The 70241-nt window shown below is 45.1% G+C and overlaps 6 protein-coding genes across 7 annotated transcripts in view; 3 read left to right on the forward strand and 3 right to left on the reverse strand.

Annotated features, from left to right (window-relative positions):
• Nucleotides 1–13281, forward strand: part of LOC106574678 (actin-related protein 2/3 complex subunit 2-B) — a 16371-nt gene extending 3090 nt beyond the window's left edge. Inside the window, exons 4-10 of the mRNA XM_014150678.2 lie at nt 332–377; nt 1381–1567; nt 3316–3409; nt 5138–5264; nt 5617–5717; nt 6163–6263; nt 12888–13281. Of these exons, the coding sequence (XP_014006153.1) occupies nt 332–377; nt 1381–1567; nt 3316–3409; nt 5138–5264; nt 5617–5717; nt 6163–6263; nt 12888–12909 (678 nt within the window). The 3' untranslated portion in view covers nt 12910–13281. The remainder of the gene's footprint in view (nt 1–331; nt 378–1380; nt 1568–3315; nt 3410–5137; nt 5265–5616; nt 5718–6162; nt 6264–12887) is intronic.
• A 12076-nt stretch (nt 13282–25357) lies between these two features.
• LOC106575639 (keratin, type I cytoskeletal 18) lies at nt 25358–31786 on the reverse strand. Of its 2 annotated transcripts, XM_014152250.2 has the most exons (8): nt 31142–31786; nt 30855–30937; nt 30417–30573; nt 30096–30257; nt 27900–28025; nt 26850–27076; nt 26513–26547; nt 25358–25862 (listed from the first exon to the last, which is right to left on the reverse strand). In XM_014152250.2, the coding sequence occupies exons 1-8, from the start codon at nt 31475–31477 to the stop codon at nt 25633–25635; spliced, it is 1356 nt and encodes a 451-aa protein (XP_014007725.1). In that variant the 5' UTR covers nt 31478–31786; the 3' UTR covers nt 25358–25632. The 2 variants fall into 2 exon arrangements, with proteins under 2 accessions (XP_014007725.1, XP_014007726.1); XM_014152251.2 differs by lacking the exon at nt 26513–26547 and having other exon boundaries at nt 25563–25862.
• Nucleotides 31768–40154, forward strand: LOC106575637 (intermediate filament protein ON3). The gene is made up of 8 exons (XM_045697922.1): nt 31768–32095; nt 33345–33553; nt 35127–35283; nt 36007–36171; nt 37267–37392; nt 37833–38053; nt 38273–38298; nt 39108–40154. The coding sequence occupies exons 1-8, from the start codon at nt 31895–31897 to the stop codon at nt 39113–39115; spliced, it is 1113 nt and encodes a 370-aa protein (XP_045553878.1). The 5' UTR covers nt 31768–31894; the 3' UTR covers nt 39116–40154.
• Nucleotides 40155–43058: 2904 nt separating this feature from the next.
• LOC106575640 (G-protein coupled bile acid receptor 1-like) lies at nt 43059–48657 on the reverse strand. Its single transcript, XM_014152252.2, has 2 exons — nt 48406–48657; nt 43059–44571 (listed from the first exon to the last, which is right to left on the reverse strand). The coding sequence occupies exon 2, from the start codon at nt 44468–44470 to the stop codon at nt 43406–43408; it is 1065 nt and encodes a 354-aa protein (XP_014007727.1). The 5' UTR covers nt 44471–44571; nt 48406–48657; the 3' UTR covers nt 43059–43405.
• A 10079-nt stretch (nt 48658–58736) lies between these two features.
• Nucleotides 58737–65380, reverse strand: LOC106573985 (angio-associated migratory cell protein). The gene is made up of 10 exons (XM_045697924.1): nt 65026–65380; nt 64628–64771; nt 64244–64363; nt 63957–64096; nt 63663–63807; nt 63471–63554; nt 63057–63172; nt 60217–60308; nt 60006–60096; nt 58737–59822 (listed from the first exon to the last, which is right to left on the reverse strand). The coding sequence occupies exons 1-10, from the start codon at nt 65114–65116 to the stop codon at nt 59592–59594; spliced, it is 1254 nt and encodes a 417-aa protein (XP_045553880.1). The 5' UTR covers nt 65117–65380; the 3' UTR covers nt 58737–59591.
• Nucleotides 65381–65992: 612 nt separating this feature from the next.
• Nucleotides 65993–67734, forward strand: LOC106575642 (late histone H2A.2.2). Its single transcript, XM_014152257.2, has 2 exons — nt 65993–66103; nt 66395–67734. Exon 2 carries the CDS (start codon nt 66405–66407, stop codon nt 66822–66824), a length of 420 nt encoding a protein of 139 aa, XP_014007732.1. The 5' UTR covers nt 65993–66103; nt 66395–66404; the 3' UTR covers nt 66825–67734.
• The last annotated feature ends 2507 nt before the right edge of the window (nt 67735–70241 follow it).

Below are 70241 nucleotides of genomic sequence, written 5' to 3' on the forward strand. Positions count from 1 at the left end.
TTTTACTGTAAAGGAAACTGAGTTGCAGTACAGCTTCTTATAATAGAAGTTGTGTCATCTCCTCTGTTTTGACATGTGGAAGCTGGATTCGCATATTATTGCCTTTTTTTGTTCAGAACATGGGCTACATTCCAGTGATTCCACATTGACAGGTAACCGTTGTTTTAGGGGAAGGCTTATGATCTCCCCTTACCATTATCTACACTGAGACATCCATCCCTACCAGTCCACTCTAGCTCTCTGATGTTGCATAGCTGGTGTCTGACTCTGTTGGTGCCTTTGCTCTCTGTTACTGGCCCTAATAACACACCAAATCCCTCCCTCCTTTCAGCTGCTGAAGCGGGTCTATGGGAACTTCCTGGTTTCACCCGAGGAGTGTAAGTATTATGTAACTACGGTCCACTCTCCCTATGTAAGTTACCACTGTCACAATGTTAATGACTCCAACTACTCAGAGAATGATCAACAGCGCGTCATATAGCCTATCCCTTACGGAGGTCCAACACCCACACTTTACTTATATTACTACCACTGACTTTGCTGATAGCTACTTTATTCAGGAAAAATGTACTAACTATGACTGATACAGTATGTGGTTGTCCCACCACCTAGCTGTGACTGAGATACAGTATGTGGTTGTCCCACCACCTAGCTGTGACTGAGATACAGTATGTGGTTGTCCCACCACCTAGCTGTGACTGAGATACAGTATGTGGTTGTCCCACCACCTAGCTGTGACTGAGATACAGTATGTGGTTGTCCCACCACCTAGCTGTGACTGAGATACAGTATGTGGTTGTCCCACCACCTAGCTGTGACTGAGATACAGTATGTGGTTGTCCCACCACCTAGCTGTGACTGAGATACAGTATGTGGTTGTCCCACCACCTAGCTGTGACTGAGATACAGTATGTGGTTGTCCCACCACCTAGCTGTGACTGTAAATGACTCAAATGTAAAAAATAAACTGCTTCTTGTTTTCCTGCTTTAGTTTTTTCCACAGCCTGAAGTGTAGACACATTCAATTAAAATAACACCATGCACCCACGTCCTCCTCCGTGATTGAAACTATGGATAGTGTTTACTGGGTGATACGCTGTCTTTGGTTGGCACTCGGTCTAACGCTTTGCATTTAGGCCAACACGTTGTTCATTTTTTTTTGTTTAATAGTTTACTTTGTTGGAAAGTCAATGCAGAATTTGGGTTTTATTTGTATTGTCATTTGCTATAGGCTGGTTTTGACCCCCATTCCCCTCAGAGATTGACACACGATTGACACCATGTCATAGATAGTAAACCTCTTACTAAGAAGTTTTCTAGCGATTTTTAATAATTATATGGAATGATAGCTGATCTTGTCTGTGATTGGCCGTCTCCTAGGCTACAACGTGTCCCTGCTCTTTGACCTGGATGCGGTCCCGGCCAACAAGGAGGAAGTGATCCACCAGGCAGGCATGCTGAAGAGGAACTGCTTTGCCTCGGTGTTTGAGAAGTACTTCAAGTTCCAGGAGGAGGGCAAGGAGGGAGAGAAGAGGGCCGTGGTCCACTACAGAGACGACGAGTCCATGTAGGTGGCCACTGCACTGCCTGGATGAAAATGTATAGAAGTAACCATAAACAAGGATGCTTTTTGTTGTTGACCACTAAAAGTCTGAGGCTTTGGGTGAGGGGTGTTCTACTAAAACATATGGAATTGTTTTGAGGTGGTCATGACAGAGATCATTTAGCTATTTGATTTGGAATTTTAGGACCCCTGTAGGTATCAAAACAATTACTTGTTAAAATATAGAATTTTGCCTTTACTGCTATGGCCCATAAAAACACATTGAATAACACATTCATAAATGGTGAAACAGTCAAAAATCATAAGGAATAAGGTTTTGAAGTGTGTGTGTGTGTGTATATCTCAATCACACACACTACCAGTCAAGTTTCAAAAACACCTACTCATTCAAGGGTTTTTCTTTATTTTTACTATTTTCTACCTTGTAGAATAATAGTGAAGACATCAAAACTATGAAAAAGCACCTATGGAATCGTGTAGTAACCAAACAATGTTAAACAAATGTTATATTTGAGATTCTTCAAATAGCCACCCTTTGGCTTGATGACAGCTTTGCACACTTGGCGTTCTGTGAACCAGCTTCATGAGGTAGTCACCTGGAATGCATTTAAATTAACAGGTGTACCTTCTTAAAAGTTAATTTGTGGAATTTCATTCCTTAATGCATTTGAGCCAATCAGTTGTGTTGTGACAAGGTAGTGGGTGGGGTGGGGGGATATACAAAAGATGGCCATATTTGGTAAAAGACCAAGTCCATATTATGGCAAGAACAGCTCAAATAAGCAAAGAGAAACGACAGTCCATCATTACATTAAGACATGGTCAGTCAATACGGACATTTAAAAAACTTTGAAAGTTTTTGCAACTGCAGTTGCAAAAATTATCAAGCGTGATGATGAAACTGGCTCTCATGAGGACCGCCACAGGAAAGGAAGACCCAGAGTTACCTCTGCTGCAGAGGATAAGTTCATTTGAGTTACCAGCCTCAGATTGCAGCCAAAATAATGCTTCACAGAGTTCAACTAACAGACACATCTCAACATCAGTTGTTCAGAGGAGACTGTGTGAATCAGGCCTTCGTGGTCGAATTGCTGCAAAGAAACCACTACTAAAGGGCACCAATAAGAAGAGACTTGCTTGGGCCAAGAAACACGAGCAATAGACTGACCTTCATGTCTTAAAGTAATGATGGACTGTCATTTCTCCTTGCTTATTTGAGTTGTTCTTGCCATAATATGGACTTGGTCTTGTACCAAATAGGGCTATCTTCTGTATATCACCCCTACCTTGTCACAACATAACCGATTGTCTCAGATGCATTAAGAAGGAAAGAAATTCCTCAAATGAACTTTTAATGCACACCTCTTAATTGAAATGCATTCCAGGTGACTACCTCATGAAGCTGGTTGAGAGACTGCCAAGAGTGTGCAAAGCTGTCATCAAGGCAAAGGGTGGCTACTTTGAAGAATCTCCAATATAAAATATATTTTGATTTGTTTAACACTTTCTTTTTTTTGCTTACTACATGATTCCATATGTGTTATTTAATATTTTTGATGTCTTCACTATTATTCTAAAATGTAGAAAATAGTAAAAAATAAAGAAAAACCCTTGAATGAGTAGGTGTCTAAACCTTTGACTGGTACTGTATATATTTTTAAATCCAAGAAACCTTTTTTTTTTTTACTGCCAGTATTCCATGTCACTGAGGTGACTACTGGTTGTTGACATGTTTCTGTGTTTGTCCTCAGGTATCTGGAGGCCAAGAAGGACAGAGTGACAGTGGTGTTCAGCACTGTGTTCAAAGACGACGATGATGTCATCCTTGGGAAAGTGTTCATGCAGGTAAAACAATATTTCTCTCTCAAGTAGTAATGCACCGATATGACATTTTTGGCCGATACCGATATCCAATATTTTCCTTGTCAAAAAAACCCGATACCGATATTTAACATTTTAGCGGCCTTTTAAGCATTTTAGTACAGTTAAATAGTTAAAACACACATGGATGCAGCGGTCTAAAGCACTGCATCTCAGTGCAGGAGGAGTCACTACAGTCTCTGGTTCGAATCCAGGCTGTATCACATCCGGCCGTGATTGGGAGTCCCATAGGGTGGCGCACAATTGCCCCAGCGTTGTCCGTGTTAGGCCGTCATTGTAAATAACAATTTGTTCTTAACTGACTTGCCTAGTAAAATAAAGGTTACCACACTGACAAAAAAGTTATTTTGTTGGCATGTACGTCTGTCCCCATTACCAGTAAAACATAATCAAAACTAATTTCTTTCACTTACTTGCTGTGCTGTTTCGTTCAGTCGTTTCATTCTTAACCAGGATTTCATCATACATGTCAAGCAGTGAAGTTTCAGCTGTCTGTCCGTGGCCTCTCTTCCTCGGTGGGCACGGTCACTGTGTCCGTTTCCATCTTGTCCAGCTGTGTATGTAACATTTCACGTAAACCCTGTTTCTTGTCTGCATCGAGGTAGTGGTCCTTGTACCTAGCATCAAGCATGGTGGCGACACAGTAAAGAGAATGCCACCGACTCGCTTGTTCACAGCCTGTGTGGGCAGTTTTGTTGAGCAGGCGTTTCAGTGCCATGACAGAGGGTATCATGTCTGCTGTTGATGAGCTTATTTCTCCAGTCAGTTGTTCGAATGGAGCTAGCTAGTGTGTTCATGTTTCAAACATGTTCTCAAACGCCATTGAAATGGCAGCAGCAGTGTGACAACCAGCACATTCATGAGCATGAAATACGGTTCGACGACCCACTGTGCTGTCAGACTCAGCATGCTCATGGGGCTGATATCGCTGGTCCAAATGTCAGTCGTGATGCTATTACTGTGTAACTCCGGTAGGACAACATCTGAAAAATAGCACACTTGGTAGTGTGTACCGGTGCTCGACCAGTCGGCGAAAGCCAACATCACCCATGACAGAGAACGGTTGTCAAGGACAACGAATTCTATTATCTTGCCGTTTTAATGGATTTGGCCTTTGAGTTGTCTCGCTGAAATGTTCTTACTCTTTCAAATGACTGCTTGACTTATTGACTGATCGATCCACACAGCAGACATTGTGGAATAGGTTTGGAATGCTGTGTAGCGCAAAATCTTACGTGGCGTCATTACATCATGTACCTACGTTATAGGTATGCACGTCTGCTTTGACATCGGTATTGCACATTGGCATTTTTAGCTAATATTGGCCGATGCTGATATATCATGCATCCCTACTCAAGTTTTCATTACCCTTAACAGGAACCGCCTCTCACATGATTAAAACGAGCTTGGCAGCACTATGTACGGTACAAAATGATGTAATTACAATACAGTATGTAGTTGTGAAAAGGAGAAAGGGTGCCAAAGTATCTTTGCGCTGTTGCCTAAAGGCAGTTCACTACAGTAATGATGAAACCCCATCACCTCTCCATGTCTGTGTAAATGATTTATTAAATATCTTATTTGCTCTCTACACTATTAGGTATTTGTCATGGACAACCTTAGTGTGTGTGTGTCGCTCTTTGTATGTGTCTCACTGTCTGTCTGTGTTGCTCTCTCTGTCTCTGTGTGTAGGAGTTTAAGGAGGGTCGGCGAGCCAGTCACACTGCCCCCCAGGTTCTGTTCAGCCACCGGGAGCCGCCGCTGGAGCTGAAGGACACTGATGCCGCCGTTGGAGACAACATCGGCTACATCACCTTCGGTCTGTACCAACTTTTCCCAGGTTTTCCACAAATCCTGGCTGGAGGATTCTGGATTTCCTGCTTATTCCCTTCTGATTCCTGGACTCTTCCAAATGGGATTTTGGGCCTTCCTGGGAATTACATGGGTGTACTGTACAATATAGTGCCTAGAGCTGAATTGTGTGACCATTAAATATATATTTTGTTTACTTAAACTAGACATGCAATTAATTAGTCTGTTTCTAACGCTAGTGACATGATAGAAAGTAGTCACTGGATGATCATGAACAAACATTAGTTTGAATATCAGGTCAGTCATCAGCCTAATTCCAATGTCTTTGTGGTAATGTGTTATTTCTCCTGTCCTCTCAGTCCTGTTCCCACGTCACACCAATGCCAACGCCAGAGACAACACCATCAACCTCATCCACACCTTCAGGGACTACCTGCACTACCACATAAAGTGCTCCAAGGTGACTTCCCTAACTACTATACTAACTAGGACCCTATTAGTCCTAACTTCTGCACTGCCCTAACTAGGACACTACTGTACCTGCACTACCCAATATAGTGCTCCAAAATGAGCATGAACTATTGCCCTTACTAGGGCCCTACCATACCTGCACTACCATGTAAAGGAACAGTTTTCTGGACATAGATTAAGCAAGGGTTGAGGGAATAACTTTACCTGTCCTAACTAGGACCCTGCTTTACCTGCCCTACTTTACCGGCACTAGCATGGTAAAACGCTGCAGTCTGTGATCATAAAGGTATCTGATGGGCTTTCCATCGTAAAAAGTTACAGGTGTGTAAATATGTGCTTTTCAGATTCCTGCCTGGTATGAGTTGAGATCAGTTAGTGTGTGTGAGCTGTTGGTTCAGTAGGTGTGTATTAAGGTATGTCTCTGTCCCCTCCAGGCCTACATCCACACACGTATGAGGGCTAAGACTTCCGACTTCCTCAAGGTGTTGAACAGGGCTCGACCCGACGCTGAGAAGAAGGAGATGAAGACCATGTCGTAAGTATCAGTTTAGCCTTTTAGCTCACTATGGATAGTATTACATGTTTATGTGGGAGGGGGATCCTAGATCAGCACACCTACTCTCAGATGCTTTTAGAATATGGTCCTGCACTGTGCTTGATTGAGCTTGCCTGGAACTAATGGAATAGTCCCAAAAGTGCAAGCCCCGCCCACCTGGCACTCCAGCCAATGCTCGAACAAAACGTTCAGAGTAGTTGAAAAAAATATACATACTATTTGGACCCAGGTCTGGCTTATTCCACTGCCAGCCATTGGGTTCACTGGGATGTGGGTGACCTAATGTTGACTCTAGCTAGCAGCACTGCCTGTAGGACACTTCTGTCCTTAAAAACAAGTCATATGGGAAATTCATCCTGCTGGAACTGTGTGCCTGTGAGTGCAGCCTGTTCTCAAAGATCAAAGAGATCAGTTCATCTGTTATCATTTATTGAAGCACACTGGCTACTTTCACCATGTCCCCAGATCTGATTGTCCCTGATAATGCTTTTTTAAAATGTTGTGTATGAAATGTTTTCACGTCCCTCGCCCACCTCGACATTCCTTTCTTAATTAAATACCACCGAACACACACTCATCGGCGCTGTGTGGTGAACAGCAGTCAGACGGAGAGGGACAGCCAGGGTGGAAGTGTGTGCTCTCTCTACATCTCTGGTACCAAGTTGCAGCCTTCGCCCAAACCACAGCTGATAAATGAATGGATTGCAGAGATTCCTTAGAAGCTGATAAAAGAATAGATTCTACAAATTCCTTAGAACCCTCCTGTAATGTTCTATTGTCTGTAGGCTACTGTGTTTGTGAGGGCGGTCTTGTTTCAACAGTTGTGTGTTGGTTCGTTCATTGTGTGTGTCCTACTAGAACTGCTCTGACACTAGCAGCGCTGTTTGAAGTGGGCTCAGGTGGAATTTTTACAAGCTCCTCACACTCAGGTTGGTCCCTATTGCTGTGTGGGATCTGTGGATCTGACCAGCACTCCCCCTCTGTCTGAAACAGAAGAGCCCTTGTCTCTGCTCTGGGTGGAAGGAAGCAGGGGTGTACTCTTGTTTCACATTCTGGGATTTAGTCAGCGGTAGTTGACATAGTTGGGTCAACATTTAGTTGGAAGGTGTGGTGTCTGTATTTTTTTTACTCCTGCATGAAGGCCATATGTGCTGACCTTCTGTGTGTTGACCAAGAGTCTTCTGTTCTTTCGACCAATCGATTGGTCAACATTTTTAAATGTGTATTTTTCCATATAGACGCATCGAATGTCTTTTAATCAAATCAACTATATGTACTGAGCTTGTCTGATGCTTTAAGCGAACTGTTTGATTCAATAATTAAGACACACAGATGAATAGAGGGAGTCCGACCGCAATTGATTTGATTGTGCCGGACATTGAGCGACTGTGTGACGAACACCCCTTCACTCTCTCCTCCCTACTGCAGCGACCACCACACATCAACAGTGTGTATATTGCTTATTCCCTCAACCCTTGCTCTCAACCCTCGCATGCATGTGACCAATAGGGCCTGACCAATAGCATATCATAACCACGTCAATAAATTGGTTATAACAAACTCTGAACACCATAACACATGTGACAGCAAAATGGATGCAGAGGACGTGACAAACTCGAAACGGGAATGTTTACTGGTTGCACAGGAGGTAAAAGGGAAGTCAGATGTCTGGAATAAATTTGACTAGTTGTAGTAAGTACTGGAGATCAAGAAAAATGTGTTATGGAGCGCTGGGATGGTAGTTCTCCAGGAACAGGGTTGGAGAGAGGACCTATAGGATGGTAGTTCTCCAGGAACAGGGTTGGAGAGAGGACCTATAGGATGGTAGTTCTCCAGGAACAGGGTTGGAGAGGGAACCTATAGGATGGTTGTTCTCCAGGAACAGGGTTGGAGAGAGAACCTATAGGATGGTAGTTAGGAAGCGCTGTGTCCATATTAGATCTATGTGTGCCAAACAGGTGCTGTTAGATTATAATATAAGTTTTGTGACTGTTAGGAACAATATAAACAACACTAAATAATGGTAAGCATACCAGTGTGTGTTTCTAACGTTTTTTTGTAAAGCCTTTATTGCAGCAAGGACTAAACAGTCCCATTCGTGAATGGAATGGTTTAGGGCTATTTATTGTTTATGCTAATTATTCAATGGTTGCTTTATTTTATTTTTAAACTAAATTGCTTGATTGCATTTCACATCATGAATGACTCGTATGCTGTGTGATGACATGAACAAATTAATTATTGATACAGTAGCCTATACAAGTATTGAAATATAGGCCTAAGTTATGGTATTAAGCAGGATGGGCTTTTAGGCCTACAGCCTGATGGTGGTTATATAAGGCTGCTATACTAAACCTACTAATGATAGACATAAATTATTATAATAACAATAAGGGAAAAGGAGGGTTATTGTAAATATAATTTCAGGCAATTTGTAACCGTGTAAACGACACTAAATAATACTAGAGGCTGGTCTAACGGAAAAAGTGTATAGCCTTTATTTCAGCATAGCAAAGATTAAAAACGTCTGAATTTGTGAAATTGTTGCGTGAGGCTTGGTGCTCAGTGTCAGTAGGTTGTTAACACTCAAACAGGCAACAGAAGTAGGATCTGTCTTATTTCTGTAGATGCAGCGCACTGATGTTTCACAACCGCGACCACTAGCCAACACGGGAGAAAGCGCATTTGTTATAAAATGATATTTTTATTTCTGTTGCACCGTTGTTCTTACATAATGTAACCATATACAATTTCAGTAGCACGTCTTGGACTGTGCCATCCCCAAGGCCTCCACAATGGATCAGTCCACTCAGACAGGCACCAATCAGACGGGTGTTTTGTACACAGTGATTTAAAATAACAATGATGTTTTGCTCGATTAAAGAAATCTAGGTCGACTAACAGCCTATCAACCAAACAATCGACTAGTCGACTATATTGTCAGCCCTAATCTACAGGGTCGTCTGAAAGTATTCACACCCCTTTTTCCACCTTCTGTTACAGCTTCAATTTAAAATGGATTAAACTGGCCTACACACAATACCCCGTAATGTCAAAGTGGAATTATGTTTTACAAATTAATGAAAAGCTGAAATGTGGTGAGTCAATAAGGATTCAAGCCGAAATAAGTTCAGGAGTAGAAATGTCCTTAACAAGTCACATAATAAATTGCATGGACTCACTCTCTGTGCTATAATAGTGTTTAACATGATTTTTTAATAACTACCTAATCTCTGTACATACAATGAATTATCTGTAAGGTCCCTCAGTCGTGCAGTGAATTTCAAACACCGGTTCAACCACAAAGACCAGGGAGGTTTTCCAATGCCTTGCAAAGAAGGGCACCCATTGGAAAATGGCTAAAAATGTAAAAAGCAGACATTGAATATCCCTTTGACCATGGTGAAGCTATTATTACACTTTGGATGGTGTATCAATACAAAGATACAGATGTTCTTCCTAACTCTGTTGCCAGAGTGGAAGGAAACTGCTCAGGGATATGACAGTGAGTCCAATGGTGACTTTAAAACAGTTTAATGGCTGTGATGGGAGCAAAATGAGGATGGATCAACAACATTGTAGTTACTTCACAATACTAACCTAATTTACAGAGTGAAAAGGAGGCCTGTACAGAATAAAAATATTCCAAAACATGCATCCTGTTTGGAACAAGGCACTGAAGTAATGCTGCAGAAAATGTGGCAAAGCAATTACATTTTTGTTTTGAATACAAAAAAGTGTTATGTTTGGGGCAATACAACCGCTCAAATAAGCAAAGAGAAATGACAATTCATTACTTTAAGACATGAAGGTCAGTCATTGCGGAGATCAGCCATTCACCTACTCTGCGTCTCACAAAGACACGGCGGTTGGAAACAAACTCACATTTGGACTAATCAGACCAAAGGACAGATTTCCACCTGTCTAATGTCCATTGCTTGTCTTTCTTGGCCCAAGCAAGTCTCTTCTTCTTATTGGTGTCCTTTAGTAGTGGTTTCTTTGCAGCAATTCAACCATGTTCACACAGTCTCTGAACAGTTGATGTGTCTGTTGCTTGAACTCCGTGAAGCATTTATTTGGGCTGCAATCTGAGGCTGGTAACTGTAATGAACTTATCCTCTGCAGCAGAGGTAACTCTGGGTCTTTCTTTCCTGTGGCGGTTCTCATGAGAGCCAGTTTCATCATAGCGCTTGATGGTTTTTGCGACTGCACTTGAAGAAACGTTCAACGTTCTTGAAATGTTCCGTATTGACAGACCTTCATGTCTTAAAGTAATGATGGACTGTCGTTTCTCTTTGCTTATTTGAGCTGTTCTTGCCATAATGGGTCTATCTTCTGTATATCCCCCTACCTTGTCACAACACAACTGATTGGCTCAAGCGCATTATCCCTCCTGTTTGTTTCATTGAATGAATTACGTGTTCCCGGTCCAAAATGACCGTCCCCATTTTATAGCTGATTATGAATCCATAATGCATTTATTATCAACTAATGTTGTGTTAGATCTTTTTATCAACTTAAGTTCTTGTGAACATTAGACGTTTTGAACTTCTGTTTGCTATTTATGGCCTGTAGGACTCATTGACCTGAGCTCTTACAACTTGTTTTTGAGTAAAAAAAAGCATAATGTATGGATTATTTTGACTATAACAAATACTCAGGTGAAACATATTGTGCTATTTATCACAGACTACTTTGTGTCAAAGTTTAACAAGGACTCTCTCCTCCTCATCAGTGTCATGATCAAAGATATGATCAAGAGCCTCACATACAGTATATCGTTTGGTCATTGTGCTGCCACAGAATGGATTGTGAGCAAGGCCTCAAAAAAGCTTTATATACCAGAGCTGTGAAGTTCTATATATTATTGAAACAATGTTGCGATTTTGTTTGTGAGAATGTGGTTCCCATGGGGGAAAGATATCTGTTGAGGAAAGTTTCCCGTGGGGGTTGCCATGGAAGCCAAGAAGGGGAGTGAGGGGTGGGTGTGTGCGCTCAAACACACATGTATGTGGGGGTCTGGGAGAGGAAGTGTGTCCATCTGATGAATGGGCATGTGCCTGAACTCAATTTTATACGATAATTGTAGTCTCACCCATTCATTTCTGATGACCGGTCATTTTTGACCGGGAACACCATAGGTGTACAAAAGTTAAATAAAACACCCAAAATGTTATGAAAATCATCATGTATTTTGTGTGTTCAGATGCCCTGTGTGGACAAAGTCATGTAACCTTATGAGAATCAGGTTAAATGACCTACATTTTTCAGAGAGAACATGTAAATCGGTCCAATTCGAGCAGGAACACAGCAGGAGGGTTAAGAAGGAAAGAAATTCCACAAATTAACTTTTAATTAACAGGTGTGCCTTGTTTAATCATTCCAGGTGACTACCTCATGAAGCTGGTTGAGAGAATGCCGAGAGTGTGCAAAGCTGTCAAGGCAAATGGTTGCTACTTTGAAGAATCTCAAATATAAAATATATTTTGATTTTACACTTTTTTTTTTGTTGGTTACTACATGATTCCATGTGTTATTCTACAATGTAAAAATAGTACAATTTGTATTTATTTTTTAAACTTGAATGTGTAGGTGTCCCAACTTCTGACTGGTACCGTATATGTTTTTTTAAATTTATTTTACCCCCCTTTTCTCACCAACGGGCTCGGGAGAGGTGAAGGTTGAGTCATGTGTCCTCCGAAACATGACCCGCCAAACTGCGCTTCTTAACACCTGCCCGCTTAACCCGGAAGCCAGCTGCACCAATGTGTTGGAGGAAATGCTGTTTAACTGACAGTCAGCCTGCAGGTGCCCAGGCCACCACAAGGAGTCGCAATGAGCCAAGTAAAGCTCCCCTGGCCAAACCCTCCCCTAACCCGGCCAATTGTGCACCGCCCTTTGGGACTCCGAGTCACGGCCGGTTGTAACACAGCCTGGGATTGAACACGGGTCTGTAGTGACGCTTCAAACACTGATGCAGTGCCTAGACCACTGCGCCACTCGGGAGGCCCCATGTATTTCATTTTCAATACATTTTCAAACATTTGTAAAATAAGCATGTTTTCTTTTTGACATTATGGGGTATTGTGTGTAGATGGATGAGGGGGGGGGGGAAATATATTTGGAATTCAGGCTGTAACACAACAAATGTGGAATAAGTCGAGGGGTATAAATACTTTCAGAAGGCACTGTATCTGCCTTCAGCTGTCAACTATATCTTTCAACAAGTTTGTCACCTAGTCAGCGCCAACGAGGAGCCTACCTTGGACCTCGTGGCGGGCGAGGAATAACACCTAGAAGCAGGAATTTTTTATTAACCTTTATTTAACTAGGCAAGTCAGATAAGAACAAGTTCTTATTTACAATGACGGCCTAGGAACAGTGCCTTGTTCAGGGGCAGAACGACAGATTTGTACCTTGTCAGCTCGGGGATTTGAACTTGCAACCTTCCAGTTACTAGTCCAACGCTCTAACCACTAGGCTACTCTGCCGCCCCAAGCCCTCTGTAGAATAGGCTTTAGGGCGAGCTGCCAATAAAGTGTCTGTGTGGCAAGACTTTTTAATTGATTTCTGGCTAACTTTTTTTTTTTTGTCTGTTTTCAGGGGCAAGACGTTCTCCCGCTGAGGCTGGGCCACACGCGCACTCTGACCCCTGGACACGCCCAATCGTGCCACACTGAGACTCGACTCCACATCGGACAGGATCACAGGCCCCTAAAGCCCCGCGTGTCTATCCTGTGTCTTTTTAAAATAAAGTTGTCTCCTCTTTGAATAAAGTTGTCTCTTAGTAGAAATCGAGGCTTAAACAAATAAAAAGGGCATTCCTTCCTTTGCATAGTTAAAAGATAATTATTAGTCCTATATAAATATATATATATGAAATGTTTTGATACGATATCTTTTACTCCATTTGGTACTCTTACCTTGCTCCCTCCCTCCCTGGTGGTATCCATAACTTCAGAACCCCTCCTCTCTCTCTCTCCCTCCCTGGTGGTGTCCATAACTTCAGAACCCCTCCTCTCTCTCTCTCCCTCCCTGGTGGTGTCCATAACTTCAGAACCCCTCCTCTCTCTCTCTCTCCCTCCCTGGTGGTGTCCATAACTTCAGAACCCCTCCTCTCTCTCTCTCCCTCCCTGGTGGTGTCCATAACTTCAGAACCCCTCCTCTCTCTCTCTCCCTCCCTGGTGGTGTCCATAACTTCAGAACCCCTCCTCTCTCTCTCTCCCTCCCTGGTGGTGTCCATAACTTCAGAACCCCTCCTCTCTCTCTCTCCCTCCCTGGTGGTGTCCATAACTTCAGAACCCCTCCTCTCTCTCTCTCCCTCCCTGGTGGTGTCCATAACTTCAGAACCCCTCCTCTCTCTCTCTCCCTCCCTGGTGGTGTCCATAACTTCAGAACCCCTCCTCTTTCTCTCTCCCTCCCTGGTGGTGTCCATAACTTCAGAACCCCTCCTCTTTCTCTCTCCCTCCCTGGTGGTGTCCATAACTTCAGAACCCCTCCTCTCTCTCTCTCCCTCCCTGGTGGTGTCCATAACTTCAGAACCCCTCCTCTCTCTCTCTCCCTCCCTGGTGGTGTCCATAACTTCAGAACCCCTCCTCTCTCTCTCTCCCTCCCTGGTGGTGTCCATAACTTCAGAACCCCTCCTACCTCCATGGTGGTGTCCATAACTTCAGAACCCCTCTCTTTCCTCCTCTCTATGCTTCCATGTTGTCTGTACCATTGTCATTGGAAAAATAAACCAGTCTTATAAAAATCATTATTTTCTGTGTTGTGGTTTCACAGACCTTAATCTCACATTAACATGACTTTATTTGTCCAATTGTACAGGTACAAGGTCCAACAGAAATGTGACTTGCACTTTATCCCAACTCCTCCAAAAGACAAAAAGGTACACATACAGGTTGGAGAAGGGGGCTGCCATACTACGGCGCAATTGTGGGGGTTAAGTGCCTTGTTCAAGGGCGCGACGGCATCTAGCATTTGATACCAGCAACCCTCCCGTTGCCAGCTAACGTCACACATGATTTTTCTCTTAAGACCCGGGATTCGACCTAGCAACCCTCCGGTTGCTGGCTTCTCTAACCGCTAGGCTACCTGTCGATACCTGCCATCATGTCCTAGTATCTTTACAACTTCAGTCCTTGTTTGGCAGAACTTCATCTCACATCAACCAAAGTTGTTTCCTTGTTTCTTTTTTGCCGTTTTATCTAGATACCGTTCCTTAGAACTCCAGACCTCGTTTCCTTAGATCATTGTCAGCCATGAGTTTCCTTTCAAGGGATAGCTGCGTCTCCTTTGGCAACACATTATCTTGAGATAACAAACACATGTCATTTTACCTGTTGCTAGGGAACATGACAATGGTGGAGATTTGAGAGTTCAGTCAAGGATTTACATTTAAGTCATTTAGCAGACGCTCTTATCCAGAGCGACTTACAAAATGGTGCATTCACCTTATGATATCCAGTGGAACAACCACTTTACAATAGTGCATCTAAATCTTTTAAGGGGGGGGTTAGAAGGATTACTTTATCCTATCCTAGGTATTCCTTAAAGAGGTGGGGTTTCAGGTGTCTCCGGAAGGTGGTGATTGACTCCGCTGTCCTGGCGTCGTGAGGGAGCTTGTTCCACCATTGGGGTGCCAGAGCAGCGAACAGTTTTGACTGGGCTGAGCGGGAACTGTGCTTCCTCAGAGGTAGGGGGGCCAGCAGGCCAGTGGTGGATGAACGCAGTGCCCTTGTTTGGGTGTAGGGCCTGATCAGAGCCTGAAGGTATGGAGGTGCCGTTCCCTTCACAGCTCCGTAGGCAATCACCATGGTCTTGTAGCGGATGCGAGCTTCAACTGGAAGCCAGTGGAGAGAGCGGAGGAGCGGGGTGACGTGAGAGAACTTGGGAAGGTTGAACACCAGACGGGCTGCGGCGTTCTGGATGAGTTGTAGGGGTTTAATGGCACAGGCAGGGAGCCCAGCCAACAGCGAGTTGCAGTAATCCAGACGGGAGATGACAAGTGCCTGGATTAGGACCTGCGCCGCTTCCTGTGTGAGGCAGGGTCGTACTCTGCGAATGTTGTAGAGCATGAACCTACAGGATCGGGTCACCGCCTTGATGTTAGTGGAGAACGACAGGGTGTTGTCCAGGATCACGCCAAGGTTCTTAGCACTCTGGGAGGAGGACACAAGGGAGTTGTCAACCGTGATGGCGAGATCATGGAACGGGCAGTCCTTCCCCGGGAGGAAGAGCAGCTCCGTCTTGCCGAGGTTCAGCTTGAGCTGGTGATCCGTCATCCACACTGATATGTCTGACAGACATGCAGAGATGCGATTCGCCGCCTGGTTATCAGAAGGGGGAAAGGAGAAGATTAATTGTGTGTCGTCTGCATAGCAATGATAGGAGAGACCATGTGAGGATATGACAGAGCCAAGTGACTTGGTGTATAGCGAGAATAGGAGAGGGCCTAGAACAGAGCCCTAGGGGACACCAGTGGTGAGAGCGCATGGTGCGGAGACAGATTCTCGCCACGCCACCTGGTAGGAGCGACCTGTCAGGTAGGATGCAATCCAAGCGTGGGCCGCGCCGGAGATGCCCAACTCGGAGAGGGTGGAGAGGAGGATCTGATGGTTCACAGTATCAAAGGCAGCAGATAGGTCTAGAAGGATGAGAGCAGAGGAGAGAGAGTTAGCTTTAGCAGTGCGGAGAGCCTCCGTGACACAGAGAAGAGCAGTCTCAGTTGAATGCCCAGTCTTGAAACCTGACTGATTAGGATCAAGAAGGTCATTCTGAGAGAGATAGCAGGAGAGCTGGCCAAGGACGGCACGTTCAAGAGTTTTGGAGAGAAAAGAAAGAAGGGATACTGGTCTGTAGTTGTTGACATCGGAGGGATCGAGTGTAGGTTTTTTCAGAAGGGGGTGCAACTCTCGCTCTCTTGAAGACGGAAGGGACGTAGCCAGCGGTCAAGGATGAGTTGATGAGCGAGGTGAGGAAGGGGAGAAGGTCTCCGGAAATGGTCTGGAGAAGAGAGGAGGGGATAGGGTCAAGTGGGCAGGTTGTTGGGCGGCCGGCCGTCACAAGACGCGAGATTTCATCTGGAGAGAGAGGGGAGAAAGAGGTCAAAGCACAGGGTAGGGCAGTGTGAGCAGGACCAGCGGTGTCGTTTGACTTAGCAAACGAGGATCGGATATCGTCAACCTTCTTTTCAAAATGGTTGACGAAGTCATCCGCAGAGAGGGAGGAGGGGGGAGGGGGAGGAGGATTCAGGAGGGAGGAGAAGGTAGCAAAGAGCTTCCTAGGGTTAGAGGCAGATGCTTGGAATTTAGAGTGGTAGAAAGTGGCTTTAGCAGCAGAGACAGAAGAGGAGAATGTAGAGAGGAGTGAGTGAAAGGATGCCAGGTCCGCAGGGGAGGCGAGTTTTCCTCCATTTCCGCTCGGCTGCCCGGAGCCTTGTTCTGTGAGCTCGTAGTGAGTCGTCGAGCCACGGAGCAGGAGGGGAGGACCGAGCCGGCCTGGAGGATAGGGGACAGAGAAAATCAAAGGATGCAGAAAGGGAGGAGAGGAGGGTTGAGGAGGCAGAATCAGGAGATAGGTTGGAGAAGGTTTGAGCAGAGGGAAGAGATGATAGGATGGAAGAGGAGAGAGTAGCGGGAGAGAGAGAGCGAAGGTTGGGACGGCGCAATACCATCCGAGTAGGGGCAGAGTGAGAAGTGTTGGATGAGAGCAAGAGGGAAAAGGATACAAGGTAGTGGTCGGAGATTTGGAGGGGAGTTGCAATGAGATTAGTGGAAGAACAGCATCTAGTAAAGATGAGGTCAAGCGTATTGCCTGCCTTGTGAGTAGGGGGGGAAGGTGAGAGGGTGAGGTCAAAAGAGGAGAGGAGTGGAAAGAAGGAGGCAGAGAGGAATGAGTCAAAGGTAGACGTGGGGAGGTTAAAGTCACCCAGAACTGTGAGAGGTGAGCCATCCTCAGGAAAGGAACTTATCAAGGCGTCAAGCTCATTGATGAACTCTCCAAGGGAACCTGGAGGGCGATAAATGATAAGGATGTTAAGCTTGAAAGGGCTGGTAACTGTGACAGCATGGAATTCAAATGAGGAGATAGACAGATGGGTCAGGGGAGAAAGAGAGAATGTCCACTTGGGAGAGATGAGGATTCCAGTGCCACCACCCCGCTGGCTCGATGCTCTAGGGGTATGCGAGAACACGTGGGCAGACGAAGAGAGAGCAGTAGGAGTAGCAGTGTTATCTGTGGTAATCCATGTTTCCGTCAGCGCCAGGAAGTCTAGGGACTGGAGGGTAGCATAGGCTGAGATGAACTCAGCCTTGTTGGCTGCAGACCGGCAGTTCCAGAGGCTGCCGGAGACCTGGAACTCCACGTGGGTCGTGCGCGCTGGGACCACCAGGTTAGAGTGGCAGCGGCCACGCGGTGTGAAGCGTTTGTATGGCCTGTGCAGAGAGGAGAGAACAGGGATAGACAGACACATAGTTGACAAGCTACAGAAGTGTTGTTTCTTGTATTATTGTCTCTTGTGTCTTTAGAGAACTGTTTCACTTTGATATCCTTTTTCTTCTGTCCTGATTTTCTCTTTGTTTTCTTCTGTTAACTAGATATTCTTTGTTGTTCTTCGTTAGCTAGCTAGCTTCTTCCAAAAGAGGATAAAGTAAAGGATAAAGGATAAAGTACCACTCGTTACAAGTTGGCACCACTGAGTGATTGGGGGATGATGGACACATTGTCAACATCCTTTCTCAGTAATGTTATGTATAGCTGTCAAACTGGTGTGGAGTAATACCGAGGAGAGTATGTGGAGGCCTGCCTACTTTATTTTACCATGGGTACAGTACAGCAGAACCGGTAGATCTATTTGCTCGTGCTCTTGCCAACTCTGTAATGCCACACGTCTTACAAAGAACCTAATCTTACACTTCAACAACTGTAGTTGTCATTCATGGGAGACGACATGTTTTCTGTTGCATTGTCTTTGGTTTCACTTTAGCTTCTCTGTGAAAACAGCTCTGTTTGATTTAGATCCAATTCCTCAGAACTCCAGTCCTCACTTCCTCAGATCAGTGTCAATGTTTCTGTGGGTGAACAGTAAACACACAGCCACTGTTTTCAGTCCAACAGTTTTAGGCCCACCACTACAACACTACGCTTACTACCCGGGGAATATTGCACAACTCAGTGGTAATAAAAACAATATTCAATGTCTTGAACAAGACAACTGGAAGGCAGTGATGATACAGAGTCAAGAACAATGTGTTGAACATATTTATTTTGTAGAGAAACATCTCTGAGAAAGAATGCAGTGGAATAACAACACCAAATCGACTTCACACTGTACACAACATCATTAGTTACGATGAATAGAAAACATGACAGCTATGTCTGGCCAGCCGGCCAGAAAGGCAGCTAGGTCCGGCCAAGTAGGTAGGTCCGGCTGTCACGTCCTGACCATAGTAAGATGTTATTTTCTATGGTAGAGTAGGTCAGGGCGTGACAGGGGGTGTTTTGTGTTTTCCTATGTTTTCTATTTCTATGTTCTTAGGTTCTAGTTTTTGTATTTCTATGTTGGATTGTTTGGGATGATCTCCAATTGGAGGCAGCTGGTCCTCGTCTCTAATTGGAGATCATACTTAAGTAGGGGTTTTTCTTCCTGGGTTTTGTGGGTGATTCTTTTTGAGAAGTGTTTGTTTCTCCTCTGCGTCACGGTTTGTTGTTTTGTCAATTTAGTTTATTTATGTATTGCAAAGTTTCACAGATTAAATAAAATGTGGAACTACACACACGCTGCACCTTGGTCCTCTCCTTTTGACAGCCGTGACACCGGCAGGCCAGCCAGATATCTAAGTCCAGCTGGCCAGATAGTTCCTGGACAAACTGATGTTTCTTCTCCACAGTGAATGTATGTAGCGATCGATAGAGCAGAGGAATTACATTCAGGGTGAGTCATCAGGCAACCAAGGCCAAGGAATGGAGAGAGAGAGATGACCTAGAGGGAGTTCCAGACCTCAGCTTTTTATAAAGCAGAAAAGCAGAGATGGGTGGCTGACAAGGAAAAATTAAACACAAAATGCACACACACACTCTCCTATCTCTCTCACACACACACTATGTAAATATGTAAATAAATTGTAATTGTTTATTTTATATATGCTTTTAGGATTGGAGATGTCTAGGTCTACAACTCTCTACAGTGCAGTTAACAAATGTACTCTTTAATAACTGACAACATTCTATAATGAATACATATTAGAATAATAATCCATAATAGAGTGACCAATAGTGACTGTGTTGTGATTGTTTAGTGTTTTATTTACTCAATAAGTAGAGCCCCAAAGAGGGATCGAACCGTGTCTCAAAATCAGCAGAAAAGGTCAAATAAGGTCATGGTGGGAAAAGTACTGTATTGTCATACTTGAGTAAAAGTAAAGGTGCCTTACAGTTTTTTTGTGATTGCTTACGGAATATGGCTCTTTGTGTCAAAACTATACACACAAGCCAAATAAGACACAACACTTGGAGATAAACATCTCACTTCTATGTCAAAATGAAACTCTGCAATCAAAACCTTTTCAAACTGGCATTTTTGCAACAAAATGGTACGCACATGCACCATTTGAATTACTCTTTCAAAGCAGCAACACACTGATGTACTTTATACAAAACACTGCTGTCTTTAGTACTTTATATACCTTTTAAATTTTCTCATACAGGCTTCTGTGAAAGATTGTTCCAATACAGTACATATACTCACATTTCAATGAACACAAAAATATAAAGGCTTCAGAAAAAAAATGTACAGCTTATTTTTTGCCATTGCAGGTTTTTACAAACAAAACAAAAAACACAAAGTAGAATTACAGTACAGTAATTAATACAATATGTTACTGTAAACTCATGGAAACAAATTATTACAGTAAAATTACAGTGCAAAGCTAAACAAAAAATAGTATTGTAAGGGATGGGGTGGATGGTTTATGGATCCCACCTTCTGTTAGGGTCTGGCCACATCACCTCATCCACATCACAAGCAATGTCATCCCTGGTTAGGAAACAGGGAAAATAATCACCTTGCGTATCCAACCCTGGACTGACCCCACCTCAATGTCTCTGAATGCTTCTTCCTTCGCTTGCAGAAGAGGCAGGCGGGCATGTGGTTGGTGGTCATAAACTTTCCAATGCCAAGCCGAAAAGAATTCCTCAATCGGATTGAGAAATGGGGAGTAAGGGGGCAAGTACACAACTGTGAAGTTGTGGTTGGTGAACCAGTCCCTGACCAGAGCAGCCTGGTGGAAACTAACATCCCAGATGACAACAAACCTGGGCTGCTCTGGTCCGTTCTGTACAACTGCATTATGTAGTGCATCCAGAAATATGATTATGTGTGTAGTATTGTAGGGACCTAGGGTGGCATGGTGATGGAGAACTCCTTGTAGACTAATGGCAGCACACAAGGTGATATTTCCCCCTCGCTGCCCAGGGACATTCACAACGGCTCTTTGTCCTATAACATGTCGGCCCCGACGCCTGGTTTTAGATTGAATCCAGCTTCAATGAAAATTAACTCATGAGGCTGTGCAACTGCATCAAAGTCCAGGACTCTCTGTAACAGATGCATACACTGTACCGTGAATATGGCGTAACTCAAAACACAGGACAACAATATCTACATTTTCACACAAGGATGGGGTGGGTTGGGTCAGACACATTCAGTCAAAACTACAAGCAAGGCAGGTGTCCCCACATCCAGAATGGGGGCACCTGCCTAGGTCACATACTGCTTTGTCTGAATGTATCTATACAGTGCCAATAGGACACAATCTACTGCCATTACTGTACGACAGTAGTTCAGTGACATTTACTTGCACGTAGTCATAGCGAAGGTCTTTGACTCTAACGCTGTTCCTCTCAAATGGAACCCTGGACAGCTGCGTCATTGTAAGTTGGTGTTGACGCAAGATGCGGCAGTGTTGACATACTGACACGGTTGATATTATGGAATGTTGTGTGATCTGCAATGATTTGCTCTCACAGTTAAAGTTTTCCACACGTTTGCTGAATCTTTGACCCATTTTCCCCAAACTCTGAACACAAAATGCTAAACTCTACAAATCTCTAGCAAAAGCAAACACTGCATTAAAAACTGTTTTCTTTCCTAAATGTTTTTTTGCATCAAAATGACACGTCATATGACTAGATCTGTCTACCAACCAACACACTGATGTGCTCAACACAAAACACTACTATGAATATCCCATCAGTAGGTTTATGCCTTTTGCATTTTCAGTGTTACACTGTAGCCGGTTGTAAAAGATTACTGTAACAATGTATTCCTAATCAAATATACATAAACACACAAATGCAATACAGTAACATTGTCATTTATTTCCAAGACACAGTATTTTGAACACTTGTGTTTTGTAAGTAACACTTTCCATACCCAGCAGGAGAAAACCAGGAAAACATTTAGTGAGATAAAGGGTTTTCTGTACAAAAATAAAAATGAAAGTGGCTCGTTCTTTCAAAACTCTAAACACAAAAACCTCATCTACATCACAAGCCATGTTCTCCCTGGCTAAACAGCAGGGAAAAGAATCTTCTGGAGTGACGGATCCAGACGCCGAAAGCCCCCACACCAACTTCACCACATGCATCCTCCATTGCCTGGAGAAGAGGCAGGTGTGCGAGGGGATGGCGATCATACACCTTCCACCGCCATGCCGGAAAAAAATATTCAATAGGGTTTAGGAATGAGGAATATGGTGGGAGGTATAGAACAATAAATTGTGGGTGGTCGATGAACCAGTTGCGGACCAGAGCAGCCCGGTGGAAACTCACGTTGTCCCAGATGACAACATACCTGGGCTGCTCTGGTCCACCCTCTGCTCGGCTGGAATGAGGAAGCCATGTAATGTGTCCAGGAATGTGATGAGAAGGACGGTGTTGTAGGGACCAAGGTTGGCATGGTGATAGCCTTGCTGGCTAACGGCTGCACACATGGTGATATTCCCTCCACGCTGTCCAGGGACATTCACAGTGGCACGGTGGCCAATAGTATTCCGTCCCCTTTTGGCTAGGTTGAAGCCAGCCTCATCAATGGAACTATAAACGTGCTGAATTGCAGCGGCATCCAGCTCCAAGACTCTGAAACAGACAACAGGACAATATGTGACATAGACCTAGAGCAGTCAATATGGTGAGGCACAATACACTGGATTACAGTACTGTAATGTGTCTATACAGTGCTAATATGATAGTAAATTCACAGTATAGTACTTACTTGCATATATTCATAGCGCTGTTCTTTAACCCTCTGAGTTTCATTCAAATGGCACCCTGTATACATGTTTAATCTGGATTCGGTTCTGCTGTAATACACGGTCCAATGTAGACAAGCCCACCTGGGGAATGTTATTGAATATTGTGTTGTCTGCAATTATGTGGTTCTGGATTTCCCGTAGTGTAATGGTGTTGTTTGCCACCACCGTGTTCACAATAGCAGTATCCTGTTCTGGTGTGAACGGGGTCTTCCACCATGGCCTGGCCGTCTCTCAGATCTGCAGAAGATCCACAAATATATGATTGGTTACAGTAAGACAAAATAATCTGTTTTCTTTCAATATGAAATGACATTACTGTAACAATTGACCAACAATCACTGAGTAACATAGGCCTACTGATATGTCGGACTGCAGTATACTACAGTATACATACATAAAGAGCATAGTGTAGATGGTAGGTAACTTACCGGTTGTCATTTCTGAATGTACGGATGATAGATGCAACCGTGTAGCGGCTCAGGTTGGGCTGAACTCTGCCCAGCCTCCCTCATACTCAATCCATGGTTGAGCACATGGTCAACCAATGTGGCCCATCTGAGACAACTGTCCTTCCTCATCCTCGTTCTCCTCTTCCTCCTCTTTCTCTCACTCCTTCACCTCTAGCTCTTGCTTCACCATTGACTTCCATTTTCCTCCAAAACAGGAGAGCTCATCTGTGGCCTTTTATAGTGCTAAAGCTCTGATTTCTAAGTGAACAATTCAGCAACTAGTGTTTACACCTGTGACGAGTGGGTGTTGCCAATTGGTGTATAGAGCTTGGCATTGTGATTGGCGTTGCTTTCCAAAGGGACTAAAGAGATGTTCATTTTGAATGTTGTGCCTAATGTAGAGAACTGTGTGTAGTGTTTTACAAAAAGTGAGATATAGAATTGAAAACTGAGTGTAAAACAGGAATTGTTCTTGCAATTTTGCAGACTTGGTTTAGGGATTTGGTACATGAGTTTCGGTGATTGCGTTTCAAGTTCCAATTTTAGTGTGTTAACAATTGGGAAAAACTAATGTAGGCGGATGGTGTTTGCCAACACTAGATTGACAATGGCCAATTCCAGTTCATGGGTAAACAGACATTGCCTTCCACCCTCAGGTCGTTGTGATGGGGCGGTGAGTCGGAAGCAGGTGAAACATTTTAATAAAACCAAGAACACGACACTAACATAAGGCAGAACGCCGATACACAAGAACAATACCAACTGGTGAGTGAACATGGGAGAGTGACATAAAGGGGAGGAAATGAAATGAAGGTAATGGAGTCCAGGTGCGAATCATAATGATTAACAGGTGCCCATAAAAACGGGTGCCAGGTGTGCACAAAGATGAATTCCAGGACCGGTGGTTAGTATTCTGGTGACGTCATGCACCAGAGGGGAGGAGCAGACGTGACAGTCATCTGTTAGTTCTGTAGAAAATCCAAGAATGTGATGTCATTGGTTAGGTTTTTTTTTTACATCCTGTACACAGTAACATCAAAACTGTATTACATGTACTTCACAGCACCATTTTTTGGGGTTCACTAAGCATAGACCTAATATTGTAGGACTACGTTGTATTGTACTGTGATGCAGAATGATGTGCAACAATTACATAGGTACAGTCTAGTGTAGAAAGTAGAAGACATACCTGTTCGCCAGTCTAAATGTGCGTATTATGGATGCTACCGTGTAGCGACTCAGGTTGGGCTGGACTCTCTGCCCTCATCGTTAGGCCATGATTTATGACATGGTCCACCAAAGTGGCCCTAATGTCGTCGGAAATATGTCTCCGTCTATTGCCTGGTCCCCTTCTTTGTTCTCTCGCTCTCACTGCCTACATGTTTGTAAAGTTCTCACAAAAGAATACTACTTGAGTAAAAGTTAAAAAGTGTTTGGTTTTAAATATACTTAAGTATCAAAAGTAAAAGTATAAATCATTTCAAATGGCTTAGATTAAGCAAACCAGATGCCACTATTTTCATGTTTTCTAACACTCAGACGTAATTTACAAACAAAGCATTTGTGTTAAGTGAGTCCGCCAGATCAGAGGCATTAGGGATGAACAGGGATGTTCTGTTGATAAATGCATAAATTGGACCATCTTCCTATCCTGCTAAGCATTCAAAATGTAATGAGTAATTTTGGGTGTGAGGGAAAATGTTTTGAGTAAAAATTACCTTATTTTCTTTAGGAATGTAGTGAAGTAAAAGTTGTCAAAAATTGAAATAGTAAAGTACAGATACCCCAAAAAACCACTTAAGTAGTACTTTAAAGTATTTTTTACTTAAGTACTTTACACCACTGAATAAGGTCACCAACATGTCTGTTATGGCTATACACGTCTGGCTTGACTAGGCTACCTGCTGATACCTGGCCTCATGCTATAGTCACAATTCCTTACAACTCCAGTCCTTGTTTCACAGAATCTAATCTTAAATGTCATCATCCATAGTTGTCATTCATGGGAGACGACATGTTTTCTGTTGCATTGTCTTTGGTTTCACTTTAGCTTCTCTGTGAAAACAGCTCTGTTTGATTTAGATCCAATTCCTCAGAACTCCAGTCCTCACTTCCTCAGATCAGTGTCAATGTTTCTGTGGGTGAACAGTAAACACACAGCCACTGTTTTCAGTCCAACAGTTTTAGGCCCACCACTACAACACTACGCTTACTACCCGGGGAATATTGCACAACTCAGTGGTAATAAAAACAATATTCAATGTCTTGAACAAGACAACTGGAAGGCATTGATGATACAGAGTCAAGAACAATGTGTTGAACATATTTATTTTGTAGAGAAACATCTCTGAGAAAGAATGCAGTGGAATAACAACACCAAATCTACTTCAAACCATACACAACATCATTAGTTACGATGCTGGGCTTCAAAACACGAAGAGAAAAGACTAGAGGGATGGGGGTTGAGGTGAGGAGGGGGTTTCAGGGTGGCAGACTTCTTTATGGGTTTCTCTTTATGGTCATTATTGTCTGCATCGGAGGAGGAAGAAGACACAAGAGGAGGAATCTTTCTTTGGTTTATCCTCCTCAGCTGGTAACTGCTTCGGTTGTTGGTGTCTCAGCCTTAGCTGCCTTTGTAGGGGCCTCTGTCTTTGTAGGGAGGCTCTCTTGAGTTGCAGGGGCTTCTGTCTTCTTTGTGGGGGCCTCTTGGATTGGAGGGAGACTTTTCTGAGTTGCCGGGGCTTCTGTCTTTTTGGGGACCTCCTTTCCATCAACCTCATCCTTCATCAAGGCTTTCTTAGGTGGCTGGGGCGGCTCTGATGAGGAGTCAGGAAAGAGGAAGAAGATCTCAGTCTGAAGGTTTTGCAGGATGCTTTTCAGTTGAGAAATTGAAGTAGCCTTGTGGAACCATCCTGATTGCTACGCTCCCCATTATGTTTCTGTTTAAATCAGAATGTGAGCTATTGCGTGATCGGGACGGTTCCACCAGACTATAATAGAAGAAGACATACAATTTCAATTGGAAATGTATAGTATATTGGCCATGTTCAAATCAAATTGCACATCCTACTTGAATCAGATGTTTGCATGAATTGAATGGGAATAGACACCCCCTCTGCAACACATCCACATAACATTGGGATCAAATGAATCAATGTCTTACAATCGTACAAGGAACAACTCACAATCAGAATACCATTGGATCTGTCTACAACATGTTAATAACATGTCTTTGACTTCATGCAGTTATACAGTGACATAGGTAGGTAGTGCAGACAAAGTGATATTAGCCATAACTGAGAATGAACAGCAATCAGGAGTGGTGTTAGAGCGCACTGTGATTGATTGGTCCGTGAAACAGAGACATCTTAGATGGACAGTGATATAATGGTATGTTGGATTCCCTGGTGTCTTCTCCCCATACATCAGATCAGATGGTTCAGTAGAGCCGGTGTCCAGTACTTACCACAATTCACTGCCTGCTCTAAAGAAAAGTCCACGCTATTGGGGAAGAGGATAAATAACACCACTTAACCGGCAACTTGAAATGTTACATTTACATTACATTTAAGTCATTTAGCAGACGCTCTTATCCAGAGCGACTTACAAAAAAAATGTAATACCAGGTTTACTGCAAATGTGTTGCAGCTACAGATCCTATAGAAACTGAATGTTGTTTGATCCTATGTATAGGTACCTCATTATAAGCCATGGGCTAACTGGGAATACCGGCTATGACAACCCACATCAAGTCATGATTACTGAGCCCCCATTCCCTCTGGGTTTGTGCATCATTAGCTCACCTGTCGTCGGGGGCGATGTCGTGCATTAGGCTGCGGTAGTTCTCGATCTCGGCCTCCAGCTTCATCTTGACGTGGAGCAGCTCCTGGTAGTCATCCACATGCCTCTCCACCTGCGTCCTCACCTGGACCAGCTCTCCCTCCAACTGCACCAGGATATTATTGAGGCGGGTCATCTCACGGTTGTACCGCCCATCCGTGTCCTTCAGAGATTCCTCGTGGGAGTAGACCTGTGACGGACAAGGAAAGAGACCAATCAATTTGTGAGCAGATGTGATGGACAGGCACAGGGACCAATCAAATCCATTTGAACTCACTATTTTTATTTGTATTTCTTGACTATAAAGACACCCAGCAAGGCATTGTGAAATGCTATCGGATGTTGGACTGTTTTGTATTAGTTGTTGATAAATCAAGTTCACATATGTTCCAGGTGACGACCATGTTGATGACAGGTCATGAAGTTCAGTCTGGTTCTTAATGACAGAGTTCAATGTAATAACCAGGTTGGCTGGAATGTGTGTCGACAACACAGCTATGTTACATCCCTATATAGAGGTGTTGCATTCTCTGTAGGTTAGGGGGATGTGTGTGTGCATAGTTGACCCCTGTTTAGCATGGTCAGCTTTACCTTGACCCAGTTTACAGTTGACCTACACTCTTAGATAAAAAGGTGCTATTTAGGGTTATTCGGCGGTCCCCATAGGAGAACCCTTTGAGGAACCTTTTCGGTTGCAGGTAGAACCCTTTCTAAAGAGGGTTCTACATTGACCACAAAATGGTTCTACCTGGAACCAATAATGGTTCTCCTATGGGAATAGCTGAACTCTTTTTTCTAGCGTGTAGGACAGTACAGGTGGTGTATGGGGGTTACCTATGTTGGGTATGGTGTGTGTGTGTGTGTGTGTGTGTGTGTGTGTGTGTGTGTGTGTGTGTGTGTGTGTGTGTGTGTGTGTGTGTGTGTGTGTGTGTGTGTGTGTGTGTGTGTGTGTGTGTGTGTGTGTGTGTGTGTGTGTGTGTGTGAGTGAGATGGTGCAGGTAGGTATGTTTTACCATGCTCGTTATAGACTGTATGTCTATCTCCAGGAGGTGTCTCTGTCTGCGCAGGTCTTTGAGCTCATTCTTGCCTGAATGCAGAGCCTCAGTATTCTGAACCACCTCTACCTTGATGCTGTCAAACTGTCAGAGAGAGAGAGAGAGAGAGAGAGAACCAAACTCAAAAAAAGCAGTACAACAGCAAGATGCTGACACTAATTGAGTGTCCATAAACAGTCCATAAACACAACAACTTCTGGCAAAATTGGAAAAACCTATAAAAAAAAAATATTTAAAGACAGGAATTAGCTATACAAAATGGTGACGTATGGACAACCCATTTTAAAACATTCTACAACATCGTTCAAATTCATGCAAATGCAGAACACCAAATTCATGAGAAGTTGAATGGATTAGAAAAACCTATAAAAGACAATCAAAATCCATTGGACTCCACAATTACTGACCAAGAGCTGTATAAGAAACTTCAGGCCCTCAAATTTAAAAAGCATGCAGACCTGATGGCATCCTAAATGAGATGCTCAAACAGCAGGCACAGACCTTGGCCCTGGAAGTAAACCCCAAAAATACAAAAATAATGATTTTCCAGAGAAGATCCAGATCTCAGGGAATTAGACAAAAGTTCTCAATTGGTGCAAAATGTATAGAGTACTGCATTTACATTTACATTTTAGTCATTTAGCAGACGCTCTTATCCAGAGCGACTTACAGTAGTGAATGCATACATTTCATACAATTTCATAATTTTTTTTTTTGCTGGCCCCCCGTGGGAATCGAACCCACAACCCTGGTGTTGCAAACACCATGCTCTACCAACTGAGCTACCAACACACTACAATTACTTAGGTTTAAAAATAAAATAAACTGGACACCTTAATGAGGCAGTGAATGAACTGAGAGAGAAAGCACGCAGAGCATTCTACGCCATTAAAAAACAAATTCAAATTCCAAATATAATATTTGGCTAAAACTAATTGAATGTGTCATTGAACCAATTGCACTTTATGGCAGTGAGGTGTGGGGTCCACTTGCAAAACAAGATTTCACCCAATGGGACAAACACCCCATTGAAACACTGCATGCAGAGTTCTGTATGATTCTCCGACATGTCTAGAGGAAAACTACAAACAATGCATGCAGGGCAGAATTAGGCCAATATCCACTAATAATAAAAACTCAAAAAAGAGCAATTAAGTTTTTGAATTATGTAAAATACAGTGACCCCCTCTCATATCATTACCAAGCCCTGTAATGCCAAGAGCTGAGCAAAGAAAAGAGTCCCCTCATCCAGCTGGTCCTGGGGCTGAGTTCACAAACCTGTTCTACTAACACACTGAAGCCTCAGAACCAGAACATCCAATCAATCAGAATAAACCAAATTACAACACAGTCAAAACAAAACTACATTACTTATTGGGGAAACACAAGCACAAAGCAAAATGCAGTGCTATCTGGCCCTAAATCTACAGTAGACCATGGCAAACTATTTGACCATGGTTACTGATCAAAACCTTAGAAAAACCTTGACAAAGTACAGGCTCAGTGAGCACAGCCTTGCCATTGAGAAGGGTAGACCCAGGAAAACCTGGCTCCCTGTAGAGGAAAGGCTGTGTGCACTGCACCACAGCAAAACCTGACAGAGCTGCATTTCCTGACAAAATGTCAAAAAATATAAAACAATTAGAGAGTGTCATTTCCCCAAATTTGAAACCCTTATTCAAGGTTTCAAAGACCTCTCTGATGAGGATAGGCTGCCCGTCCTGTTGGGGGAGGACGCAGAGAGCTATGGGTTGGCAGCGCACTACAGTACATTGCTGCCTGCCATAAGATGAGTCAGTGTCTGACATACCAACCACCCTGCACATAACCTCTATGCTTATTGTTATTGTAATTGTTCAATGTCTGATTATTTTGACCCTTGATTATTGTAGTTACTGCTGTCCCATTGACAATATTGATTATTATTATTTGAATTATGTTAATATTGTAAATCTTTGGCAATATGTACATTGTTACATCATGCCAATAAAGGAAATTTAATTAAATTGAATTGAGAGAGAGACAGAGAGAGATAGAGCAAGCGAGATTAATTAATTAAGGAATGAACAAACAAACAAGCAAAATAATTAGATAATTAATGAACAAACAAACTAATATAGTGTGGTTCATTGATAAGGAAGTAAATCTTCATACCTTGCTCTGGTACCAGTCGTCGGTATCCTTGAGGTTCTTCTTGGCCAGTTTCTCGTACTGGGAGCGGATCTTGTTGAGTGTATCACTCAGGTTATTGTCCTGGGAGTCAAACTCCACGAGGACGTTGGAGTCCTTGATCTTCTTACGCAGCTCATCAACATCCTGCATGCAGCAGGGGAGAATACAGTAGTTATTATGGGCTATTTCAAGTAAAAGCTGCGCTAGGATCATCTCTCCTATTCCCAGCTATAAACATAACCATAATGAGGTAAATCTCAAAACTGTTCCGGGAACAGTGGGTGAATGAGTGTGTGCCCTTACATCCTTATGGTCCTTCTTGAGGAAGGCGAGCTCTTCCTTCACAGACTCGATCTGGCTCTCCAGCTGCATGCGGTTCAGGTTGGTGTCATCAATCATCTTCTTCAGACCAATCAAGTCTCGCTCCACAGTCTTCCTGGCCTGCTTCTCGTTGTCCAGCCTGCAGAGGAGAGGACAGGAGCATGTATCAGTCTCTCTTAGCCCCATACAATGTAAAAAGACCCATTGGGTTTTAGCAAAGACTGCTATATGTAAATGAGCACCATTTTTCATTAAAATTGTTATTATAATGACATAATAATAATAATAATCCAATAATATTTATTTTATTTTGTGTATTTTTGTCCTATTTTTTTTTTATTAATTGAGGGTACTACTAAGTACGTTAAATAAATCTCCAGGTCTTCTTTTATAATAAATTGATAGCATGTCATGTCTCACTTGTTTTTGAAGTCATCATTGGCCAGTTTGGTGTTGTCAATTTGCAGTAACAAACTTGCATTATCCATGGTTATATCACGGAGCTGAAACCAAGAGAACATGGGCCAGTTATTGAGAATTCAATAAACACACCAAATGATTCACAGACAGAGATCAAGTGACTATCAGGTGAATGAGCTCAGCTGACATAGACATACAGTACTGTACATTGATAATTTAAAGGGCAAAAATGCAGAATAAATCAGTCTAATTAATCATATTAAATAATTAACTGAGTGAAAAATCACCTTCTTCCTGAGGTCATTCAACGGTTTCTCAACCACATCCCAGTCGCGGCCATTGGGGTCTACTCTCTTGCCCAAGATGTCCTGAATCTGGTCCTCCAGATCTTTGTTGGCGTCCTCCAGGTTCCTCACCCTGCCCAGGTAGCCGGACAGACGGTCGTTGAGACCCTTCATGGTCTTCTTATCATCCGCGGCGGGCCCGGGGGCAGGAAAGACCTCCTTTGAATTCTCCGGGTCAGAACGCATCGCGTTCCGTAGCCCCTCCAGACTGGCCACGGACACCCTGGAGCCTCTTCCCCCGGCCCCACCGAACATGCTAAAGGCTCTGTTCCTAGACATGGCAGTAGTTGGTTGAATGGGTGAGTTGAGAAAGAAAATAGAGAGGCAGTGTAGAACCGATAGTCACCTGTACAGGTAGTGATTGAGAGATGCGAGGGACTGTTTTTATACCGCTGCTCAACACCTGAAACCAGCCCCAAAGATACGATTGGCTGTAGTATGTCCAGCACACCCCCGGGCAAACAGGTTTAGAGTAAACATTCAAGTTTTCCTTTGTGACTGTTGTTTTTACTATGAAATTTAGAGTTCCACCTCAGCTGATTGGACAGAGGCGGACACCTGAGTGGTGAGGGTTGGTCCTTGCCCTCCTTAAAATCGGGTGATAACCTGAGAAGACATGCCTTTCCCTAAACTCTGAGTCTGATACTTGAGACTCCTTCTCTCTCTCTGTCATTCTGACAAGAACACAAAGACAAGATGTCCAAACCAGGCGGATACAGCAGCCAGTCCGACACTCCCTCCGGTAACAAGCACAAAAGCTACCCGAACGTCGCCACTAACAAGGACCTTCTAGAGCCCAACAAACCGAAGGTGGACCCGAAGGACCAGTCAGCCAAGAGCCAGGAGAAGGACCAAATGGTTGGACTCAATGACAAGTTTATAGCATTCATTGACAAGGTGTGTTATTTTATTATTCTATTATTATTATTATTATTATTGATTGGATTGATAATTTTACAAAATCAATACATTGATGCACTAGGTCTGTCTGAAGTCTGCTGGTAATAGACAAACACCTGTATGGCACTCCTACATAATTATTTCAGCCATATGATACTTGATTTGATTTTCTTCCAATTCATTGTGTAATAATTCCATTAGATAGACCCAAAACACATCTTGAGATAAAACAAACATGTATTTCTAATTATCTACAGGCCTATGTTTTTATACATTCTACTTAACTGTCATTATACTTCATGACCACCTTTACATAATTACAAGTCTACCTCCACTAAAATAAGAGGCTCTGAAATCATCCCAGCAGCGGGGTTCATGTAGCCAAAACATTCTACCCAGAGAGAGGTGTTCTAGCGGTCTCATCACCATCACTCACACCTGTAAAGAAAACCTGTCAGACATAGAGTCTCCTGCTCTCTGCTCCGCGTTCTGAGCCTCTCTCTCTCTCTCTCTCTCTCTCTCATTCTTTCTCTCACTTTCTTTCTCTCTTCTCTCTCTGTCGATCATAGGGTGTTTTCAACTGCTAAGGTGCCACCTTGTGGCCAATAACAGAATATCATTTCAAAATGGAATTATGTTTAATCTCTTGCAAATTTTCCAAATCTATTTTCTTATATAGATTTTTGGACTTGGATTTAGTCAATATTATATAATATTTTTGTTGGGTTATATTTGTGAGTGTGGGGGCCTATTTGTTGTTAACAGACCATCATGTGAGTATGTTGTAGTGAATCACACATTAGTTCTATATTTAACAGCCATGAGAGTCTGGGTGTAAACCTAATGCATGTTGCAGCCACCAAGCAGCCAGACAGTGTGCTTGCCACACACACACAGTGGAATTGTGTGCGGGCAGATCTGGTGTTGCCCAGTTAGTGTAATGAGACCCTTCATCACTGAGGCTCCACATATGTGCACACACACAGGCACACACGCACACGCACACACACACAATGGCATCCCACAAGACTAACAGGTTGTAGAGTCACTTTTTCAATATCTGTTCAATTCCTGCTAGCAGAGAAGTGGAGGCTTACAATTCTTAACCCACAATCCCCTAGTGACATGAATAAAAACAGATAGGAGTTTTTTCCTTCTATAACTCATTGTAGTTTACTCTGACTGGTTTCAGATGCAACAACCTTGATTTAGTTTCTAATCCAATATACTCTCTCTCTCCCTCTAGGTGCAAAACCTGGAGCAGCAGAACAAGGTCCTGGACACACGTCTGAAGATCCTGAAGGAGCAGGAGGACTACAAAGGCAACGTGGACGCTGTGGTCCAACAGCTGGCCAACGAGTTGCAGCGGCAGATCGAGAAGCTGGCCCGGGACAAACAGAAACTGAAGCAGGAGCTGGCCCGCTGCCAGGACGAAGTGGACCAGACACGCAACAAGTCAGTGACTTCACAGAGCCTTTTGTAGTTAAGTAATAATCTTAATAGAATCGAATAGAACAGAATAGAATGGAATACAATACAATACAAAATAGTACAGTGCAATACAATAGAATGGCATTGAATTGAATTGGACAACATGCACTGCAAAAGATAGATCTAAATTATGAATGCATTTACCATTTTAGAAAGCCCTAACAAACCACCTGATTCCTGATTCCTAGGGAGAAAACTAGGACAGTCAATTGTATAATATAAATCATAGTTTAGATATTGTACAGGTCACCAGGCCTCCAGGAAATGCCACAGTCCATAACAGGAACCTCATCAGTCTAAAGTGACAAACAGCGTTTTCTCACGCTAGGCTACGGAGCATTTTTCCACCTGGGTCCCCAGGCCTCAAGAGTCGGAGGTGCTAATTCTTTATCCTTACATAAGCCTCTGTCCACTGGGTTGAGTTAAGTATGTACAGGGAGGCTCTGGTGTGCCCTGCACTATGTCTGTGGGGAGAGGTAAATGTACGGTAGTCAGTGTACACTCCCCAGCCCCTCTACTCCACTCTACCCCCTAACCATGGACCTCTGTGTTGCACAGTACCCACAGACATGGCTCTGAGAGTGGAGAAAATGTTTAACCCTTAGGGACCTGGGCCCATTCATCCCATCCATCCTGGGCTCTTACCCAGTCTGGATCAGCTCAACACAAGCACGCTATGCTAGGGTGTCTGTCTGACTTGGGGGGTGAGAGGGGAACAAAGCTGCAGATGGTCTGACAGTAGGATGATAAATTGACATATCAGGGAAAGGGGTTTGAGGATGCGTGTGATGTGGTGTGGTGTGTTGTGTTGTGGTGTGTCGTGGTGTGGTGTGGTGTGTTGTGGTGTGTCGTGGTGTGGTGTGTCGTGGTGTGTCATGGTGTGTCTGGTGTGGTGTGTCGTGGTGTGTCGTGATGTGTCGTGGTGTGGTGTGTCGTGTCGTGGTGTGTTGTGGTGTGTCGTGGTGTGTCGTGTCGTGGTGTGTCGTGGTGTGGTATGGTGTGTTGTGGTATGTCATGGTGTGGTATGGTATGTCATGGTGTGGTATGGTGTGTTGTGGTGTGTCGTGGTGTTCGTGGTGTGTCGTGGTGTGTCATGGTGTGGTGTGGTATGGTGTGTCGTGGTGTGTCGTGGTGTGTTGTGGTGTGTCGGGGTGGGGTATGGTGTGTCGTGGTGTGTCGTGGTGTGGTGTGTCGTGGTATGGTGTGTCGTGGTGTGTCGTTGTGGTGTGGTGTGTTGTGTCGTGTCGTGGTGTGTCGTGCGCGCGGGTGTGTGCGCTTACCTGAGCTCCCATCTCAGTCATATCATACCTGGGCGGCAGATAGCCTAGAGGTTAAGAGCATTGGGCTTGTAACCAAAAGGTTGCTGGTTTGAATCTCCAAGCCAATTAGGTGAAAAATCTGTCTGTTCCCTTGAGCAAGGCACTTAACCCTAATTTCTCCTGTAAGTCGCTCTGGATAAGAGCGTCTGCTAAATGACTAAAATGTAAAATATCAAAACAACAACGTCCTCTTCATTATCCACTCTGTGGTCCTCCAGGTACCAGGATGAGATCCAGAAGAAGTCAGATCTGGAGAATGACTTTGTGATCAACAAGAAGGATGTGGATGAGGGCCACCTGGCAGCTGTGGATCTGGCTCTGGATCTGGAGGACCTGATGGGAGAACTGGACCTCTTGAGGCGGGGCTATGATGAGGTAGGCTGACTGACACACCCATCGGCCAATCAGGGGCTAGGTGGAACCAGAACCATAAATAGCTAACATGGCGTCCAGTGTAAAAGTTTGCCAAACTCTCTTTACTGCATGGCGCTGTGTGGAACTATTGCAACTTACACCTACCCAGTGCACAAACCATCTCAAATCTGCCAACTAGGGCAGAGCGAAGGAGGCAGTTATCTGGAATGAGACGCAGCCCAGATCTCCTATTCTTTACCCCTTTTTCTCCCCAATTCCGTGGTATCCAATTGGTAGTTACAGTCTTCTCCCATCGCTGCAACTCCCGTACGGACTCGGGAGAGGCGAAGGTCGAGAGCCGTGCGTCCTCCGAAATACGACCTTGCCAAGCCGCACTGCTTCTTGACACAATGCCCACTTAACCCGGAAGCCAGCCGCACCAATGTGTCAAAGGAAACACCGTACACCTGGCGACCGTGTCACCGTGCATTGCGCCCAGCCCGCCACAAGACATGCTAGTGCGCGATAGGACAAGAACATCCCTGCCAGCCAAACCCTCCCCTAATTGTGCGCTGCCCCATGGCTCTCCCGATCCCGGCCGGCTGCGACAGAGCCTGGACTCGAGCCAGGATCTCTAGAGGCACAGCAAGCATTGCAATGCAGTGCCTTAGAACAGTACGCCACTCGGGAGGCCCAGATCTCCTTCTCTAATGTAGTATTGTTGTCCTGGCTGTGGCGTGACAGGAGCTGAAGGAGCTGGAGTCTCATATCCAGAATGAGACGGTGGTCGTGAAGGAGAGCAACAAGAGATCTCTAGACATGGACGAGATCATCGACAGCGTCAAGAAACAGTACGCGGACATGGGCTCCCGTGCCAGAGAGGAGGCAGAGCTGTGGAACCAGAAAAAGGTGAGGATTTTAAAAATTTTAGGTCATTTAGCAGACACTCTAATTCAGAGAGACTTACAGGAGCAATTAAGGTTAAATGCCTTGCTCAAGGGCACATTGACAGATTTTTCACCTGGTCGGCTCTGGGATTTGAACCAGCGACCTTTCGGTAACTGGCCCAATGCTCTCAATCGCTGTGGTGGTGGTGGTGGGGGTGAGTGGTGAGGGTTGGTGGGGGTGGTGAGTGGTGGTGGGGGTGAGTGATGGTGGTGGGAGTGGTGAGTGGTGGTGGTGAGGAGTGGTGGGGGTGAGGGGTGGTGGGAGTGGTGAGGGGTGGTGGGAGTGGTGAGGGTGAGTGGGGGTGGGGGTGAGTGGTGGTGGGGGTGAGCAGTGGTGAGGGGTGGTGGGGTGAGTGGTGAGTGGGGGTGAGTGGTGGTGGGGGTGAGCAGTGGTGAGGGGTGGTGGGGTGAGGGGTGAGTGGTGGTGGGGATGAGTGGCGGTGAGTGGTAGTGAGTGGTGAGTGGTGGTGGGGGTGAGCGGTGGTGGTGAGTGTTGAGGGGTGGTGGTGGGAGTGGTGAGTGGTGGTTGGGGTGAGTGGTGGTTGGGGTGAGTGGTAAGTGGTGGCGGGGTGGGGTGAGTGGTGGTGGGGTGAGTGGTGGTGAGTGGTGGTGGGGGTGAGTGGTGGTGGTGGGGGTGAGTGGTGGGGGTGAGTGGTGGTGAGTTGTGGTGTGGTGAGTGGTGGTGGTGGTGAGTGGTGGTGGTGGTGAGTAGTGTTGGTGGGGGTGAGTGGTGTTGGTGGGGGTGAGTGTTGGTGAGTGGTGGTGGTGGGGGTGAGTGATGGGGGTGAGTGGTGGTGAGTGGAATCTATTGTCTGTCAAGAATAACTTTTGTTTCGCAACTTAATCACAGTTACACATCAGAGCCACACACACCAACATTACGTATCACAGTAAATGATGTTGATGATGCAACAAGAGTGATGACTATCCTAAATATATTCACTGATTCCCCTCTATCCTTTCTCCCCCTCTCTTTTCTCCCTCCCTCCCCTCCCTCCCCTCTCCTCCCTCCCTCTCTCCCTCCCTCCCTCCCTCCCTCCCTCCCTCCCTCTCTCAGATGGATGACATAGTGCTGACAGCAGGACAGTATGAGCAGGATGTACGTGATGTGAAGAAGGAGATTGCTGACATGCTCCGTCTAACACAGAGACTGAAGGCAGAGCTGGAGACCCTCAAGAAGCAGGTGAAACGCTCTTGCACGCACACACACTGTTTCCTATATTTCTATATCCTTCTCCACTTCCGTTATCCCTCTGACTCTCTCCCGCCCTCCCTTTGACCCTCTCCCTCCCCCCTCCCTTTGACCCTCTCCCTCCCCCCTCTTACTGACCCTCTCCCCGCCTCCCTTTGACCCTCTCCCTCCCCCCTTCCTTTGACCCTCTCCCACCCCTTTCCCTCTGACTCCCCCCTCCCCCCTCCCTCTGACCCTCTCCCTCCCCGTTGACCCTCTCCCTCTGACACTCTCCCTTTGACCCTCTTCACCCCCTCCCTTTACCCCTCTCTCTCCCCCTCTCCCTCTGACCCTCTCCCTCCCTCCCCCCCTCTCTCTGACCCTCTCTCCCTCCGACCCTCTCCCTCCGACCCTCTCACTCTGACCCTCCCTCCCTCTCTTCCCCTGTTCAGAAAATAGTTCTTGAGAAGGACATTGAGGATGTGGAGGTGGATGGGCAGAATGCGTTGGAGCAGGCCAGGGATAATATTGTTTTGCTGGAGGACGCTCTCCGCAGGGCCAAGCAGGACATGGCCCGTCAAGTCAGGGACTACCAGGAACTGATGAACCTCAAACTGGCCCTGGACATCGAGATCGCCACCTACAGGAAGCTACTGGAGGGAGAGGAGATGAGGTGAGTGGCACAGTGGAGCAGGGGGGACCGGGGGAGAGAAGTGTGTGTGGTGACGGGGATGTAGGGGGGTTATGTGTGAATGGGTGGGGTCAGTGGTGTGTTTGTGTCTGTGTGAGAGAGAGGGAGGGGGAGGGAGAGAGAGAGAGAGAGAGAGATTGAAATGGAGAAATACTGTAGTATTCTGCCTATACTTAGCCCGTATTCTCTCTGTCATTTCAGAATGAATGACCATATACGTCAGCAAGGTAAGAGCACTTCTTATTCCCTCCAGTGATTCACTCTCTTCTTCATTAGTTTATTTAACCTTAGAACCTCTAGGTAGCATCTACATGATACTTTCCACTTCAGAGTAGCAGTGGTGGAAAAGGTACCCAATTTTCATACTTGAGTAAAAGTAAAGATACCTTAAAAGAAAATAACTAAAGTAAAAGTCACCCAGTAAAATACTACTTGAGTAAAAGTCTAAAAGTATATGGTTTTAAATGTACTTAAGTATCAATAGTAAAAGTATAAATCATTTAAAATTCCTTATATTTAGCAAACCAGACAACACGATTTTCTTGTTTTTAAAATGTACGGATAGCCAGACACACACTCCAACACTCAGACATAATTTCCAAACAAAGCATTTATGTTTAGTGAGTCTGCCAGATCACAGGCAATAGGGATGACCAGGGATGTTCTCTTGATAAGGGCGTGAATCAGACAATTTTCCTGTCCTGCTAAGCATTAAACACGTAACAAGTACTTTAGGGTATCAGGGAAAATGTAAGGAGTAAAAAATACATTATTTTCTTTAGGAATGTAGTTGAGTGAATGTAAAAGTAGTAAAAAATATAGTAAAGTACAGATACCCCAAACAACTACTTAAGTAGTACTTAAAAGTATTTTTACTTAAGTACTTTACACCACTGCCGAGTAGTTCTTTCCCATCCTCAGTAAATGTGTAGAAGGGTGAGTAAGAAGAGAAAGATCCGATAGGAAGGAACTGTGACCTGTGTTGTGTCATGATCTGTGTGTCCTACTAAAATCAAATCATATCTCGTTTGCTCAGATTACTAAAACAAACCAACCAATCCCAGTCCTTTCATGCACGCAGACATTGATTTGCAGTCGAAGCCCCTCCTGACTCTGAAGTCCCTCCCATTAGATGCCGTTGCCCCCCCAACCAGCCCCAGGAAGCCCCTCCTGACTCTGAAGTCCCTCCCATTAGATGCCGTTGCCCCCCCAACCAGCCCCAGGAAGCCCCTCCTGACTCTGAAGCCCCTCCCATTAGATGCCGTTGCCCCCCAACCAGCCCCAGGAAGCCCCTCCTGACTCTGAAGCCCCTCCCATTAGATGCCGTTGCCCCCCAACCAGCCCCAGGAAGCCCCTCCTGACTCTGAAGCCCCTCCCATTAGATGCCGTTGCCCCCCAACCAGCCCCAGGAAGCCCCTCCTGACTCTGAAGCCCCTCCCATTAGATGCCGTTGCCCCCCCAACCAGCCCCAGGAAGCCCCTCCTGACTCTGAAGCCCCTCCCATTAGATGCCGTTGCCCCCCCAACCAGCCCCAGGAAGCCCCTCCTGACTCTGAAGCCCCTCCCATTAGATGCCGTTGCCCCCCAACCAGCCCCAGGAAGCCCCTCCTGACTCTGAAGCCCCTCCCATTAGATGCCGTTGCCCCCCCAACTAGCCCCAGGAAGCGTCTGCTGATCCGAATTGAGGTGGAGGCTGGCAGGGTCATGTCCAAGAGCTTACACTACTCCGACAATTAACCAAGCCCACCGTCACTCTGCTGTTCGCTATAGTAACACTGTGTTGTACCTCTTTCTCATCTAAAAAACATTGCAGAGTCTTTTGTTTTACGTTAAGGTCATTATTTAATAAGCTATGGTGTTAAACTTTGTTTTCAACTGCAGTTTGGAAGACCATGTGTAACAGGAGCTCTTACAAAATGTGTCCTGTGCTCTTTTTCATTATGTTATGTTTTTCATTATGTTTGTGGTGGGAGAATTTATCTGTGTTCTCTTGTGCTCGTGTGACTGGGAAGGCTATGTCCTCCAAAGCTTGAATGTCACTGAACCAGGTCCAAAATAAAAAGAGAAAATATGAATGTACCAAATATGTGTATGGTTTGTTTAAGGAGTATGTCTGTCACCCTATACAACTCAGCCCTGAACTCAAGGTATACATGGGCCTATTGTCACCACACAGACAGAGATATACTTCCTAGAACCCGGGGCCCCCAGTGTCGTCATATAACTACATACATTCAGTATCTCCTTTTGATGAAAACAACTGTCTAATTTGACAACGGTAATGTTAAACACAACTGTCTAATTTGACAACGGTAATGTTAAACACAACTGTCTAATTTGACAACGGTAATGTTAAACACAACTGTCTAATTTGACAACGGTAATGTTAAACACAACTGTCTAATTTGACAACGGTAATGTTAAACACAACTGTCTAATTTGACAACGGTAATGTTAAACACAACTGTCTAATTTGACAACGGTAATGTTAAACACAACTGTCTAATTTGACAACGGTAATGTTAAACACAACTGTCTAATTTGACAACGGTAATGTTAAACACTATCATGAGGAACCTTTCTCATTTAGTGTTCAATGTAGAGACTGTAGTTCCATGTGGTATACAGACTGTTCTGGATGGATGGAGATAAGAGAGCGAAAGAAAGAAAGAGAAACAGAGAGAGAGACACACACACACACAGAGAGAGAGAGAGAGAGAGAGACACACAGAGAGAGAGAGAGCGATACAGAGAGAGAGAGACACACACACAGAGAGAGACACACAGAGAGACAGACAGACACAGAGACAGAGAACAGTCTGAACAGTCTCTCTCTGTCTCTGTCTCTCTGTGTGTCTCTCTCTGTGTGTGTGTCTCTCTCTCTCTGTATCGCTCTCTCTCTCTGTGTGTGTCTCTCTCTCTCTCTCTGTCTGTGTGTGTCTCTCTCTCTCGGTCTCTCTGTGTCTCTCTCTCTCTGTGTGTGTGTGTCTCTCTCTGTTTCTCTCTCTTTCTTTCGCTCTCTTATCTCCATCCATCCAGAACAGTCTGAAACAGAGAGAGAGAGACACACACACACACAGAGAGAGAGAGAGACACAGAGAGACCGAGAGAGAGAGACACACATACAGAGACAGAGAGAGAGAGAGAGACACACAGAGAGAGAGAGAGCGATACAGAGAGAGAGAGACACACACACAGAGAGAGACACACAGAGAGACAGACAGACACAGAGACAGAGAGAGAGAGACACACACACAGAGAGAGAGAGACACACAGAGAGAGACACACACACACACACACAGAGACACACATAGAGAGAGACAGACTAACAGACACAGAGAGACACAGAGAGACAAAGAAAGAAAGAGAGAGAGGCTTGTTGGGAACACCAGCTGATGATGAGATAGGGATATGATGGATAGCAGGATGTCTGGGAGACTGCCCGGTCTCTTACCATATTTCACTCCATCACTCCTCCCTCTCTCTCTCTCTTTCTTGCACACACACTCAGTCAAATGCAACACACACACACACTAACAAAAAGGCTTACACACACAGTATTGTGCATAAAAAATTCTGACCACATGTTAATAATCTGTCTCTCTCAATGTCATGTAAAAATTCAGACCTTTTATAGTTACACATGGCTGCCTCTTACCCGGACTTAACTCTCACTCTCTAGTCTATTTGAAAATATGTCTACATGTCAAATAGTTAGTGTGAATAGTCACACTAAAGTTCTCTTGTTTTCCCCATATGCACGAGTTGTAGTTTCAACAAAGACATAGAAAATGTATACTTGATTTGCCGAGTAGGCAATAAAGTAGCGTTATAAACTTTGCACATTAAACTGTGAATATGACCAACCCTGTTTGAGGGCTATTAGAAATCAGTAGATAAAACAGTCTTGCTTCAAGGATTCTTAGCACACTGATACAGACTTACAAATAGGCAGACAATGAAAGAACCATTCTTGTTTTCACTTCAATTTTGGAAAGATCATTTCAATTTTGGAAAGATGATTATCTTCCCAGATATGGTGTAACGTAAAGAACTTCAGTTCCTGTCTGGCTCTTTTCAAATGTGATCTAAATGTTAGAATCTCAGAGTTCTAATCACTCCCCTGTGTTCCAGATGTATTTTGGACTGCGGAGGAGCACAGAGCACACCCCTCTCTCCCCTGTTCAGAGCACATACCAACACCAGATAAAGACTAGGGAGGGAGAGAAAGTGTGTGAGAGAAAGGAGAGAGAGAGAGAGAGAGAGAGAGAGATGGGAAAGAGAGAGAGAGAGATGGGAAAGAGAGAGAGAGAGGGAGAGATGGGAAAGAGAGAGAGAGAGGGAGAGATGGGAAAGAGAGAGAGAGAGGGAGAGATGGGAAAGAGAGAGAGAGAGGGAGAGATGGGAAAGAGAGAGAGAGAGGGAGAGCGAGAGATGGGAAGTGAGAGAGAGAGGGAGAGATGGGAAAAAGAGAGCGAGAGAGAGGGAGAGCGAGAGATGGGAAAGAGAGAGAGAGGGAGAGATGGGAAAGAGAGAGAGAGGGAGAGATGGGAAAGAGAGAGAGAGGGAGAGATGGGAAAGAGAGAGAGAGAGGGAGAGCGAGAGATGGGAAAGAGAGAGAGAGAGGGAGAGCGAGAGATGGGAAAGAGAGAGAGAGAGGGAGAGCGAGAGATGGGAAAGAGAGAGAGAGAGAGAGGGAGAGAGAGAGAAAGAAAGAGGGAGAGAGAGAAAGAGGGAGAGAGAGAGAGAGAAAGAGGGAGAGAGAGAGAAAGAAAGAGGGAGAGAGAGAAAGAGAGGGGGAGGAGATGAGATGCTGTAGTGATTGATGGAGTAGTCAATTAGATCCATCTTAATTCGACCCATCTGCTCTTTCATATCCAAATGAGTCCAGGTCATCATAATCGAGGCCTCTGTTGATAAATCATAACATTATGTTTATCTCTAATGGATTGAATCAACTTGACTCGAAAAATAAAAAGATTGGTGACTTTTACAGTGATTGTTTTGAATTTATTATGACTACCCTAATAGTGTACACATGATGGCTTTAAACATAACATGCTCAATAGCCCCAATGGCAAGAGTCACACATGCTTTCAATGCTGTGACTATAAGTTGACAGACATGGGAGAGGTGGGGCAACCCTACCAGTCCTGCACATCGAATGGGGTCTTTCTGCAACTTCTCCCTTACAGCCAGGGTCCACAGACTCGGGGCGCCACTGCACTCAAACATCATCCAGGAGTAGAGGATGCTTCATCATCCATATGCTATAATCCCCATTTATAATCCCACACGTCCATCCCCAAAGTGAGAGCAGTCCTATCCTGTCTACTCAGAGAGCCATATCCTCAGAGTCCTGTCTCCTCCTCCATCTGTCTCGGAGTTTATGGAGGAGTTTCCTCACCGGGTCCGTATACTGCCTGTTGGCCAGCCCCAGGACCAGCGGCATCACTGCCATGCTCCCGATCCCCGTGCACGACAGCACGATGTGTGTGGTGGAGTTCCCGCGCGTCTCCTTGCTGAGCAGAAACGCCACGCAGACGTGTATGTAGATGATGTAGGGCACCCAGCAGGCCAGGAAGGTCAGCGACACCGCGGCAACGCAGCGCGTGTAGCGGAGGTTGAGCCTCTGCTCCCGTTCCGAGGTCTGACCGCCCCCCCTGGTCGCCACGGAGCGGTGCAGCCGGCAGATTTCCTTCATCTGGCCCCGGGTGATCCACAGCACACGTCCTGTCATGCCCGCGATGGACAGGATGGCAGGCGCCAGCAGCCCGTACACCTCGAGGTAGATGAAGGCGTTGGGGAAGACCCGTCTGTAAGAGCAGCACTCGGAGCCGACCGGCGCCGCTACCGCTGCCACCACGGTCGAACAGTTCACCGGCGCACCCGTGTCGTTAAACGAGCAGCAGCCGTTCCACCCTGGACCGGCCCGGTTGTTCCAGCCGAAGGCGGGCAGGGAGGCGTAGAGCAGTGGCGGCGCCCACACGGCGAGCAGCGCCAGCGGGAAGCGGCGGTGAACCCAGAAGCTACTATAATGTAACGGACTCACGATGCACATGTACCTCTCATAATGAACTATGACCAGGTTAAAGAGGAACGCCAGAAACAAGAAATTTGGAAAAATATGAACCAGGAGACAGGAACTAAAACTCAGCGGGCGGTTGAGTCCCATCCAGGGGATGAACGGCAGGGCCACGCCCGTACACAGGTCAGCCACTAGCAGGCTCAGGAAGAAGTAGTTTGGGGTGTTGTAGAGCTGACGGTTACAGGAGATGCCCAGGATGATGACCAGGTTGGCCAGGATGATGGCGGTGGACAGGGGCACGGTGATGGCGTAGATGAGACGTGCCTCCGACAGCAGCGGCCGCACAGCAGAGTCATTGGCCAGGTCATCCATGGCTGCGGTGGTTGTGTTCCTCCACAGTTGTCCTTAGTGTGCCAGACCTGCGCCCCCACTGCTGCGGAGACTTCCACAGCTCCCATTAAACTGCAGGAAGCCTGGGTGAAGACAGACAGACAGAATACAGTGAGACCAGAGGTCATGGAGCATGATATGTTCAGAGCTCAAAAACAAACTGCCTGTTAGTCGCTCTGGATAAGAATGTTGGCTAAATGACCGACATGTAAATGTAAACTCAAACTACTCTCTAATCTAGAGACCATATGATGCTGTAAACCCAGTGTGTCAAGCAAGACAGGCTTGGACCCCTGAAATAGCCTCTATCTCTAGCATCACGTATCAATGGTATTAATTGATCAACAAATCAGGCAGAAAAGATTCCCAGCAGTTCATCAGGGCTTGAGGGTCTGTAACTGAATAACCCTAGTTTATTGGTTAAATGGCCTATTTAGGTAAAACACAGTGTCTTCGTGTTCTGTCTCTCCACTTGTAGATAGATGCACGTAGATGTTATCTCTTTAAACACAATTACAACAGTCATCATGGCAGCAGGATTGCTGTTTCCTCTCCATTGCCCCAGCGTAAGAGAGTGGAATGTTTAAAAGACGAGTGTCTTTGTTTTCTTCCTGCAGACTGCTGTGGTTCACGTAGATTGATCACAAAGGAAATGTAATATCAAGCCATTGGTCTGAATAGGCAGGAAGAGAGAGGGACAACGACTGGGGGGGGTAGAGTTCACAAAATGAAAGCCCTATATTACTGTATATGACAGGCAATCATATTTGGAGGGGGGGTAGAGTTGACAAAATGAAAGCCCTATATTACTGTATATGACAGGCAATCATATTTGGAGGGGGGGGGGGTAGAGTTGACACAATGAAAGCCCTATATTACTGTATATGACAGGCAATCATATTTGGAGGGGGGGGTAGAGTTGACTAAATGAAAGCCCTATATTACTGTATATGCAATACATTTCTATCTGAATGTTTTGATAGATTATATGCAATTGCTTGTCATATAGAATATATCCATTATATTTCTATCTAAATGTATTTGTTTTGTAAGCTGTGCTGTCTAGAACCTAAAAGGGTTATTGGACTGTCCCCATAGGAGAACCCTTTGAAGAACCCTTTTGCTTCCAGGTAGAACCCTTTTGAGTTCCATGTAGGACCCTTTCCACAGAGGGTTCTACATGGAACCCAAAAGGGTTCTACGTGGAACCAAAAAGGTTTCTCCCTGGAACCAATAAGGGTTCTCCTATGAGGACAACCAAAGAACCCTTTTGGAACCCTTTTTTCCAAGAGTGTACTGAACAGACCCCATCAGGTCAGACTCTGTGGTTTGTTACTATACACCTTCTTTTATGCTTCTGTAATTTGTGGACCCAGCTGGCTGAGGGTTCAGTATCTAGACTAGCACAACTAATGCAGGGTTGTAGAAAGTGACACCACACTGGAAAAAGCTAAGCGTTCCTAGACACATTTCTATGTGAGATACATTGTCTCACATAGAGTAACACCCTCATGTACAGATGTAGGATCTTAATTTGATCACGCTTTGTTTGCTGAGAATTTTCTTGCAAAGCAGGAAATGCAAACCTCTAGTGTATTCAAGGTTTATAACGGCTTCTAAAGTATGTAATTTCCACTTTAAAATGCCAGACTTGATTTGAACAGATTTGAACAGATGGCTCTCTAAAAAGACCACATATGTAGCTAAAGTGAAGGACTAAATTGAAACTTTAGCTGGAGAAAACCCCAACACGATTGCTGAAGTGAAGGATTAAATTGAAGCCTTAGAGGGGAGAAAACTTCATTTGTAGCTCATTTATGAGCTGAATGGCCCGGCTGCTATGGTGAAAACAGTGGTTGAAGCCTTAGGTGGAAGAAACGTTGCTTTTCCATTGTTGTTTTTTCGTTGCACTTGCATTCAGTAGCATCTATGACTCATATTGTACACGGATGGTTTCTAATGTTGTGAGATTCTCGCTAGTGTTTACAGAACGACTGGTTCTGAGAGATTAGGATCAGGAGCTGCAGTTGTAACATTAAGCAACTGTAACAAAATGGATGACTGCAGCGTAGCCGCTATTGTGTGTACATGGATTGCTAAGGCATAACAATATGAGTGTGTATTCTTATTTTAAATATGTAGCTCTGTACCTGTCTATTAATGCTATGTATTGTAATTTTATGTAGCTCTGTCCTTCAGCTGTAATTGTCTGTTGGTGTTCTGTATTATGTCATGTTTTATGTTTTGTGTGGACCCCAGGAAGAGTAGCTGCAGCTTTGGCTGTAGCTAACATGGACCCTAATAAAATACTAACGAAAAACATACTAACCTCTACAATTATTTAATTTTTTCATGAAATTATAGTCCACATAATTCACATTTCCTGTTGCTTTAGGATTATCCTCCTGCTGTAGAAAATTGGCTCAGATTAAGATCCTACATCTGTAGCCCTATTTTACGAGTTGAAGCTGTTCTTAATGATGTGTTGTAATGTGCCTAAAGGTAATAAACCAACATGCCTGAATACATGTTGATTCCCGGGACGACCCGTGAGTAATATGTATACATGCATGACTCTAAGTCGCTTTGGATAGAAGCATCTGCTTAATGTCATATACTATTATCATTACTACTAGTCACTTTAATAATGCCCCTTTAAGAATGTTTACATATCTCGCATTACTCATCTCATATGTATATACTGTATCCTTCACTATCTATTCTTTACTATCTATTGCATCTTACCCGCTCTGTCACTGCTCATCCATATATTTTATACTGATATATTCTCATCCCATTCCTTTACTAGATTGTGTGTATTAGGTTTTGTTGTGGAATGTGTTAGATATTACTTGTTAGATACTGCTACACTGTCGGATGTAGAAGCATTTCGCTACACTCGCAATAACATCTGCTAACCACGTGTATGTGACCAATAACATTTCATTTGATTTGTACAAAGCCAACCTTTTGACTCCTTGTCTTAAAGGAACCAGTAAAAAACTGCTTTAGAACACAGACAGAGAAAGACTCCATGCAGTTTGACAGTGGCGTGGTAACAGATGTCCTTGTAAGAGACACAGGTGGGTTAATGTCCGTTTATGGCTGAACTGTAACATACAGGATTCTCCCATGGACTAACGCATAACCTGTGCTCCCTTGTTAACCCGTTACATCTTGTCAACCCTTTACAAAGGGGTTAAATGAATGGCTTCCATTCTTTCAAAATGGAGTGTTCATTTAGATCAGGGATGGGCAACTCCAGTCCTCGGGGGCCTGATTGGTGTCACACTTTTGCCCCAGCCCCATCTAACACACCTGACTCCAATAATCACCTAATCATGATCTTCACTTTAGAATGGAATGAGTTTAAATCAGCTGTGTTTGCTAGGGATGTGGATAAAGTGTGACACTACTCCGACCCCCGAGGACTGGAGTTGCCCACCCCTGAATAAGATGCATTGCTCAGAGAAATGGTAGGTTAGAGAGGAGTGTTTCTTAATCCTGGTCCTGTGGATCCAAAGGAGTGACATTTTAGTTTATGCCTTAGCACTAACACACCTGATTAAAATCATCAAAGCTTGATGATGAGTTGATCGTTTGAATCAGGTGTGTAGTGCTAAAACAGGACCAGGATTACGAAACACTGGGTTACAGCCGGATGTAACCGTGTTTCTCCTATTAGAAAATCCTCCTATAACAAAATACTCATTTACTTTTGATCATTTTACAGTAAAAAAGGCAAATGTACATTTTCATTTTACAGTAATTTTATAATTATAATTAAGGTTTAGTCAAGTCTACTTTTAACTGAGCTCCAACTCCTCAGAAGTTGAAGAACCCTAAATGCTCATGTGATTCATATATCTTGATTCATATGTCCATTACAAGAAAATGGTGTTGAAGACAAAGCTCACCTTTGCAGGACAAGAGATTCAGTCGTCGGTTCCCTGTGAAGGAGAAACGCCTTATCATCATTTGATTAGAGAACAGGTGTATGCCACAGACAGGTATTGCTAATATCAACACCCTTTAGATCCCAAATAACACCCGTTCTCCTCTGTGACCTTCCACACTCTCTAAATGACTTGCCACACTACACACACTCCCTGTGGTGAATCTAGCCAACGCTACAGAGAACTGTCCTGCGGCCCCTCAGAAAGACCTTGTGGTGAGGCAGAGAGGAGCTGAGTGCAGGGGCTTCCTAACAGATGCTGGGTCTTAAAGGGGAAGTACACTCAGAGAGGGGAAGTGGGAGCAGTGCCTGTAAGCAGTGAGTTGCTGTCAGAGTCAGGTGCCACAACAGCGATAAAGGGAGTGTTCACCTTATACATTTGGGAAATGGGTGGACTGCGGATGTGTATATGAAATGATGCCTTATTGGCCATCTTAAATGAAGAAATGATTGGCCATTATGAATGAAGATCATGTGATGAACTACATGTCTACAACTATCCTCTTCGGTATGTTCCTTTTCCACCCGGCCCCCAACGCACACATTCCTTCCTTCTCAATACACAACCCCAGATGTTCCAGTATCCAACACAAGATTCCTTTGAATGTATGTCCTTTTCAAACATTTACACCTAATGGTATATACAGTATATTAATCCATAGAGCTGGTCAAATAAGCATCATCTTTAAACATGTCTGTAGTTGGACGGCCGGGCTTCCAGTCAGCCAGTTATGCTGTATAAACACAGAGACTCCCTCAGCAATAGTTTGGACTTGGCAATGAGACGGATTGGTCCGTAGCACTGGGGGCCCGTAGCTTCCAATGTGATAATGCTTTTAAACACAACTCTTCTCCAAAGCCTGCTAGCTAACGAGACATTGTGCAGGGACGACACACACACAATATAAACATGCACAAGCACACACACACACACACACACACACACACACGCACACACACACACACACACACACACACACACACACACATAATACAATATGGAGGGTTATCAGTCAGTTGAAAGAGGAAGATGACAGAGAACACTCAGACATAAACCAAAGGCTCCCTCACTTTTAGGATTTCTGTCTTCTAGGAAATACAAGAGCAAAAAACAAAAATAGTAGAAATGATTCTCCTTTTATCTAGTTCCCTAGAAACTTCTAGAAATGATATGGTTCTGCAAAGCTATTTATAGAGAACAGCAAAAAGACAATTGAAATTATTCTCCTTTTATCTAGTTCTCTAGAAACTTCTATAAATAATATGGTTCTCCAAAGCTATTTGGAGAATCTCAGCCACAACTCTCCCCATATCTCCCACGAATCAATGTGTTCTCAGTCAACTGACTTAGTAAAGGGTAATAAACATAGCTGTAATAATAAATGTGTTGACTTTTACATGTAATATAACCACCTCTTTCTCACTGAATCGGTTTGCTACTGTAGCCTATACTCTCTTTGTGGTCGACCCCTATTGAATTCCACTAACTACCTCTCACAGGCTGTAAATCCTTAGAGACAGGCTGGTGCTAAATCCCTGGCCAGCTCCTTTTGTGATAAACACACACACACATTAACCTTTGAGGCCAAAAACACTAGCGTTAGCAGTGGCACTGCGACAGACTAACATAAAAACCCTCATATCGCTCTAAGACCAATTACACGCATCGCAGGTGTTACTTTTGCCAGGTCGCCAGGCCAGCTCCAACCAACCCCAGCGATGCCCATAAGCTGAGGTAACGTTGAGAGGATGTTGTGTGAACGTTTGTATGTATGTAGCAAAAGGGGTCTCTGTTGTGTGACTGACATGAAATATGAAGGTCATGCCACACTAGGTATTTAAAGCGCATTGGCACACGGCGCGTGCAGGTGCACACAGAACGAGTGTGTCAACAGCATCACAGTTGGGCTGGTTTGAGAAATCCAGATGTAGGAAATAAGCTCTGGGGCACACTGTCCTGGGAGACAGTTGTTTTGTTTCCTCTCAGATGGAGCTGAGAAACGGAGGTGTGGAAGAGGGGGGAATAGAGAAAGGAGAGGAAGAAGGTGATGGATGGAATAGAGAGATAAGAAAGCAGGTGAGTGGTAAAAGGAGGGATTGGGGAGGAGGAGGGCTATGGATGGAATGGAGTGATGGAAGGAGGGGGAGAATTCAGAATTCAGACATGAGAAGAGGAGGGAGTGATGGCAGCAATAGCGAGGAATAGACAGATAAAATGGGAGGATTGGGAGGAGAGTGGAATGATGCAGGAGGATATAGAATAGACTATAGAGGGATGAGAGGAGAAGAGTGATGGCGGTGGAAGCCATACGTTAAACCCAGTAGCTTCCTGTGCATCTGACTGTAGAGTTCTCCAGACCTGTTTCGTCCCTGTCTGGGTTTCATCACCATATCCGTGACCAATCATACACAGTCTCATTGGAGCCTGGCAACCAACTACAACAGAGGATAAAGCACTATCCTTCAGCTATATTAAAATCCACACATGATTAAATAGGAATTACATGAGGATAGTAAGTGTTACTGTACTTGGGCCTTTGCAAACCCTGACAAACAACTACTAAACACACCTATAAAATGTGATAATGCCTTGGTCTTTCTGTTATACTAGCTCTGTCCCTCCCACACACTCTCTCTAAAGACCAGTTTGGTAAAGAGGTAGACATTTCACAAGCATTGGCATAGCAACAAAACAGTAGCTACTTGGCTAATGCATTTCCTGCTGGGTAGAATATATAGGCCACTGCAATAAAACAGCAATATCATTACATTCTTACAGGACATAAACATCTGCTTATGAGGCTTTTCCTAGAGGAAAGGGCTTGTCATGACACAGGAGATCATTTTAGCCCCTCGGGTTCACAGGAAAATATGGTAGCCTAACTTTCTCAACTCCAGTCCTCCAGAATCCCCAACAGCCCCCTGGGGGTTCTGGCATGACTACCTGGCATGATGACTCCTTGCTGTCCCCAGTCCACCTGGCCGTGCTGCTGCTCCAGTTTCAACTGTTCTGCCTGCGGCTATGGAAACCTGACCTGTTCACCGGATGTGCTACCTGTCCCAGGCCTGCTGTTTTCAACTCTCTAGAGACAGCAGGAGCTGTAGAGATACTCTGAATGATCGGCTATGAAAAGCCAACTGACATTTACTCCTGAGGTGCTGACCTGTTGCACCCTCGACAACCACTGTGATTATTATTATTTGACCCTGCTGGTCATTTATGAACATTTGAACATCTTGGCCATGTTCTGTTATAATCTCCACCCGGCACAGCCAGAAAAGGACTGTCCTTCGATCCTGACTAGTCTCCCAGTCCCTGCCGCCTGGTTCCTCTCTAGGTTTCTTCCTAGGTTTTGGCCTTTCTAGGGAGTTTTTCCTAGCCACCGTGCTTCTACACCTGCATTGCTTGCTGTTTGGGGTTTTAGGCTGGGTTTCTGTACAGCACTTTGTGGCATCAGCTGATGTAAGAAGGGCTATATAAATACATTTGATTTGATTTGATTTTCCTACACTTTATGTTTGTGCTTTCCCCTTTTAAAGCTAGAATAAATTTGACGAATAAAATCAAGATATATAGCCACTGATTCTTGAAGAATATAACTTAAAATGCCCCATTAGCTTAGTTCTACTGTTGTACTGTCACGGTTGTTGTTGGTAGAAATGGAGGACCAAAACGCAGCAGGTAGGTGAATGCTCATCTTGATTTTTAATTATCTTCAAAAATGAACATACAAAATAACAAAAACGAAAAACGAACAACTAACAAACAGTCTGGCAAAGCAAAGCTCAACACAGAACAATCACCCACAAATCACACACACAAACACACCCTAATATATGGGACTCTCAATCAAAGGCAGATAGACAACACCTGCCTTCAACTGAGAGTCCCAACCCCAATTAACCAAACATAGAAACACACACACCAGACTAACCATAGAATACAACCACATAGACCATCAACCAAAAACCCAGAAATACTAAATAAAACACCCTTTACACAAACACAACACCCCGAACCACATAAAACAAATACCCTCTGCCACGTCCTGACCAAACTACAAAAACAATTAACCTTATACTGGCCAGGACGTGACAGTACCCCCCCCTTAAAGGTGCTACCCCAGAAGCACCTTAAAAAATAACCCCAAGCAACACCAAAAAAAAAATTCCCCTTTTCTAAAGGGAGGGAAGGGAGGGTGGCTGCTGTCAACGACGGCACTGTGCTACACCCCCCCCTCCCCAACCCACCTATTTCTGGAGGTGGCTCTGGTTCCGGCCGTTCCAGGCTGTCGGGCCACTCTGGCATCGCCGAGGGGCAGTCGGGCCAGTCTGGCATCGCCGGGGGGCAGTCGGGGCAGTCTGGCAATTCGGGAGAGTCTGGGCAGTCTGGCAATTCGGGACAGTCTGGGCAGTCTGGCAATTCGGGACAGTCTGGGCAGTCTGGCAATTCGGGACAGTCTGGCAATTCTGGGCAGTCTGGGCAGTCTGGCCACTCCGGCAGTTCAGGGCAGTCTGGCCACTCCGGCAGTTCAGGGCAGTCTGGCCACTCCGGCAGTTCAGGGCAGTCTGGCCACTCCGGCAGTTCAGGGCAGTCTGGCCACTCCGGCAGTTCAGGGCAGTCTGGCCACTCCGGCAGTTCAGGGCAGTCTGGCCACTCCGGCAGTTCAGCGCAGTCTGGCCACTCCGGCAGTTCAGCGCAGTCTGGCCACTCCGGCAGTTCAGCGCAGTCTGGCCACTCCGGCAGTTCAGGGCAGTCTGGCCACTCCGGCAGTTCAGCGCAGTCTGGCCACTCCGGCAGTTCAGCGCAGTCTGGCCACTCCGGCAGTTCAGCGCAGTCTGGCCACTCCGGCAGTTCAGCGCAGTCTGACCACTCCGGCAGTTCAGCGCAGTCTGGCCACTCCGGCAGTTCAGCGCAGTCTGGCCACTCCGGCAGTTCAGCGCAGTCTGGCCTCTCTGGCGACTGTTGACTGCGGGCAGCTCTGACGATGACTGTCTGGCGAGGACTGTTGACTGGCGGGCAGCTCTGACGATGACTGTTGACTGGCGGGCAGCTCTGACGATGACTGTTGACTGGCGGGCAGCTCTGACGATGACTGTTGACTGGCGGGCAGCTCTGATGAAGACTGTTGACTGGCGAGGCTGGGTTGACGCACTTGTAGCCTGGTGCGTGGTGCTGGTACTGGGCTTACCAGATTATGTACACGCACCTCCAGGCTAGTGCGGGGAGCGGGAACAGGACGAGTCGGACTGGGTTGACGCACTTCCGGGTCCGCACGAGAGACAGGAGCTGGAAACCCAGGGCTATGGAGGCGCACAGTCGGTCTCGATCTTACCTCCTGCACAACCCGTCTTGGCTGGATGGAACTAGTAGCCCTGTACGAGCGGGGTGCCCGTACAGGGCAGACTGGGCTGTGCAGGGGCCTGATGGTAGCCATGCGTAGAGCGGGAGTTGGGTAGCCTGGTCCTCGGAGGCGTACCGGCGACCAGATGCGCTGCGCAGGCATCCTCCTACCAGGCTGGATGCCCGCTCTAGCACGGCACCTGCGAGGGGCTGGAATAACGCGCACCGGACTGTGCGTGCGTATGGGTGAGATAGTGCGCTCCTCAGCGAAACATAGTGCTCTCCACCCCATACGCTCCTCCATATAACCACGAGTAGCTGGCTTCCGGCTCTTCTTACGCCTAGCCAAACTACCCGTGTGCCCCCCCAAAAAAAAATTCTTGGGGGTGCCTCTCGTGCTTCTCCTTCAGCGTGTACTTGGCCTCGTACCACCGCCTCTCTGCCTTGGCTGCCTCAATTTCCCACTGCGGGCGTCGATAATCCCCAGCCTGGTGCCAAGGTCCGGCCCCGTCCAGAACTTCCTCCCAAGTCCACTTCTCCCGCCAGTCCAACTCGAACTCCGTCTGCTCCTTCCTCTGCTGCTTGGTCCTTTGGTGGTGGGTGATTCTGTCACGGTTGTTGTTGGTAGAAATGGAGGACCAAAACGCAGCAGGTACGTGAATGGACATCTTGATTTTTAATTATCTTCAAAAATGAACATACAAAATAACAAAAACGAAAAACGAACAACTAACAAACAGTCTGGCAAAGCAAAGCTCAACACAGAACAATCACCCACAAATCACACACACAAACACACCCTAATATATGGGACTCTCAATCAAAGGCAGATAGACAACACCTGCCTTCAACTGAGAGTCCCAACCCCAATTAACCAAACATAGAAACACACACACCAGACTAACCATAGAATACAACCACATAGACCATCAACCAAAAACCCAGAAATACTAAATCAAACACCCTTTACACAAACACAACACCCCAAACCACATAAAACAAATACCCTCTGCCACGTCCTGACCAAACTACAAAAACAATTAACCTTATACTGGCCAGGACGTGACATGTACCCCCATTAGAACCCAAAACATAAACATGTTTTACTCCCATTCTCCTCTTCAGATCCTCTCAAGCTCTGTAAGGCTCTGGATGGGGAGCGTCGCTGCACACATTATCAGGTCTTTCCAGAGATGCTCGAACGGGTTCAAGTATGGGCTCTGGCTGGGCCACTCAAGAACATTCAGAGACTTATCCCGAAGCCAATCCTGCGTTGTCTTGGCTGTGTGCTTAGGGTCGTTGTCCTGTTGGAAGGTGAACCTTCACCCCCAGTCTGAGGTCCTGAGTGCTCTGGAGCAGGTTTTTATCAAATATCTTGCTGTACTTTCCTCTGTTCATCTTTCCTTCGATCCTGACTAGTCTCCCAGTCCCTGCCGCTGAAAAACATCCCCATAGCATGATGCTGCAACCACCATGCTTCACTGTAGGGATGGTATTGGCCAGGTGATGAGCGGTGCCTGGTTTCCTCTAGACGTGGCAATTGGCATTCAGGCCAGAGAATCTTGTTTCTTATGGTCTGAGAGTCCTTTAGGTGCTGTTTGGCAAACTCCAAGCGGGCTGTCATGTGTCTTTCAGTGGCTTCTATCTGGCCACTACCGTAAAGGCCTGATTGGTGGAGTGCTGCAGAGATGGTTGTCCTTCTGGAAGGTTCTCCTATCTCCATAGAAGAACTCTGGAGCTCTGTCAGAGTGACCATCGGGTTCTTGGTCACCTACCTGACCAAGGCCCTTCTCCCCCGATTGCTCAGTTTGGCCAGGCGGCAAGCTCTAGGAAGTGTCTTGGTGGTTCCAAACTTCTACCAATTAAGAATGATGGAGGCCACTGTGTTCAAATCAAATTTGAAATGTCACATGTGCCAAATACAGCAGGTGTAGACCTTACAGTGAAATGCTTACTTACAAGCCCTTAACCGACAACGCAGTAAAAAAATGACAAAAATTTTTAAAATGAAAGAAAAGTAACAAATAATTAAAGTGCAGCGGTAAAATAACAATAGCAAGGTTATATACAGGGGGTACCGGTACAGAGTCAAAAGGTTTGGGGGCACCGGTTTGTCGAGGTAATTGAGGTAATATGTACATGTAGGTAGAGTTATTAAAGTGTCTATGCATAGATAATAACAGAGAGTAGCGGCAGCGTAAAAGGGGGGGGGGGGCAATGCAAATATTCTGGGTAGCCATTTGATTAGATGTTCAGGAGTCTTATGGCTTGGGGGTAGAAGCTGTTTAGAAGCCTCTTTGACCTAGACTTGGTGCTCCGGTACCGTTTGCCGTGTGGTAGCAGAGAGAGCGGTTTATGACTAGGGTGACTGGAGTCTTTGACAATTTTTAGGGCCATCCTCTGACACCGCCTGGTATAGAGGTCCTGGATGGCAGGAAGCTTGGCCCCAGTGATTTACTTGGCCGTACGCACTACCCTCTGTAGTGCCTTGCGGTTGGAGGCTGAGCAGTTGCCATACCAGGCAGTGATGCAACCAGTCAGGATGCTCTCGATGGTGCAGCTGTTGAACCTTTTGAGGACCAATGGATCTGAGGACCAATGCCAAATCTTTCCAAATCGCCTCCTGAGGGTGAATAGGTTTTGTCGTGCCCTCTTCCGACTGTCTTGCTGTGTTTGGACCATGTTAGTTTGTTGGTGATGTGGACACCAAGGAACTTGAAGTTCTCAACCTGCTCGGTCCTCCTTTTCCTGTAGTCCACAATCATCTCCTTTGTCTTAATCATGTTGAGGGAGAAGTTGTTGTCCTGGCACCACACGGCCAGGTCTCTGACCTCATCCCTATAGGCTGTCTCATTGTTGTCGGGGATCAGGCCTACCACTGTTGTGTCATCGGCAAACTTAAAGGTGTTGGAGTCGTGCCTGGCCGTGCAGTCATGAGTGAACAGGGAGTACAGGAGGGGACTGAGCACGCACCCCTGAGGGGCCCCCATGTTGAAGATCAGCTTGGCGGATGTGTTGTTACCTACCGTTACCACCTGGGGGTGGCCCGTCAGGAAGTCCAGGATTCAGTTGCAGAGGGAGGTGTTTAGTCCCAGGGTCCTTATCTTAGTGATGAGCTTTGAGGGCACTATGGTGTTGAATACTGAGCTGTAGGCAATGAATAGCATTCTCACATAGGTGTTCCTTTTGTCCAGGTGGGAAAGGGCAGTGTGGAGTGCAATAGAGATTGCATCATCTGTGGATCTGTTGGGGCGGTATGCAAATTGGAGTGGGTCTAGCGTTTCTGGGATAATGGTGTTGATGTGATCCATTACCAGCCTTTCAAAGCACTTCATGGCTACAGACGTGAGTGCTACGGGTCGGTAGTCATTTAGGCAGGTTACCTTAGTGTTCATGGGCACAGGGACTATGGTGGTCTGCTTGAAACATGTTGGTATTACAGACTCAGACAGGGAGAGGTTGAAAGTGTCAGTGAAGACGCTTGCCAGTTGGTCAGTGCATGTTCGGAGTACACATCCTGGTAATCCGTCTGGCCCTGCAGCCTTGTGAATGTTGACTAGTTTAAAGGTCTTACTCACATCGGCTGCAGAGAGCGTAACCACACAGTCGCCTGGAACAGCTGATGCTCTCATGCATGTTTCAGTGTTACTTGCCTCGAAGTGAGCATAGATGTAATTTAGCTTGTCTGGTAGGCTCATGTCACTGGGCAGCTCTCGGCTGTGCTTCCCTTTGTAGTCTGTAATAGTTTGCAAGCCCTGTCACATCCGACGAGCGTCGGAGCCGGTGTAGTATGATTCGATCCTAGTCCTGTATTGACGTTTTCCCTGTTTGATGGTTCGTCGCAGGGCATAGCGGGATTTTTGTAAGCTTCCGGGTTTGAATCCCGCTTATTGAAAGCGGAAGCTCTACCCTTTCTCTCAGTGCAGATGTTGCCTGTAATCCATGGCTTCTGGTTGGGGTATGTACATACAGTCACTGTGGGGCCGACATCATCGATGCACTTATTGATGAAGCCAGTGACTGATGTGGTGTACTCCTCAATGCCATCGGAAGAATCCCGGAACATGTTCCAGTCTGTGCTAGCAAAACAGTCCTGTAGCTTAGCATCTCTTGGGGACCTTCAATGCTGCATACATTCTTTGGTACCCTTCCCCAGATCTGTGGGGACAGTTCCTTTGACCTCATGGCTTGGTTTTTGCTCTGACATGCACTGTCAACTTTGGGACCTTATATAGACAGGTGTGCCTTTCCAAATCATGGCCAATCAATTGAATTTAAAACAGGTGGACTACAATCACATTGTAGAAACAGCTCAAGGATGATCAATGGAAACAGGATGCACCGGAGCTCAATTTCGAGTCTCATAGCAAAGGGTCTGAATACTTATGTAAATACGGTATCAGTTTGTATTTTAATATTTTCACCCAAAAAATGTTTTTTCTCTTTGTCATTATAGGGTAGTGTGTAGATTGAGGAACATTTTTACTTAATACATTTTTGAATAAGGGCTGTAACGTAACAAAATGTGGAGAAAGTCAAGGGGTCTGAATACTTTCCAAATGCACTGTATCTGAGTCATATCTGTATAATGTTAGATTAGCCTAGAAGCTATTTTGGCTAGGGCACCCTGTAGCGTGGCTGAATGCATTAGATCAAGCACACAGATCCAAGCTTACAAGAAATTAGGTCATCTCTTGATGATGCAGTTGACTTTGTAATATGCTTATCATACCTCTAATCACAGCAGTGATCTGGTCCCTACAGTGTGTAACAAATCGCACCCTATTCCCTATATAGTGCACTACTTTGGACCACAGCCCATAGTCAAAAGAAGGCCACTATAGAGAATAGGGTGCCATTTGAGAGACTATATGTGACTCAATGACAGTCTGCACAAAGCCTTCTCAGGCAGAGCTGATGCTGGGAAAGAACCAGGACAACCTAGAGACTTGGGTTGAAAACGTCTTTAATGGTTCCAACAAACAGCAGAACAAAGCCCATGGCTCTGTCCCAATACTTCAGAGATGGACCCTTCCTTCCATGTTTCCTGAAGGTCAGTGATCACATTATTTCCCCCATCCAACTAACTGAGATTCATGATTACTTCAGAAAAGGACGGATGCATTTCTAAAGTATTTCAACAGGGCCCAATATATTTACATAAGGTTGAGTTGACATCATTTGGGGTGATTTAGGGGGAAAGTGAGGATTACACTCCACAAATCACCAGATATCATGGGGACATCATGGAGATCTCCATCTCTACGTAGCTCTATTACCTTAATGTGTATTCAGAATTGTCATCAAACCAAATGGCAGTGAAAACCAACGTATGGATGTAAGAGTAGTGATAAATCAAGGACCACATGACGTAACCCGTTGGTCTACTGTTAGATGCTTCATTGCCTCTAGGTTGACATGTTCCAACATCTATACTACCACACCACTTAGAATATTATATTTTGTGTGGGTTCTACTTGAGAAACCTGAGTAGAATGGCTGGCAGTTCTAGGACACTGCAGGTCTACTATAGATCAGACAGACCACAATCGATACAAGACACTTCAAAAACCCTCGGTTGTGAGAAAACACAATGAAAGGCTGGGATTCAATCCGATCGCGCTTTGTTGACAATGCGCCATTTAAAGGACAACGTCGGATTGAGCCGATATATGCAGTGTCCACCGTTAAAACGGTCTCCACAAAAAACGGGAACATTGCCTTTAAGGTGCATTGTCGACAAAGCGCGATCGGGGCTGAGTCCATCCCCATTTCTCTCGCCCTTTCTCCCTCTGCTCCTCTTGTTAACGGTCTGGTCGTTGGAGGCAGAAGACTTTGGCCTGGTGGTCTCCAGAGGCAGTGACTGCCATAGAGGCTTCTCTGTTGAGTGTGAAGTCGAGGATCTCCGCCTGGTGACCACGGTACTCTGACACCATGGTTCCCGAGCGGGCATCCCACAGCCTCACCGCCCCGTCCAGACTACAGGTGGACACCACAGAGGAAGACTCCTCCCACTGCAGTTTAACAATGCCAGCCTGACACACACACACACACACACACACACACACACACACACACACACACACACACAGTCGGTTATAGAGCATATATCAAGGCATATGAAAATAGCAGAGCAACACGTCTCTACAATCCATGATCAGAGGATTATTGGGGGTTTGGTTGTGAGTTGGGAGCCTGTTGGATGGCTGGTTTCTTACCTGGTGCTGACACTTGTGTCTGAGGACCTGTGAGGAGAGGTCATAGATAGCCAGGGTCCCATACAGATACGCCACCGCTATCAGGGGCAACCTGGACAACAGAGAACACGGCATCGTTCAAAACATGGCAACTGTTACACACCTTATGCCATGTAGTTCATTTAAGGTTAACTTCTGATTCTGGTCTTATGTTAAAAACATGAAGTCTTACACATTGCAGAACCCCACTGACTCCACCGAGTTGGTCTCCTCAGCATCCTCCTGCGAGGCTTTGGCCCCGTCCACAGAGAACACACCCAACACCTACACACCCCGTTAGATACATTCCAGTTATACAGCATATACCAACGGATAAGTAGCAGGACAGCACATCTCTAAAACCCATAACATGTTGGTCCATTGAACACATGACAGAACCTTTTCCTTGTGAATAATGCATGTCAACCTCCCCATGTCATCACGTCATCTGTCCCACCATGTAAACCCAGAAGTACTGTTTTCATTCCCACTATCCTCTGTACGTGGCCTCTACCGTAGCTCCAGTAGTTACGCGGCCTCTACCGTAGCTCCAGTAGTTACGCGGCCTCTACCGTAGCTCCAGTAGTTACGCGGCCTCTACCGTAGCTCCAGTAGTTACGCGGCCTCTACCGTAGCTCCAGTAGTTACGCGGCCTCTACCGTAGCTCCAGTAGTTACGCGGCCTCTACCGTAGCTCCAGTAGTTACGCGGCCTCTACCGTAGCTCCAGTAGTTACGCGGCCTCTACCGTAGCTCCAGTAGTTACGCGGCCTCTACCGTAGCTCCAGTAGTTACGCGTCCTCTACCGTAGCTCCAGTAGTTACGCGGCCTCTACCGTAGCTCCAGTAGTTACGCGTCCTCTACCGTAGCTCCAGTAGTTACGCGTCCTCTACCGTAGCTCCAGTAGTTACGCGGCCTCTACCGTAGCTCCAGTAGTTACGCGGCCTCTACCGTAGCTCCAGTAGTTACGCGGCCTCTACCGTAGCTCCAGTAGTTACGCGGCCTCTATCCTAGAGTAGTTACAGTTGAAGTCGGAAGTTTACATACACCTTAGCCAAATACATTTAAACTCAGTGTTTCACAATTCCTGACATTTAATCCTGGTAAAAATTCCCTGTCTAAGGTCAGTTAGGATCACCACTTTATTTTAAGAATGTGAAATGTCAGAATAATAAGAGAGAGAATGATTTATTTCAGCTTTCATTTCTTTCATCACATTCCCAGTGGGTCAGAAGTTTACATACACTCAATTAGTATTTGGTAGCATTGCCTTTAAATTGTTTAACTTTGGTCAAATGTGTCGGGTAGCCTACCACAAGCTTCCCACAATAAGTTGGGTGACTTTTGGCCTATTCCTCCTAACAGAGCTGGTGTAACTGAGTCAGGTTTGTAGGCCTCCTTGCTCGCACACGCTTTTTCAGTTCAGCCCACAAAATGTTCTATAGGATTGAGGTCAAGGCTTTATGATGGCCACTCCAATACCTTGACTTTGTTGTCCTTAAGCCATTTTGCCACAACTTTGGGAGTATGCTTGGGGTCATTGTCCATTTGGAAGACCCATTTGCAACCAAGCTTTAACTTCCTGACTGATGTCTTGAGATGTTGCTTCAATATATCCACACAATTTTCCTGCCTCATGATGCCATATATTTTGTGAAGTGCACCAGTCCCTCCTACAGCAAAGCACCCCCACAACATGATGATGCCACCCCCGTGCTTCACAGTTGGGATGGTGTTCTTCGGCTTGCAAGCTCCCCCCCTTTTCCTCCAAACATAACGATGGTCATTATGGCCAAATAGTTCTATTTTTTTTTTATCAGACCAGAGGACATTTTTCCAAAAAGTACAATCTTTGCCCCCATGTGCAGTTGCAAACCGTAGTCTGGCTTTTTTAATGGTGGTTTTGGAGCAGTGGTTCTTCCTTGCTGAGTGGCCTTTCAGGTTATGTCGATATAGGACTCGTTTTACTGTGGATATAGATACTTTTGTACCCGTTTCCTCCAACACCTTCGCATGGTCCTTTGCTTTTGTTCTGGGATTGATTTGTACTTTTCGCACCAAAGTACGTTCATCTCTAGGAGACAGAATGCGTCTCCTTCCTGAGCGGTATGACAGCTGCGTGGTCCCATGGTGTTTATACTTGCAAACTATTGTTTGTACAGATGAACGTGGTACCTTGTCATTTGGTAATTGCTCCCAAGGATGAACCAGACTTGTGAAGGTCTACAATTCTTTTTCTGAGGTCTTGGCTGACTTCTTTAGATTTTCCCATTATGTCAAGCAAAGAGGCACTGAGTTTGAAGGTAAGCCTTGAAATAGATCCTCAGGTACACTTCCAATTGACTCAAATTATGTCAATTAGCCTATCAGAAGCTTCTAAAGCCATGACATCATTTTCTGGAATTTTCCAAGCTTTTTAAAGGCACAGTCAACTTAGTGTATGTAAACTTCTGACCCACTGGAATTGTGATACAGTAAATTATAAGTGAAATAATCTGTCTGTAAACAATTTTTGGAAAAATTACTTCTGTCATGTACAAAGTAGATGTCCTAACCGACTTGCCAAAACTATAGTTTGTTAACAAGAAATTTGTGGAGTGGTTGAAAAAAAAGAGTTTCAATGACTCCAACTTAAGTGTATGTAAACTTCCGACTTCAACTGTATGTGTCCTCTATCCTACAGTAGTTACGTGTCCTCTATCCTACAGTAGCTACGTGTTCTCTATAATACAGTATGTGATGTGTTCTCTATAATACAGTATGTGATGTGTTCTCTATAATACAGTATGTGATGTGTTCTCTATAATACAGTATGTGATGTGTTCTCTATAATACAGTATGTGATGTGTTCTCTATAATACAGTATGTGATGTGTTCTCTATAATACAGTATGTGATGTGTTCTCTATAATACAGTATGTGATGTGTTCTCTATAATACAGTATGTGATGTGTTCTCTATAATACAGTATGTGATGTGTTCTCTATAATACAGTAGTGATGTGTTCTCCATCATGCAGTAGTGCCCGCTGCACACCTTGCCAGTGGCAGTGTTGATGAGCTTGGCGCGGCCGTCCACGGAGCCCGTCAGCACCAGAGAGCCGTCCTTGTTACAGGCCAGGCACGTCAGCGCCCCCTGGTGCCCATCATGACCTGAGGTGGCCAGAGAAGTGAGGAGACAGTTGAGTGGGGATAGAAGTTGTCCCTTACCGCTGGTCCAGTGGCAGTTATTATTGTTTTATCCTCAGAATAGTCAAGATTAGGATTTGGGGTTTGGTCATCTGCTCTAGATATAAAGTAAGCCATGTACACTAATAAACACATTCCACACTGATTTTCATGAGGTATTCCACACTTAATCCCAGTGACCATGACACACATCCTGCCGTCTGGCAGTAGAGGGGATTGTCACATACTCTGTTCATGCATGCGACAACTTGGCCAAACTCACCTTTAATCACATGGGTGGCGTTTCCCTGCTTGAGGTCCCAAAGTCGTACGTTCCCATCTTCATAGCCCACCACAGCTCTCTTCCCTGTGGAGAAAAGACAAAGTTGTTACATGTTCAACCTGGCAGCACAGATCATGGTAGAGTGTTCTGTGCTGAATTGTCCTTTACTCTTGGCTGGGGAGACAGTCTCACCGTCTGGCAGGACCTTTCCACTGGTCGACTGGCAGCCGGGGCCCTGCAGGGTCTTACAGTCACCCCCTGGGATCTTCCACATCCAAACGTTACCGTCCGCCATGCCCGCCAGCAGCACCGGGGCGCAGGGATGCCACTCCATCCACTAACAAACACACACACAGCAACTTCAGATGACAAAACTTGATTTAACTACCTAGCTTAATCAGGCTGAATCAGGTGTGGCAGTGTGTTCCTGCTGGGCTACAACAAATATGCGCACCCTGTTTTGGGCCGGGCTGCGTTCTTCCTCACCTCCAGGTCTCCCACCTCGAAGGACCACACCTCCTGCTTGGTCTCCACCTTCCACACCTTGATCAGCCCGCTCATGTCCCCCGTGGCCACCAGGGAAGAATCATGGCTGAATAAAACACTCGTCACGGAGTCCTTATGGCCTACGGTTGTGGAAAAAGAAGGACTGGGGTTTAATATTGGGAGCAACACAAATATTTTTGTTTAAAGAAATGTCCTATTGGGATGTCAAAGCTAAATTTAAACCACAACAACTAATTGATGACAGCTTGGAGAGTATGGAAACTCACCTGTACATTCAAACAGCACTTCCCCATCACTCACTCTCCAGACATAGGCCTTGTCGTCCTCTCCTCCGGTCACAGCCAAGCTGTTTGTGGCTGGGTCCAGACTCACACAGAACACGGAGCCTGGAAAACACAAGTCAATGTGACAACAGAAAAAAAGAGACCCATACATGTCCCTGGCCTATCCGATAGCTTCCACCTGTCTCCTTCCCTTCAATACATGAAATGACTGTAAAGTCATCCACCCTTTACTGTCAAATCCTATCAACATAGCGGTGGTGGTGATGGACAAGATAACGAGATGGACCTACTACTGGCAACTGCCACTGAGTTGTGAAGAGACCGAAGAAAAGCACTAGTCATGTGATATAGTTAGCTAGCTAGTACCCGTGTGTTTGGAAAAGGTGAGTTCGCTGTCATCTTGCTCCTTTTCCTGCTCCATCTCGTCGTCGGTATCCCAGTCTTCCTGTTCATCGTCTCCGTCCTCAGTCTCTCCGACGTCCACGTCCTCGAACTCATCCGCCAAATCATCTGTCCGTCAGAGTGAGGTATTACTGTACTTGACACATGTACCTCTCTTTGTTTTATATCACGACATTAACTCATAGAAATTCTAACCAAGACAATGCCACCAGCGTCCAAGAGACAATTTATTTTGCTCAATCAATGACAGTCCATGTGGCAAGTCCTCATACAGTTATAAGGACATTAACTAAATCCCACCCCTTGAAGCATCTGATTCTGACCAACTAACGTTATCTAGCTAAGCATGCAACCATCATTACCTGGGTTTTGCTCTGTTTCGTTAAGGTCGATGACTTCTATAATCTCTTCATCCCCGTGGAATTGTACCGAATTTTCGTCCGAGTAATCCATGATAGCTAGCTAGATGTTACCAAGGTGGCTAACTTAAATTACCTGCCTAATTTGAGAGCTGAAAAGTTTGCTAGCGCGACAAATGTTGAAAACAGGTCAAGATACTATGTTAAGTCAATCACAGAAAACGCTAAAGATTGTTATTTATTGGTGCTGACCGAAGAACAAATACTACCTAGAAAGAAAAACATCTAAATAGTGTCCCCATGTTTTTTTCACATGTGGGAAAGTCTCCGGAATTCTCTGGCACTCCGTGATGACGTCAATTAAACATTTAATACTATTGGTGTTTCACCCTGCAGCTTGACACGCCCCCTTCATAGTAACAACCAATCCATGCCAAAGTGGGCGGGACTTCTTCAACATGACATCGGACATCCTACCTTGTTCACTAGATGGCACAATAACACCATTATCATCATGCTGGCTTTCACCTTCCCCTCTTCTGATATTGCGTTTCCCAACTCCGGTCCTCGAGTACCTCCAACAGCACACAATTTTGTTGTAGCGCCGGGAAAAAAAGCACCTGATTTAACTTGTCAAGGGCTTGATGATTAGTTGGCAAGTACAATCGGCTGCGCTTGTCCGGGTACAACAAACATATGTACTGTTGTGGTACTCAGGACCGGAGTTGGGAAACACTCTTCTAATATAATATTTTCTGGTAGACTAATGTGAAATGATCTGAACACAGAATAGGTGAAAGATAGATTTTACAACTTCCACCTACCCTATCGGATCTGCTAACGTACTGTATATATCCAGAGTAGTAAAGAGTAGGCCCTAGGGCTCGATTTGGAATTGGACTCCATGTGAATTTCCTCTAATCTAATTGGCTATCCAATCAGACGTAAGTATTCACGACATGTGACTTTGGAAAACGGGTCCCTCAATAATGCAATTTGTTATTCCCTTCATAAAAACGCTCTATGGCTGCTGTTAATTCCAGTTTAGGCTTCTTCTAGTTCTTGCAAACAGCCTGTCGCCGTGAGTATAGACATGTTTCGTTTTTTCCTAATTTCTCCTTTGCGTGTAATGCCTTGTCCTCTTAACTTTCTATATTTTGACTTAAAGTGCAAGTGTTCTGGTAGTTCTGTTAACTGTGTAAATAGTGTGCCTGTGGAATTGTAGTGAATGAGTGGGCACCAGCTGAAGGGCAGGTGTATTAGCTTCTTTGCATCCACAATTCTTCCCAGGAGGGCTTGCATATTTGCGATGCACTTGAGTCAATGTTTGAATAATTTCAACAGCCACTAAAACATGTACTTTGTATCTCAGAAACGGCAAGATGTCTGGTCGTGGAAAGAAAGCTGTCTCCAAATCGAAGACTCGTACAAGTCGCTCTGTCAGGGCAGGTCTCCAGTTTCCTGTAGGCAGAATTCACCGTCTGCTGAAGAAGGGACATTACGCTACCCGCATTGGTACAGGAGCTGCAGGCTACCTCGCTGCCATACTGGAGTATCTCTGCGCTGAAGTCCTGGAGCTGTCGGGCAACGCGGCCCGTGACAATAAGAAGTCGCGCATTACTCCACGGCACATCCAACTAGCTGTGCGGAACGATGAGGAGCTGAACACCCTGCTGGGTGCGGTCACCATATCGGAGGGTGGTGTCCTTCCCAACATCCAAGCCATGTTACTCCCCAAGAAGTCCAAGCTACCTAAAGCCCACGGCAGCAATGCCAAAGACGTCCAGTCTCAAGAGTTTTAAAATATACCTTACAAGCTTTTACCGCAAACTCGTCCCCTTCACCGTTTTCCTTAAAATAACTCATTTAAAGAATGTCTAGTGTTGGCCAGCTGATGCACTGCAATGTCCAGACATGGCTTATGTTAAGCCTTATTTAAATATTTCATTCATTGAAATTCAAACCTCATAAATCAGGGCTGGGGTCAATTCAGGAAGTGCTTTCAATTCACTCATTGACACTTTTGCCAAAAAAATGCTTCTCAGTTTGAGAAGTTGTTACAGAAATAATGCCAGTTCACTGGAATATGAATTTCAATGTACTTCCTGAATTGACTGAATTAAATTTGAATTGACTTTAAGGAATGAGGTAGGCCTACTGGTTTCATGAGCTAAAACCAATACCCTGGGATTGTGCGGGGGTCTGACTGCTCTAACACATGTGCATAACTGGGTTCTAGTGATTGAGTTTAAAAACTAGGGCATTGCAGAACTGAATAAAAATGGCTTATTTTCCATCCAAAAGCCGGTGTAGCAGCGTTTTAAAGTAACTTCAGCGCACCCCTCAGCTAGCTTGAAATGTGTCGGGAGCCATCCAATTTTGTATCCTTTGTGTGGCTCAACCTGTTTGACCTGTTAGAGGGGTTGTGATGCGGAGGACCACTGGTTTGAGCCCAGTGTGGGCCAGTCAGACAATGGACAAAGCTCAGCAGCACACTGACCCCTGTTACACTGGGATGGGGGGGGGGGAAGCAGAATTTAGAATTACATGGGAGAAATTTGCATCAATATTGAGTAACTGTCCCTGGCTTGATTTTCTCCCTGCGCATGCTAGCCAGACCTTTTAAATTTTATATTGAGCTCCTTTTCATATCTAAGAGTGGCTGCCATTGACTATTATTATAAACGAAAGCACTATTGTCTGTTCACTGTTCAAGGCTGTGTCTGTGTACTTTGTCTGGGCTTACTTCTCTGCTCCTGAGTCTTTGATCCTAGGGAGCAGGCCTGGCATGGGGTTGCCTGCGGGCATTGTGCCCGGGAGGGTTTCACTGATGGGCAGACCTTCAGCGTGGACAAACACTACAGTACTGCACCATGATAAGGAAAACCATTCTACCCAGGTTACCTGGAATGGTTATCAGTACATAAGGTAAATGCTATACCAAGTGAGGAAGAACCTGTGAGGAGGCATATTTTGGATCTTCTTATGGCTTGATATTACTTGAAATCAGGGGTGCAACTTTGGTTTAATTAAGAAGTGGGTGGGACATATTTTTCACTCCAAACAGCCTACCCGACCGCTCGGAGGCAACGACATGGTCCTAAAGCACACCACTTCCTTGTTTTGTATCACATTCCAATAAAACTGAGGGGGACAAAAATGCACTTGCAGAATGTGGAAGTTGCGCGCGTGCTTAAATGTACTATTAGTGCAAAATGTTTATCAATAGTTATGTCAGATGTGATATCTTTGTGTATGATAATGAGAGGATTTCCTATCGTAAAAGAAATATAGGCAACATGATGTATTGTTTCCATGGTTTCTCCTTCCTCTTTCTCAATCCATCTAAATTCCCAAGTTGTCTAGAAGTCACATGAAACGATGTTTTTCAGGTCTCTACTTTTGTCCTACTTGCTCAGACATATGTGATAACTGAACTGTGGGTGGGCTTCTTTAAACTGTCATAGGGATGACAAAACAGTCAGACACCAGAATCAGTCATAATTGATGTCAGTTTCTCACAAAAATGAGCCTGTTTAATATTGACACTCTGGGATGGTGTACCAACACACACACACACTCATACATACTTTACATGCACATAAGAAAGCGCGCACACATACACTACCGGTCAAAAGTTTTAGAACACCTACTCATTTAAGTGTTTTTCTTTATTTTTACTATTTTCTACATTGTAGAATAATAGTGAAGACACAAACTATGAAATAACACATGGAATCATGTAGTAACCAAAAAAGTGTTAAACAAATCAAAATATATTTTATATTGGAGATTCTTCAAATGGCCATCCTTTGACTTGATGACAGCTTGGCCCACACTTTGCATTCTCTCAACCTGCTTCACCTGGAATGCTTTTCCAACAGTCTTGAAGGAGTTCCCACATATGCTGAGCACTTGTTGCCTACTTTTCCTTCACTCTGCGGTCCGACTCATCCCAAACCATCTCAATTTGGTTGAGGTCGGGGAATTGTGGAGGCCAGGTCATCTGATGTAGCACTCCATCACTCTCTTTCTTGGGCAAATAGCTCTTACACAGCCTGAAGGTGTGTTTGGTCATTGTCCTGTTGAAAAACAAATGATAGTCACACTAATCCCAAACCAGATGGGATGGTGTATCGCTGCAGAATGCTGTGGTAGCCATGCTGGTTACGTTTGTCTTGAATTCTAAATAAATCACAAACAGTGTCACCAGCAAAGCACCCCCACACCATCACACCTCCTCCATGCTTTACGGTGGGAAATACACATTGCGGAGATCATCCGTTCACCCACACTGCGTCTCACAAAGACACGGCGGTTGGAACCAAAAATCACAAATTTGGACTCCAGACCAAAGGACAAATTTCCACTGATCTAATGTACATTGCTCATGTTTCTTGGCCCATGCAAGTCTCTTACTCTTATTGGGGTCCTTTAGTAGTGGTTTCTTTGCAGCAATTCAACCATGAAGGCCTGATTCACACAGTCTCCTCTGAACAGTTGATGTTGAGATGTGTCTGTTACTTGAACTCTGTGAAGCATTTATTTAGGCTGCAATTTCTGAGGCTGGTAACTAATGAACTTATCCTCTGCAGCAGAGGTAACTCTTAGCCTTCCATTCCTGTGGTGGTCCTCATGAGAGACAGTTTCATCATAGCGCTTGATGGTTTTTGCGACTGCACTTGAAGAAACTTTCAAAGTTCTTGAAATTTTCCGTATTGACTGACCTTCATGTCTTATCTTCTGTATACCCCCCTACCTTGTCACAACACAACAGATTTGTTCGAACGCATTAAGAAGGTAAGAAATTCCACAAATGAACTTTTAACAAGGCACACCTGTTAATTGAAATGCATTCCAGGTGACTACCTCATGAAGCTGGTTGAGAGAATGTCACGAGTGTGCAAAGCTGTCATCAAGGCAAAGGGTGGCTATTTGAAAAATGTCAAATATATTTGGATTTGTTTAACACACTTGTGGTTACTACATGATTCCACATGTGTTATTTCATAGTGTTGATGTCTTCACTATAATACAATGTAGAAAATAGTAAAAATAAAGAAAAACCCTTGAATGAGTAGGTGTTCTAAAACTTTTGACTGGTAGTGTACTTACACACTCACACAAATGCACACAAGTTAACACACACACACTGTAATTCCAGGCTCATTTTCTCGGGCCTGGAAGCTGTTAGAGAGGGAGGGAAACATAATGAGTTT

This window comes from Salmo salar, chromosome ssa16 (genome assembly GCF_905237065.1).
Source record: "Salmo salar chromosome ssa16, Ssal_v3.1, whole genome shotgun sequence".
Classification (NCBI taxonomy): domain Eukaryota; kingdom Metazoa; phylum Chordata; class Actinopteri; order Salmoniformes; family Salmonidae; genus Salmo; species Salmo salar.

Coding starts and splice junctions, on each gene's coding strand:
- LOC106575639 (XM_014152250.2), bottom strand. CDS start 31,477: ATGTCTAGGAACAGAGCCTTTAGCATGTTCGGTGGGGCCGGGGGAAGA. Junction 30,938..31,141: donor TGAATGACCTCAGGAAGAAG/GTGATTTTTCAC, acceptor TCTTGGTTTCAG/CTCCGTGATATAACCATGGA. Junction 30,258..30,416: donor TCAAGAAGGACCATAAGGAT/GTAAGGGCACAC, acceptor TGCTGCATGCAG/GATGTTGATGAGCTGCGTAA.
- LOC106575637 (XM_045697922.1), top strand. CDS start 31,895: ATGTCCAAACCAGGCGGATACAGCAGCCAGTCCGACACTCCCTCCGGT. Junction 37,393..37,832: donor TGGAGACCCTCAAGAAGCAG/GTGAAACGCTCT, acceptor TCCCCTGTTCAG/AAAATAGTTCTTGAGAAGGA. Junction 38,054..38,272: donor CTGGAGGGAGAGGAGATGAG/GTGAGTGGCACA, acceptor CTGTCATTTCAG/AATGAATGACCATATACGTC.
- LOC106575640 (XM_014152252.2), bottom strand. CDS start 44,470: ATGGATGACCTGGCCAATGACTCTGCTGTGCGGCCGCTGCTGTCGGAG.
- LOC106573985 (XM_045697924.1), bottom strand. CDS start 65,116: ATGGATTACTCGGACGAAAATTCGGTACAATTCCACGGGGATGAAGAG. Junction 64,772..65,025: donor CGAAACAGAGCAAAACCCAG/GTAATGATGGTT, acceptor TCTGACGGACAG/ATGATTTGGCGGATGAGTTC. Junction 60,097..60,216: donor TCAGTGGGGTTCTGCAATGT/GTAAGACTTCAT, acceptor TCTGTTGTCCAG/GTTGCCCCTGATAGCGGTGG.
- LOC106575642 (XM_014152257.2), top strand. CDS start 66,405: ATGTCTGGTCGTGGAAAGAAAGCTGTCTCCAAATCGAAGACTCGTACA.